Source organism: Acanthopagrus latus, chromosome 10 (genome assembly GCF_904848185.1).
Source record: "Acanthopagrus latus isolate v.2019 chromosome 10, fAcaLat1.1, whole genome shotgun sequence".
Classification (NCBI taxonomy): domain Eukaryota; kingdom Metazoa; phylum Chordata; class Actinopteri; order Spariformes; family Sparidae; genus Acanthopagrus; species Acanthopagrus latus.
This window is the reverse complement of record NC_051048.1, coordinates 12128635-12199814: the sequence shown is the minus strand read 5'-3', so window position 1 is coordinate 12199814 and position 71180 is coordinate 12128635. Positions and strand designations below refer to the sequence as shown.

Genomic DNA, 71180 nt, shown 5'->3' with positions numbered 1-71180 from the left:
TATATTTCTCCTCCATGTTTCCTTTTAGCTTGGATGTCACACAAGAGTGAGACTTGAGCAGCCCAATTACCTTTCCGGCTGGCCAGGTACCCCTCCAGCCTGTCAGACTGTCCGCATTAGCCAAAATTCTCTTGTTAGCATCAGGTGTCACTCTGGTGTGACCTTAGAGCCGAAATGAACCTGAGCCTTGTGTCTGAGGAGGTGTCTCTTTCCATTTCTGCCTCTTAGGAGCTGCCATTTCTGCTCCCATGTGCTCTTTCGCGAGATGAATGAACATTTCTAATTATACAACTGCGGTACTAACTTTAGAGTTTCGATTCAAAGTTTCAGTGTGAAATGCTGAAACACTTAAAAACATATGGAATTATAAAATAAACAATCGTATGAATAAAGAGCCTCTCTTTCAGCGCTAGCCAGCTATGAGCAGCTACAGAGGCTGTGCTCCCTGTTGTGCCTGGCTCTCCTCACATAACACTCAGCAACATGTATGTTGTGTTTTGATAGAAAGAACCCTAGTGGCTGAAATGACATACTGTGCATTCAAAAAAAAAAAAAAAAAGGAGTTGTTGTCAACTCTGTTATCAAGAGAAGTAACAGGATGAAATAACATTTTGATAGGGAGCTGAGTATTAAACATTTATTGAATTATTTTGCAATTCATATCCTTATTGATACCTCTGTCTGGTTCATTTTTAACATGTTGAACACTTCTCAGCTCAAAAGTGCAGTAAATACAGAAGGCAATCAACCAATTGCGTCCTTGGATTCAACATGTATGAAAAAGGAGGAGACACCATGTGATTGTAAAGTTTGCAACTGAGCACCTCAACGGGCGCTAGCACTCACAAGCTAGTCTGCGAATCCCGATATCACAGCAGCGATACAGAGGATTATATTGATATTAGATTCTTCACGGGCGAGGTGTCTGAATGCATGTGTGTGGTGTGGTGGGCATAGTGTGTGCGGGAGTAAAAGGTCAGGCGATGGCAGGTGTTTGTTATGTGTATACACACTGCCTGCTTCAGCTGCTGCCGGACATCAAGAGGCTGCCTGGCGGGCCAGTGTCGCAGCGGGGTCAGCCGTCTTTTTATAGGAACAGTCATTTAAAGACTGAGAGAGTGAGAAGCCAGGTTCACATGGCTTCTGATCAGCAATTGCATAAACACACCACGCAACATAGCAGCAGATAGCCTCAGCTGCACTGTGGGTCAACGTTCGGAGTTCCCCTTCTCATCTGAGAATGACACCAACATACTGGAGGGCTCAGCAATGTTTATAAAGTAAACAGATGGGCTGGATGCTGACCGTCTAGAGGCTAAAGGAACGGGCTCTGGAATGGAAGGTACTTTAAATCATACATGCAAAAATGTGGGGTGAGGATAGTCAACGAACAATGATCGTGTACCTCAACAGCTACTGTCATGGTGCCTTTGGGTGTGGAATCACCTCTCACATACGTCATTAGAACCCTTTCCCAGGACGATGTGCAATCCTGAGTATTTGAAGACTTTTTTTACATTTTGTTCTGTCATAAAGTACGTCAGTAAATATGCGACTTGTGACTAGGGTCACCCCCTTAGGCTTTCTGTCGAGGACGATGCTAACTTCCAGGTTAGCCTACAAAAATACATCACGTGTTTTGATTACTGTTTGTCTCCTGAATAAAAAAATATACGGAAGTTTGTTGATGTGAAAACTAAGTGGGCACTGATTAGTCTGCAGTGGCAAAATCTGAGAGTGTAGATGAACAGCTTCATGAGCACAGAGCGTGGTATTATGAAAGCAGATGCAGAATTGTGATTGTGACAATGTTTTGATCCCTCAATAGAAATGATGTGACTACATCTGACACCATCTGGTCAACCATTTTGGATCAGACCGGAATATGTCAATAAGAGATCTGATGAATGATTGATGGCCTCCACAGAAGCTGTTTTTATACTGGGCAGCAAGCTGCCAATTTGGCCATCATTTTTGTCTGTGGATTTAGACAGAGGGTGGTAAATTGGGGGTCTGTTTTTGTCTGCCAATTTGCTGCCTCCATTGCTATCTCAATCCGAGACATTAATGTGCCGGCTATTGCGTGAGATGTGCGGAGGTGTCGATGATGTGCACTGTTGTGCGACCCACAGCTAGGCAGTTTTAAAACTAGGAAACAGCCGATCACAGCAGTCAGGCCATCACTTAATCTCCGGACATCAAGATGAGCAACAGGACAGCCGCTGAGGTCCAGGAGATGCTATCTTCTCCTCAGTCTCTGTAGCTGCCTTCAATGTCTGCTTGTTGTTGTAGTGGCAAGCTATGAACGGCTGCTAGTTTCAAATTAAAAGCCCCCTGCTAAGAACCCAGTTCTAAACTCCAAAGGGGTGCAATGTAGAGCTCTTATTTTGAAGACAAATTTGTTGTCATTGTTCACTGCCCAACTTTGTGCTTCACATCATGTCACATGTTTACGCCTACCCCAGTGGCGGCCAAGTGGCAGCTTTTGGAAAAGGGGGAATATTACGCCTCCCTTTTCGAAAGACAGGGCGGCACATTGCCTAGAGAGCGAATCTTACTGATTTTGATGATCCTCCGACTTCTTCATTATGAAATTGACAAGTTTTTATTTCTGTGAAATAGCCGAAAAAAAATTGGACTGATAGCCATGTAATTTGGTAGATATATCAATTTATCAATCCTAATGACTTTATACCCAGGCCAACATTGTAATCTGCCTATTATTTTGTTTTATGACCCCATGCTTGCATAACTAATAATAATCCCCCCATCTTCAGCTGTACTCTGTTTTTAGATACAGTTACCAAATGTCAGCATGCTAACATGATGCTAACATGCTATGATGGAGAAAATGGTTAAATTTTGCGTTAAACATCAGCATGTTAGCATTGTCAGCATTTTAGCATGCATCATGGAGCTGCTAGCATGGCTGTAGACAGGTAAACTGTAGTCACTAGTTTCAGTGTCAGCATTTATTTTTTCCAGAGGTCGGAATGATAGACGTAACAACATTTTTACGTGGGACAGGTGTATTCCACAATACCAGTTTTCATCACAAAGTGGTCACTAACTTTAAGACTAACATGGTCAATTATTTGATCAGCTGTATCCCCGATTAAATTTGGTGTTCACTTGAGGTTTGTTTCTGAAATCGGTTGTGAGACGGGAACAATAGGACTCCTATGATAAACATGGTTAAGTCCAGTATGTAAACCAACCTACAGTTTGTTTGATAAGCCATTAGACTGGATTTGCTGGCTCATATCTTGTCTGCTACACGGAACCTGTCACACCCACATACCCGCACAATATTTTCCTTATTGTTCTCACAGGAACTAACTGTTCCTTCTTGGATAAACCAGGATGCAGCATTTGGTTTCTCTTTGTAAGGACAGAGACACACAGATAGAGACAGATCACAGGATACAAAATGCACAACTTTCACTAACAAAGAGGACAGGTTGTGAAAGTCTTTTAGAAAACAGTTGACTCCATCCAAGGCCAAAAGCCTAAGGTGATTTCCTGTTTGAAGTGTTGGCGTACTGTCTTCTCAGCTTCATGCCGCACTCAGAGAAACTAAAGCTCTTCTGTCTGGACCGTCAGCAGCTAGTGTGTGTTGTCATGTTTATCATACTTTGTAAATGTTTTATGAATACTGTGTAGTTTATCTTCAAGCATTATTTAGATGGTCATTATGAAGCTACAACCAATGTTTATAAACCTCTACGACAGTGTAATAACTACTGACCAAAGTCCAATTAACTGTAACTTCACCATTTAAGTCATGGCAGCTTTAGCTGCAGATTAATACCTGAAATGTATCAACAGCAGTCGTGACCAACAAACAATAACACTGGAGTAAAACACACAAGATTCCTTATTTATGACAATCCAACTGCTGTGGTGGCTCTGCTGGAGCACGGTCTGTAAAGCTAGTATGTGTTGTAGTTAGGCAGTGCATATGGTTTTGCTGACCTGTTTAATTGAGTTTAGCTGACAATAACGAGAGATAGAGAGCCTTTCTTACAATAATCTGAAACCAAAACATCTCAATTTCTTGAATTTTGATAGACAGTCATGCTCTAATCTAAATATGATGAACAAGTGACCTTACCCTCTGCATGTTTCTTTTCTTGTCTTGTTCTGTTATTCTCATGCACCCAAGGTGGCTGATTGTTGTTCTTCTTCTTTCTCCACTATTACTATTTCTAATAGTGTGTACAGTTACTTGAGATTTAAATTTAATTCTCGAGCTGAAATTCAGCAGTTGATGAAAACATTTCACCACCTGCTACGTCTAGCACACTGATCCGTTACACTTTTAAAAATAGCAGTGCCACATTATATTAAAATAGAATATATGTTACAAGAAAAAGTACTGCATTGAAAATTGTACTTAACAGAGAAGAATTAACAGAGAAGAAATACAAAAGACAGAGAAAACTGATATTGATACCCCCTGATAAAAAATGAAAGAAAAATAAGTGTCAGTGTAGGGGACATTATTATTTTATTTTATTGTGATATATTTCTGCTTCCATGTTTTCTTTATGATTTTATGTCACACAAGAGTGAGACTTGAGCAGCTCAATTACCTTTCTGGCTTGCCAGGTACCCATGTCATGCTGGTTGAGTGCAGGCTCTAGCGGTCTGTTGGATGGTCCATCATTTCGGATCAGAATGGAATATGTCAACAAGAGATCTGATGAATGTATGTAAGACATTGATGGCTGCTACAGAGCATGAATCCTACTGATTTTGATGATCTCCCCACTTCTTCATTATGAAGTTGACCATTTTGTTTTATAGTGAAATGTCCAAACAAAAATTGGACTGATAGCCATGGAATTTGGTAGATTTGGTGGTCACTAACATCAAGACTAACATTGCCAGTTTTTCAGCTTTTTCCTCGATAAAATCGGTTGTTTATTTGAGGTTTTTTAATGAAATGTGTTAAAGTGAGACAGGAACTATATGAATCCTATTATAAACACGGTTAAAGTAAAACTCTCGCCAAAAAGCAACCTATGCTTTATATGTGAATATATATGAGTCAAACCTTAATGTAAAAGCATAATTATGACAAAAGAGGCACTTTTAAGATTTACTGTAGTTTCGTTTTTGGGCAAGTTAATTTTCACTGGAGTGCAGGGGCACTCTTACGCTAAGAACTAAGAAGGCTAGACACAATGTATAACTTTTCTTGTAGTATCACCAGGGTCTCTACACATGTACACAGAGTTTACAAAAAAGAAGGTTTTTGGACGACTCACGTTAGCAGATGCATCTCCGGTGCGCTGCCATCATGGCAGACAAAAAGTGTCGATCCCCAAGTGCGACCAAACAGGCAGGAGGTCCACCATTACTCTCCTTCCTGTTAGGTCACTCTAGGGAGGCATGGGTTGCTTTTTGGTGAGTGTTTCTCTTTAAGTCAAGGTGTGCAAACCACTGTAGCCACACCCACATGCCAGCATAATGTTTTGCTCATCATTCCCACAGCAACTAACTGTTGTTGCTTCCTGGTTTATACCAGGAAGCAACATTTAGTTTCTCTTTCTAAGGACGGAGTTACACAGAGACAGATTACAGGATACAAAACACACAACTTTCACTGACAAAGAGGACAGAAGAAGAAGGGGATACTCGGAATACTGTGATACTGCTACTTCCACTGGTTGCAAAAGTCTTATAGAAGAGAGACGACTCCAAACCAAGGTCAAAAGCTGTGTGTTGGTGTACTGTCTTCTTAACGTCTCTTAGAAATGGCTGCTCGGCTGTCAGAGTCAGAGTTGAATTATTCTTGTCCAATCTGTCGAGACATCTTCAGAGATCCTGTTTTGCTGACATGTTGCCACAGCTTCTGTAAAGACTGTCTGCAGAACTGGTGGGCAGAGAAACTGATTCGCGAGTGTCCAGTTTGTAAAAGAAGATCTTCAAAAAGTGACCCACCCCGAAACTTGGCCTTAAAGAACCTGTGTGAAGCCTTTGTACAAGATCTTTCTCTTGCTTCTGCAAGATGTGAGGCTATGTGCAGTCTGCACTCAGAGAAACTAAAGCTCTTTTGTCTGGACCATAAGCAGCCAGTGTGTGTTGTCTGTCGAGATTCAAAAACACACGTTAAGCACAGATTCAGACCCATCGATGAAGCCGCACAGGATTACAAGGCGGAGCTCAGGAAATCCCTGAAGCCTTTACAAGAGAAAGTGGAGCACCTCCATCAAGTTAAATTTAACTTTGAACTAACACAGTCACACATCGTGGGTCAGGCTCTGGACACAGAGATGCAGATTAGGGAAGAATTTAAGAGGCTTAAGTGTTTTTTAGAAAAAGAAGAGGGGGCTAGGATCACTGCACTGAAGGAGGAAGAGGGGCAGAAGATCAGGGTGATGGGGCAGAAGATTCAGGCTCTGAGCAGAGAGATCAAGGCTCTCACAGACACAATCAGAGCCACAGAGAAGGAGCTGAATAGTGAATGCATCCCATTCCTGCAGAATTACAAGGCTGCAGTGCAAAGAGTCCAGCAGCGCCCCCTGCTGGCTGATCCATCACTGGGCCCAGGAGCACTCATAGATGTGGCAAAACACCTTGGCAATCTAACCTACAACATCTGGAACAAGTTGAAGGAGACGGTTACGTATTCTCCTGTGATCCTGGATCCAAACACAGCATGTCCTTACCTTGATGTTTCTGATGATCTGAAAAGTGTGACCTACAGAGATAGTGAGAGAGCGCTTCCACAAAACCCAGAAAGATTTACATGCTACCCCACCGTCCTTGGATCGGAGGGCTTTAACTCAGGGACTCACAGCTGGAATATTGAAGTTACAAATGATGCAGATTGGGCAGTGGGTGTGGTAGCAGAGTCTATTGTGAGGAAGGGAGAGATTCTGACTGGAGACTGGGAAATCTGGTTTAAAAATGGTGAATACAGAGCGTACTCTCCACCACATACAGACAAAGTTCTCCCAGTGAAGAACCAGATCAGGAGGATCAGAGTGCGTCTGGACTGGAACAGAGGAAAGCTGTCATTCTCTGACCCAGATACCATCACAGACATATACACCTTCTCACAGACTTTTTCTGAGAGGCTGTTTCCATTCATTAACACACTAGATACCAAGCCACCGAGGATAATACCTGTGAAAGTCACCACAAAGTTGGAGGTGTAGATGATTATGTTAATCAAGGTAATTATTATCTGGATGATTACGATGGTGAGATGCATATTTCCGCTTGCTTTGCTACTTATTTTGTTGAATCCCCACATTCACAATATGTCAACTATGCTACTCATCAACTTATATGTGCGTTCCTATTTGTGTGATTGGAACAATATTTGTTGATTTTGTTATGAACTGGAGCTTTGCAAGTCAGTAGAGAATGCATGACATGTTTTGTGTCATCATATAAAGAGTGCAGACTTAACACCCTGAGTTGTTAAGCTCAGAACATGTTTTAGCATAAGTAAGTGATAGAAAAGATAACGTGTCTCTGTCAAATCAAACCTGCCGCTGTGTTTTATTTGCACGCATTTACTAAAGTTCCCGCATTTTGCCATCCTGAATGATAAACTGAAATGAGTAAGCAAATGAGTTGCTTTTTGTAGGATGCCACACATGAACACATTTGTACTAAAACTCGACAATTCAAATTTCAATTTATTTTACAGATTTAAAAATGTGTAAAACAATAAATGACAAATAAAATCAACTGATAGATCATTTCCAGTGTTCTCAAGTGGAAACCTGTGTAATTAGATTCAATTGCATATATAATGGTCTGTCGCCTATAAATGTTTTGAAGTGTTTTGTACACATTGATTGCTAGAGAATTGTCGTGTTTATACAGCAAAATCAATTAAAATAAAATGTAAAGAACAAAAACATACAAGGGAATATGAAATAGACCATTTTTAAACTGGCAGACAATGTGCTAGCTAAAATGGACATTTCAGTTGGACTTGTGTAACTACTTAGAACAATTTTCATTGGTAAATTTAGAGTGAATTAAACTTTAGTGAATCATCATTTATAATGATGACAAACAATGAAATGGTTTACAAATGATTTATTAAACAACTGTTAACCGTAAAGTTGCAACTGATGTTGATCATACTCTGTAAATGTTTCATAAATACTGTATAGTTTGTCTTTAAGCATTAGATGGTCATTATGAAGCTACAACCAATGTTTATAAACAGTGTAATAACCACTGATCAAAGTTTGATTAACTGTAACTTTTTTTAACGATGGTTCTAATAAAGTGTTAATTGGACTTTGGCTTTTGATTTTGATTTGTCATGGGAGCTTTAGCCACTGCCTAATACCTGAAATGTGTCAACAGTAGTCATGACTAACACACAATAACTTATTCATGACAATCTGACCGCTGTGGAGGCTCTACTTGACCACACTCTGCAGAGGAAGTATGTATGGTAGTGAAGCAAATGCAGTGCTCTCATATTGCGGCACTGCAATCCAAAGTTATCCAGCAACACACTGTTTTAATCAAATATTTACAGATCGACATACTAGGTAGAACAACTCAGGGTTTTAGCATTTTAAAATATGTACAAAGTTTCAACTCTATTGAAAGTAAATCTGGAGAATTATAATGTGGGTTTTGGGTGTTTATGGTGTGTTCAATATCATTTAGTGTTTGTTTTTTCTTGGTTGCAAACAGGATGAAGCCTGTATGGATGTTGGACTCCTCTGGGTTCTGGTCACTTCATCGTGTTAAGTTATCAGCTGGAGGTGATGGATCAGGGCACTTGTATCAGAGGGCTCATCCACATCCTGTTTCACCTTTGTTTTTGTTTTGTTTTTTTACTTGTAAAAGATGTGTATAGTAAAGTGTGTAGTTCTTGCCTTGTTTTATAACATCACATTGTAAAAATGTGAACGAGTCACTTAATTTGTTAATTTTGTAGAACTTTATTGCATTGACTTTACTATCGCAATAATTGATCTCCACCTAAATTGATTGTTTTTTTCAACTTAACATCAGGTTACGTAACTTGTGATTTTGTACTTTTAGTTAATATTACAAGACATTATTGAATATGTTTGATAACTATGTTTAGGCAAATGTCTATACAACTTCAGCATCTCTTCTGCTGGGTTTTATGCAGTGTCAAAAAGTTTGCTTTTAAATGTCCAAGTCAAATGGAAGCTCTGATAGGCAACTGAGGGGAAAAAAATCTAATCTGAACTGTGGTGAACAGGTGGTGGTGGGGGTTGTTGGTGGTGCACCTCAGCCTCATGTGGTTGATATGAGTATTACAACAAAATCCCACAAACTCCCCATCTGTGAAATGACAGTAACTTAAAAAAGCTACCCTAGCAAAATTTTGTATTTTCACCTGTTTCATAGATGGAAAAAAAGAGAAGAATCGAAGAACACAGAAAGAGTATCCTGATAATCACCTGACCCCAAGTCAAGAGAATCAAAATGAGATCACTTTGAAAAATGGATTGACATAATTTGTTTTCCTATTTGCCTCTCAGGGCTTCTGTAAAAGCATTTAAATATCCTGGAAATATCATGATTAGTTAACCAACCATGCTTTTTTCCTTAACATAATGGTCAAAGTCAAGTCAGTTTTATTTATACAGCCCAGAATCACAAATCACCATTTGCTTCAAGTCACTTTGAATGTAGTGTGTTACATCTATACAATGGGCGACAACCTGGATGTCTCTTCCCACGCACCTGTCCTGTATATATGACAGAATATTCACTTAATTTATCAACGTGACCTGTTACCTACAAATCATTTAGGTTTTCCACGTGAAGGCAGTTCGTGTTGAGATCGAGTTTATTCATTATTCTCACAAAAGGATATAAATTGGCCTTCCCCCTCCATGCTGGAATATAAAGAATCTGATTTTAGCCTCCAGGAAGTGTCACATGCTATCTGCTGAAACAGGAAGGACAAAGGGACCTCTGGGATAACTCGACTGTGTGACCTGCAAACTGATGCCACTGACATGTATTTCTGTATATCACTGTTTCGAAGTAATTATTCTAACGCTGACTTGTTTGTTTTGTACTTAAAAGAGTTCACAGGCTGTGGATCTGCTGGCCAGTCCATCCTTCTTTCATTTTGAATCAACTTTTGGAATTTTTTGTTTTTATTGGATCGTGCAGGTTGTGTTGTTGTTTTAGTTTTCCATGATTTTTTTTTTTTTTTTTTTTTTTTGCTTTCTGAGTTGAAATGTTGTAATGTAGAACATGCTAAGCTGTGGTTGCTGTTTCAGGTTGAAGTGCCGCTCCATCACTGCTCTGACTGCACTTTATCAACTTATTATGATCGGCAAACTCTCAATTTAACGGTCAATTTGAAACCACCAAAGCCTCCCGATCACTCTTCTTCTGTTCCTCTCTTACTATCTCCATGAAGTAAAGTACATTTCCCCTCCAGCTCCAGTCAGCAGTCAACATTACAGAACATAAATGCCCGACAGTGGAGGTCCCCTCCGCGGATCACTGCTGCAATCAGGTTTATAAAATGATTAAATAGCTCTGGATCACAGCAGAATCTGATGTGACTGTGTATTCCTTCCTGGGCAGCTGAGCAAGCGGCTTCTCCCCGAAAAACATCATACAGATGTAGTAAGTTTTGTTTTAGCCAGGGCCCTTCAGCAGATTAAATTACAAATTGTGCATGTATGGAGATCTATTGGCAGAATGGAATGTAATAATCACAAATTTGTTTTCATTGGTATATAATCACCTGAAACTTAGAATTGTAGTGTTTTCTCCAACTTAGAACAGGTTTTTGGCTGTAGAGAGAGCATTTTTGGCCAGACAAATTCTGTCTGTTTGTGCAGTTAAACAGTTAGTTTCCCTGGTGCTGTTCTCCTACCATGCGACCCTTGGCAGGCTCCGTGGTTTTTTAAAACCACAGTTTTCATTCTGCGAGCAGAGCAAATAAAATTCAACCTTTCATGGTATTTGGATGGGAGGCATAAATCTCAGAGACAGATATCTCAACACCCTGAAACATAAAACCAAAACTACCTGTATGACTGGAGCAGACTAATTAAGGAAGGGAGGAAATGTGTTTTTTTTTTGTTGTTTTTTTTTTCCTGTTTTGGGTGAATGGACCCTTTAAACATACTTTCAAATCCCCAATTGTCTGGTTTTGGAGTTTTGTGCTGATAGATTGTCTATCACTTCTATAATCTATACTAACTGCCCAAGAAAAAACATGAAAATTACCACATAGTGTATAATTGGGATGTGCAATACAGACAAAATAACTGCTGGCACTTTAAGAATACCTTTACCAATTTAATGTGATATGGTAGTCTTCCAAAACCACGTATTGTATGATTCTGAATGGTCAATATAATCTACTGTTTAATCTGATCTAATGGTCCTTATAATCACATTTTAATGGTAGGTCATATTGCAGCAGTTTTTGAACGTGCATGGAGAATAACTGACATTTTTTTTTTTTTTTTTTAAATTTTTATTTTAAAATACAGCTGATTGTTTAAATAAGTCAAATTCTGTATAAGTGTAAATACCTTTTTTCACAGGTCTAAAGGAAGGCCTGATGTTCTCATCCATCAATGAGCGAATGGACACGTAAACAGGGTGGGGCTGCGAAGCCAGACCACCCGGCTGCTATGAACTTCCAGGACAAGCAGCGAATTCTATGAAGGTAGAAGAAGGTAGATTTGTCATAAAGAGAAAGTGAGAAAGTTTGTGACTTTTGGAATAAAGGGACTTTTATATGGAAGGAAACGGCAGGGACAGGTGGGTATAGATGGACGGAGAGAAATGAAACGTTGGAAATGTTGTCCGAACACATAATCAACGCTCAAACGTTGCCCCAGTTTAGGTTTTTAACTTTGGTGTCTTTGCAAGTGAACTGTACAGGGTTGGTCCCACGCTGTGTTCTAAAGTAGCGCGTGAGATGTTTCAGCACATGCTGGTGTCAAATGTGTTTGTGCATTTTGAAAATGTAATAAATATAAGATTCTTCTTTTGCAGACGTCTCTAAATGTTTTCTGCTTGTTGGTGTTGTATGACCCACAGAATCACCCACAGGAACATGGAGCTTACTGCAAATAAAACTCCTCCGAATACAAAATGGAAGCTTATGTACTTCCATTCCATTGGGTTTCATGTCCTTTCTGAGATATAAATGCTGTTTTTATAATAAAACCACATACATTTGGGAAAGAAACATACACAGACGATGGAGGTATGCATTGTCTAGTAGTCTTTTCATCTATTGTTTAGTCCCTCAATCTCTGAACCTCTTTAGTGTGCGGCCCATTTCAAGACAAGCAACCACACACACCTTCAGGTGTGTTCTTCCAGGGACGGGATCCAGTTTTGGTAGGATCTGCTTGAACCTGGTATATCCACGGGCAGAACACAGAAACAACACTGATATGAACCTTTTCACATCCACTCTGGGAAACAAAGTTATCTGAGTATTTCCCCTCGAAATGTTCGAGCGTGTTTTCAACTAAATACTTGAAGACGTTTATTTGCTGGTCTGGAAATGGAGGGAAGACGTGGAGACAGGTCGCACTTGGATGCTTCTCAATATATGATAATGTCCGATTTGTCCTGGTCCAAATTGTCTTAGAATCTGTTGTCTTCAGCCTCGATTGACCAAGAAAAACCTGATACTAGCTGTCACCTATGGCTTCCATCTTCTGGAAAATAATTCGGCACTGACAACTTGCCGGACTGTTTGCGGGGCTGAAACCAGGCTTAGCGCCATTCATGCTAGAATGTGTGCTAAATAAGACAGCAGTGTTAAATTAAAGGCATCTCTGCTGACTGTGGGCCCATATAGAATCTGGGTTGGGGGGGTGAGGGTGGTAGGTGGATGGATGCCAGATCATGTTGCAGAGCCCTAACTGTATACATACAGAGGCATTTAAACCCACAGCGTGTCCACGATGCACTCAAATTACATCCAGCACCATCGCACACACACACATACACGTCTCTGGCTCTCCTGCATTCAGTGTATTCGTGAAGAATAGCTCTGAGTGAGAGAATCGTTTGGGGCCAATCAAATTTGAATCTAGCCGGGTGCTGTCTTCATTCGCATCTGCTGGATAACTGATTGTGCAGCTGGTCTGCGGACATTGTGGGTTACCTGTAGAAACACCAGAGGACACTACAAGCGATTGTCATCATTCATCATGTCATTATGTAAGCAATGAAATATAACACTGGTAACATAAGAAACATGAAATGATCGGTAGCGGTCTACGACACGTGTCAACCTGTTAGTTAAGAACTTATCCTTGTTCACTTTAGAATTATATATCGGCTCACCTGTGCATATTGCTATTTTGGCTTATTTGGGAGAGTACGTGACACCCATATATGAGGCAGACATTGAGGTTGTTCTCAATCAAAAAAACATCCTGCCCAGACTGCTCTATCCATGGCAACTGGTCACCGTTGTGCTATCAAATAAGTTGATCAAGGCGCTTATAGGCAGGCTGAGTTCCTGTATCTGGAGCAAAAGAAATCCCTGATTGAAGATGGCAAAACTGCAGATGTCTGATTCTGATGGTGGGATTAGATCTACCAGATGTGAGACTCAAATGATGGTGGATTGGCTCAAGTATGACCCAGCCACAGTCCGGCTCGATATTGAATCCTCTCAGGTGCCAACAATAAGATCAGCCAGGGGCCCAAAGCCTCAAATGAACTTCAATACAATAAACCCGTTGTAGAAATAGTACAATAATAATTGATGTGTATGGTGTAGGCTGCAATAATGTTTGCTCTCTGGGCTTGTTCCACTTAAATTGGACTGCATCCCTGCTCTTCCTTTACATGCAGGTCTCTGTTGAGACCACCTGATGGCGCTATAGTAGCTTTATAATGTGCAAAAGTGAACACGCACAGAAAATGTTCAGCTGGAGAGGATCTGAACTATTACTTATAACTAATATTACTTATTAGCTATATGAATATTGCTTGTATGCCTGAATGATAGAAAGCTTGTGGTTTCGGGTGGATGGCAGCGTGCATTCAGGCCTCTGATGAAATGTTATCATGATGTGACTTCGATCTAAAGTGTGATTAATGAAACACACAGAGAAAGTTAAACCACAGAGAGGCGCACAGAGGCCGAGGGATGCTTTATCACATTATAAGGACATCTCATAGGACACCTGACATTTTTCTTTTATTTGAAGTGATCCACAGGTTAATATAGGCCTGATCTCTGGCCTCCTTTATCGGGACTTCACAATATTAGTTGGATCCATCTTCCCCAGGTGAGATGTGGGCGGCTGAGCAGGGGGGACCTGAACGTTCCACGGTTGCCATGTTTTTGTCTCCAGGTGCATCATTCGATCCGGATCAACATTCGGACAGAACCGAGCCTTCTGATTTTCAGGACAAGTTCACTTTCACACAGCGATTTTTGGACGAAAAAAAAGGCGATTACTGGCGACTTTGTGCATTTGAACCTTCGCTTCACACTTTCAGTGTCACTGACGAGAGGACCTTTGTCGAGAAAGTAAGTGAAACTTATAAATCTTTTAAAGCCTTTTTGTTTTGCATGTATTTTACCACAAGACTATCCGAACCATTCAAAATCCTCAGATTTAAGCTAGGACTTATTGCGAATATTGGCAATATTTTCAATTAGTGTCAATTAATCTAATCAGACCCAGGCTGACTGTGACGGGGATCGAGTATGGCAACCAAAAACTGCCTTTTTCTTCTTTTTTTTCCTTTCTTTTTTTTGGTATATATATATATATATATATATATATATATATATATATATATATATATATATATATATATATATATATATATAAGAAGTTTTTTTTCGAAATACTTTATCTCATACTTATATTTTTTAAACTTGATTTCATCTTCTCCTGGCTCACACAGACAATCATCAGCAGAGAGCTGTCAAGGACTGCAGAGGGACATTACTTCAAGAGAAAAGGTGAACTAGTGCCAATAAGTGTTTTAATTTGTTAATCGAGGCTCAATCACGGTGCAGGTTTGACAGCGATCAGCGAGAGAATTTAAAATTGGCGTATTTTTGAATGGAGTCTGGTGCAAAAGTCCCTTTCTTAAAGTATCTGTAGGTGTGTAAAGATTTATCTTTCAGACTCTTAGCAGGACACACTGGGATTAGATATCAGTGGTTGAAAGTAGCTACGGTAAGTACATTTACTCAAGTACAGTACTGAAGTACAGTACAGTCATTTTTTAAGTTGTTATTTGTTTGTTTTTAAGTCCTGAGGCTTCGAGGTCTCCACAGAGACAGAAAGTGGCATCATCTGCTGTAACATTTGTTCAGTAACTTAGGAGACAATATTAGAAAGATTCAACTAACTATGTATTATGATATTATTAAATACCATATAATGTGATAGAAATGTTTGAAAACGTTCTCTCAAGATGAATCCCCCATTCTTAGTTTAATTTGTAAATTTAGCATTAGCATTGAATTTTCCTGTAATGTGAAAGACACATACAAAGTAGAAAAATGATTTTTATATACATTTATGTATTCAGTGTTCAGGTGAATAACGTCCTCTTGAGTCCATTCCTAAACTGTGTGTTTGTCTCCCCAGATGTGTCTCGTGTCGTCTCACCTCCGTGACCACAGCTACTGCAGGACGGAGCCCAGCAGGAGCCAGAGGAGCACCGACACCCACCAGGTAACACACCTGTATTCTGCTGCAGTGTGTATCTTGTAATTCTTACTGTTTGATGTATATTAAATGTGTAGAAATTTAATTTACCGTACCATTAATGCATGAAACTCATGTCAGAAAACAGCTGTGTTTGTAATACAGGAACAACCATTACATAAAAAGTAAGAGGATGCCGCATGCTAAAACACTTTTTGACACAGAGACTGTCTTTTTGACGACCTCCAGGAGTGTATCTTGTAATTCTTACTGTTTGATGTATATTAGATGTGTAGAAATTTAATTTACCGTACCATTAATACATGAAACTCATGTGGCAGAAAACAGTTGTGTTTGTAGTGCAGGGACAACCATTACATAACAAGTAAGAGGATGCCACATGCTAAAAACTTTGTCAAAGAGACCTTCTTGTATAACCTAACACCTTATGACACAGAGACTGTCTTTTTGACGACTTCCAGGATGTAGAACTGTGAAACACAGTCTTCTAAAAGAGCATTCATGCTCATCAAATCTGCTGCTGTACAAAAAAACACTCCAAATACGACAAAAAACGTAAAGGATTAGATTTATCCTTACTTATTTATTACTGAAACTCCACTATAAAATAACATCTATTACGACTTGTAACACTTTCTTGAACAATAGTGTTTTAAAAATGAAATTGTCGACCAAGAATTGATTTCTAAAAATGTATTGTGTAATTAAGGTGTAGGAGTTGTTTATGAGTTTGTTGTCAGCTCACACCTGGCACTTGTGATTGGATCTCACTTCCTCGCTCTACATTCAAATAAACACAAAAATCACCGGCACAAATGAAAAATGTTTACAGGAGGGAAGAGAGCACATTGTGAGCCGAATTTACAAGAAGTCCAGAATGGGCTGCTATAGTTGTGCCGTGACTCTTTTCACATGGACTTTGCGCGAAGGCATGATTGGAGAAATGACCATTACCATTATTTAAGTTTCTCCTCACACATCAACTCATTTTCGCAATTTGTAAAGGGAGTCGTGACTCTTTTGACATGGACATCCCTATGCTGCATTTGTGGCCTTTTGAATTCAAGTTCATCTCACGTTTGATTTGGCTCAAGGACAAATGGTAGAAAGTTCTCGTCCAGAAGTGCATTCAACTTCCCTCCCTCTGGATGTATGAAGTTTGGAGCACCTCCTGCTGGAGAGATGGTGGGAGGCAGTTAATCTCTGAGTCTCATGCTGGGGTAATACAGAGTCCTACAGCCCTGAAGACTGAAGTGTCTCAAGTGTGGAGAGAGAGATAGCACTTGCATCATCAGTGATCGGGTGCTCGGTCCTGCTGTCCAAGTTTTACCTGGGACAACTCCCTCCTCTGCAGTGTTGCCACGGCAGCCAGTCACATCCCAGCGTCCCTCTGATGGCAGCAGCAGTAACACCTGTCTTCAGTGTCTCCTGTTGTATGCGCTGCAGGCAGCCGACCCACTGACAATCTGTCCTCCTGCAGGTTTTTCGCGCGGAGCCTGGATGAGGATGTTTGGTTCCGCTGACCGCGCGTTTCGTTCCGCCTCGGGTCCATGCGTTGCGCTGAACGATGGGTAAGTTAGACGTATCGCTGCGGTGGGAGCGGCTGAGCGATGAGAAGTGTGGAAGTGTGAAGCGGAAGTGTGTCACGAGGGATTTAAATCTTTCATCCATTTTGGATGAAATACAATGATCACACAGAGAAACCACTGATGTTGCAGCACCAGTGTGAGAGGACTCTATCTGAAATTGTTTGGTCTGGTCCTTTACTTTCCCCCTCTGTCCATCTCTCTAACAGGCTGCTGGCAGCAGGAAGAGACGGAGGCAGCAGGAGGGCTCCTCCAGCGCTTCCGAGGAGCCTCCGGAGAGAAGACTCCGCCTCAGCCCCCGGCCCTCCACCTCTGCCCCGCAGCCCCGCCCGGAAGGTGTCCTGCTGGAGGTGAGTGCTACAGTTGTCTACTCCATCCTAGCTTGATAGTCACTGCACACGTTCATCTAACGCTGCCGCATCAGTCTGTAAGTGACCCAGTCTTTTCCCCCCCTGCCTCCAGAGCGACCGACCAGGAGCCATCCAGCAGCCTGTGTGGGGGGACAGTCAACCCTTCCTCTCCTCTGCTTCTTTTGATGCAGTGGCGGAGACGATCATGGCGTGGTTGACTGACTCTCCATACAACTCTGAGATGTGAGCGTCCAGGTAAGCGGTTTTGTCCGTCGGACTAAATTCCGTTCAGTTCTTTTCCCCACTGAATCCAGCTAAAATCAGTGAGAGTTTGATTTGACTGAGCTGAATTTCTTTCGATTGGCTGACTGCCTTTTTTTTGTTATTTGTTAAGGTACGAAGGGAAGGAGAAACAAGGAAAGCATTTTCTTTGAATGTATTTGAGTTGCCTTGTATTTCATTCCACGTCATTACATGGTGTGAAGAGACAAGGAAAGCACTTTCTTTATTTGCATTCATTTGGGTTGCCTTGTTTCACCTTCTTTGAACCGATGTTGTGCTGATTTTGCGTTGTGTTGCGTTGCGCCTACTGCACGCTCAGATTAGAATCGTGTCCTTGTCGCTGCACCTTGACTCAAGCGGGGTGTCTGCACATAGGGGGTGGATCTGGGGGGGATAGCGTTAACCTCCAATGTTTTTCGACCCCCCTGTGAAGCTCATCTGTGCAGAGATTAATGGGATGACCACACCATATCGGGGGGCTCACGTGTATGTCATCGCCCACCCTTTGCCAAGAAGAGTCTGCAGTGACAATGGCCTCAGTGCAGGGGTTCAGAGGGGGTGAAGACACAAGGAAAGCACTTTCTTTGCATTTATTTGGGTTGCCTTGTTTTCACCCTCTTTGAATCTAATTTATTTGAATCGACTGAGTCGAATCTATTTGAATTCAATTGGATGGCATTGCGTCCGACTACATTCAAGGACCACATTTCTTCCTTGACAACAAAAAAATGACCAATTAGAAATGAGAATAAACGAGATAAGAAGAGAATAGAGATGAGAACGAAGGCCAAGATCAAACGAGAAAAGGAGAACAAACCACAAGAAACACAAGAGGAGATGCTGAGGAAACAGATGGAAATTTAAGGATTAAAAGTTGGGAAAAGCAAAGAGAACTTGTGAGGAAAGATGAGACTCGCCCGCGAAGAGAGGAAACGTGACGATATAAGAGACACGGAAAGAAGAGAAGGCAACAGCGAGCGTGAATTTTCTCATGTTGAAGGTATGTATTACATATTAACATGCAGTATTTAATTATACTTACGTATATTCTATGTACTCTAAACAACCATCTCTGTCTTTCATCTGTGTTTTAGGAAGGACTTATACGAAAGGAAAGGAAAGGAAAGGAAAGGAGAGTGTGAACCGCGTCATGCTAACGATAAATTTTAAAGTCAATTTATGTAATGATATTATCATCAATTGTGTCATAAATAAATGATCTGCTGATCCGGTTGTTGGTATTGTGGACTAATTCCCCTTGTCTCTTATTTGTCTTTAAGAGCGAGGAGGTGGAGGAGTGGAAAGTAGAGAAATTGGAGAGGAGAGGAGAGGAGAGGAGAGGAGGAGATGGGATGGCAACAGGACGTGTCTCTGCCATGCAAATGGTAAATATCGACTTCTTTAATATTATTCTCAAAGTTAATTTCATAAATAATGAGATGCTGGCCTGGTTTCTGATATGTTTAACTGTACCTCCCTTTATCTTCCTATTGTCTTCTAGAGGAGAGCAAAGGAAAAGGAGGAAAGGAGGTGGAGAGGAGACAAGACAACGAGATGACAAAAGGAGAGGAGGTGGAAAGGAACGGAGACAAGACAAGAGGAGGAGAGGAGGACGTTGCAAGGTAAATATCAACTTGTTTGGTAATACTGTCAGAACTTATGAAGAACTCAATCATATCATCAAAATATACCTTCCAAACACAATGACTGGACCAGATTGCAAAGAGAAACTTAAGTGAAATCTGTTCTAAAGTGTTTCTCATTTTGTCTTTACAGCTGAACCAAACTTCAGAAACTCCCAGAAGTCAGCGTCACCTGGCTACAATGACTTTTGAAGCCATCAAACAGTAAACGTGTGTTTGAAATAAAAAGTCAAAACAAGAGGCAACATGTCAGTTTGGTTTCTGAGGTTCAGGTGATACCTAATTGCTGTTGTATGTCGGGGAGTCAAAAGTTTGAGTTTTTCTTATTGTGTTGTAATAATGTTGGGGACCTCTGCCACCCTGAAAATAGAGTAAAAAGAAAAAAAGAGAAAAGAAAAGAAAAGCTTTTCATCCATGAGCAGATGCAAACTTTTTTCTGTGTGTTGATGTGATCGGTGGGTTAAAGGGATATTCCGGTGAAAATTTAATCCATAGTCTAACACACTTTGACACCTAGTGCGACACACCCTCAAGAGATAAAGTTTGCGGACCGCTAGCTTACGTAGTTTTAGCATCCTCAGAAACGACCGCACGACAACAATACACTGCAGCAAGTATAAATCGCCATCAAAAAGCCACAAATAATGCTCAGAACAGCACCAAACCTCAGCAACATTAGAAACAGGGTCCCAGCACATATTTCAAGGCATCAAACATTTGATGTCGTTGCCGGCTTTGTCGGAAAAGATAAACAAATCTCCAGCTGCAGGCTCGTTGTGGGGAAGCCCTGTGAGTCGATTACCGAGTGCAGTAGAGCTCAGTGAAGATCATTACTGCAGGACTCTACTGCACTTGCTAATCGACTGATCCAGATAATCTCCACAGATGAACTCCACTCTGTGATGTTTGGCGCTAAATTAACTGTGTAGCAGTAAGAAGCTAATGTTAGGCTACAAACAGACGACATCACGGTCACATGACTGAAATGTCACCACCACTAAGAGTCTTACTGCACAATTAATATGCAGGTTTTCTATAAACTGATCAATGTACAAGTTGTAAAGTCAGAGTTAGAATAGTGTGTAACTAAAGTCTGTTATACCATCATATAAACAGTGGATTATATGTATGTTTTAATCAGCTGGTCATCTGTTCTGTGTGTAAAATGATTATTTGTAAAGAAACAAAACCTTTCAGATAATTGTAGTAGGGTAAGAATGACATGTTTCCCTGTGAAATGTAATAAAGTAGAAGTATAAACTGGTATAAAATGGAAATATTCCAGTAAAGTCAAAGAACAAGTTCCTCAAATGTGTACTTGAGTAAATGTACTTAGTTACATTTCACGACTATGTAAACAGAGTTGAAATAAGTGAGGCGAGCTGAGCAGCTCTGATCCTGTCCGGTGCATCACAGATGGGTGTGTTTATTGGTATTTCCACTCACCTTTTTATTTCAATCCATCTCTATCTTCAATTAAACTTCATTTAAATCATCATTAATAACAGCATGTTGGTGTGACTCTGACAGCTGCTTCGCTGGGCGGCTGCCTGTAATCTGGTTTTCATTAGCTGCTGATCGATCGCTCGTTCTCTCACCCTCACTGTGTTTTAACAGTTTGCTGTCGGCTGTGTCTTCACCAGAGAGCCACTTTATAGTGAAACGCTCGCCAAAATGCAACCTTGAGTCTTTTTGTGAATGTACCCGATTTAAATGTTCATTTTTAAGCATAATTATGACATAAGCACCACTTTTAAGATTGACTTTTTTCGGGTCAAGCTCATTTTTAATTGGGGTGTTACAGTTGTGTTTTCCGACAAGTGTTGATCTCTGGTCTCTACATACATAAGCTGGTCCTCCCTGAGCCTGCCAACTCCAAGAATGATGAAAACAAGTGATTCCTGCATGGTCTCTGCAGCCCGCCCACTGGTAACACGGCACTCCTACAGGCTGTTCAGATTCTGCTCCTGTCGTTACGTAACGTTACGTAACATTATCATAGCCCCGCCACCTCTGAGCGGTGATAGGAGATATCTGAGAGGGGGGCGTTCGTCCCCGAGGTGAAGTTCAGTGTGTCCAGCAGTGAGACAGCAGTGTTTCACTCAGAGCTGGACACGCAAATAGCTCTGTTGTTGGTTGTATAAATCAACATCAGTGCCTATATTCTGTCCCAGCAACAGAACAACAGAAGAGACAGTGGTTGTGTTTCATATTTTAATGACAACATGCCGGCTACACTTCCTGTTAGCTTGTGTGTGCGCGCTAACCACTTCACATCGGACTGCTTCAGTAACGAGGGTCAGTACAAAGCTGGCTTTGCCTCGACACTGACCCTCGTAAAAGGATCAGTCCCAACCATACCGGACCCAGCAACTGCACCCGAGCCACAGGAAAGTGTCGCCACGGTTTGATAGTATACAGTTGCCGAAGAGCTACAAGTTACCTTTACCGTTAGCATGAGCTAGCATTAGCTAAATGGTAGTAACAAGTAGATGTTGACAGACGGAGCTCATTAGCATTTAAAGGTGCAGGCACAGAAACAGCTGCTGTCAGCAGAACTCACTGGAGCGACTTTTAAAAAGCTGAAAATTCAGAACCACAGATGGGTTTGAGGCAATGCATATCAAATACAGAGTTGTCAGACCTCTGACAGCTGTGAAATTGATGAAAAACAGCATAATATGGGACCTTTAAAGGTAACATATTATGCTCATTTCTGCTTCCTGACATGGTTCCCTGATGTCTAAATGGAATGTTAGTAACATGCTTTGGTCGAAAATGCTTAAGGATTGAGCACAGCAAGGTTCTTGAAACACCAGTTTCACAGCCCTGCTCCAGGTGGCCGGTTTCAGTGCCTCTCCCTTTAAATGCTAATGAGCGACTATGTGCCCCGCGTGAGGGCGGCATTGTGTGACCATGGCAACGGCTGAGTTACCGGAAGAAATGGCCGTCGGACAACAAACTGCGGTGCAACCGTACATGTTCGAGCCGGAGTCCGACCCAGAACAACAAGAGGCTCCAGAAGAAGTTCAGCAGCCAAGAATGAACATGGATGTTTCTCAGTGGTTAGCAGTTTACTTTTTTTTTTTTACCTTGACATTACTTGTTACTTGTTACTGCATAGACAAACGAAAGTTTTACGGGCTTAGTAGCCGTCTGCCCCGCGCTGTTACAGATCACAACCCCCTTCTCCTGCCTCGAGTGTTCACATAACAAAGCTTAGCCAAACCTCGACTGGCGTTTACTGCTCTGCAGTTGCAGTAACGCGGATGCAATTTAGCAATTGTTATAAGAGAAAAGCGTTACCCCGTATTATTATTTACCTTTATGTGGCCAGGTAAGTCAATTGAGAACCTGCTCTTATTTGCAGGGACGACCTGTAATCAGCTAGCAATGTCCAAAAACTGTAGTTTTCAATAAGCCACAGTTGCCTCCCGTCACCTCTCTACCAGCAGTATTGTTTTTGAACCGGTTCCAACAGTTTATAAACTTTAAATATTATAAAAGAAACAACGCAACGTGATTGATTGGCTATGTAGTTTCCAATGAATGATATAAATTCTGCTTAAAAACAGTTGTTCCTGTGGCAATTGTGAACAAGTGGCTACAGAGCCCGAGAATATCTGCTGTATGGAAATACCACAGGTAAGTGTGAACACGGGGCAAACAAGGTTGTTATTTTGCAGCCTCTTTTCTTTAATCCATTGTCACTCACTTACCTTTCATAACTTCTAGGTTACACGAAGACTAAGTTACAGCAGCTTCCTGAACAGCCATCATGCATGCTGGACCATCCTGGCCTTGAACCTGTCTGCCTGAATGTGTTTTCACTGCAGAATGCACTGAACATTTATCGGGCAGACTACGGACCTTTACGTCTGAGAATAGTGTAGTAAGCTTTTTAGGCCCATAAATATTATTAATTTATTGCAAAAGTGTTATGAAGTACATAACTGCTTCCTCTGTCTTACATTGCTTATAGTTTATCTTTACTATCTTTTACTTGGTAACATGAAAACTACATATCAAACAATGAAAACACACAGAATGTTTTATTGCAAGAAACAATTGTAGACATACAAAATAAATATCTAAAGTGGAACAGTTAAACTTGCCAGTTGCCATGGATGTGAGCATTCAGTGCTGACTTTCTACTGAATTGTGTCCAGCCAATATAGATACCTAGCCTACAGAAGCTTTGTAAGCTGGTGCTGGTGCTTTCTGGGGTGGAGAGTGAGAGCTGTGCTGCCTGCCTGCGTGGTGCTGAGGATTCGTGCAGAGTTCCCTGATGCTGAAGGACAGTATGTTAGGTTCAGTCCTGTCCTTGATTGAACCTTGGCACGTAACTGGCTATAACATCCAGCTTGTTGGGTCTTTCATACTGAGCCAAGAGGTCTTCAGGGATTGTAAGTTTCAGCACCTCGTTCACATATGGGCCAGGGTCCTGGAAAACCTTCTTGAAGATCAGGTCCAACAGTGCATCAATGTAGTCTGCAGTGCAATAAACAAAAATTAATGTTTACAAGAAAAATGCACTAGAACCAAAAAGCCTTGTGCTGCAGTGTCTCTTCGTTGACTGTACAGAAGTTCTCCACCTGTAGATGTTGCCTGTGGTCAGTCAGTATTTTCATTGTAATGCCGGGCGGCCAGGTGGAGTTTTGGGTGGAAAAACAGTACTTTAAAAATCATAGTATACACACTAAACTATAATCAGCTGTCCACCAATCCATATTCATAACAGAGTAAAGCAAAACTACATATTAGAGTAAAATAGAGACTAACATTACATCATATGCTTTTGTTCAACAAACCTGTGCTTCTGAAGTGAGGCCAGAGAGTTCTCATGGAAAGCTGTGTGCCAACCGTGCATTTCACTGGTTGGTCTGTCTGGCAGGCAACATGATGCACTACAGACTGCTGTACAGATGTGCTTGGCTAAACACAAAAGGAAGGAATATGTTATGTGTCTGTTTCTCATGTTACATAAAACAAAGCTATGTAGACAGAAATGATGATTAAAACACTCCATTTGATAAAGCAAATTCTGGCAAATCATAATCCGAGCAAACCCATGCAAATTCCTCATTTCACATTAGATTTAGTAAGTGAGCAATACATATTGTGTCCATTTTCTGTGTCCATGCCTTCATATAACTAACGTTAATCGTAGCACAGCAGACAGGTAACCCCTGTCTCAGGCTCCAAAGCAAAGTAATGATTGCTTGACTGCAGATAAAGTTTTGGTACTGTCAGATCGGGTCTCTCGTACCAGCAGCTAACACTACACACGTAGTTGCGTGTATATCAACACAAAATAAGTAGTTCGACTGCCAAGGTGCTCCTGAGCATCTAACACACTGTCCTTTAGCCTTAAGCACAACATGCTAATTGACGTAACGTAGCTCACTGGCCGTGAATAACAGAGCATTTCATACCGTCCTCTCTGCGTGTTCACAGTGGAACATTAGCTCTCCGTCCGCGAACAACTGAGACAATTTCACACCGTCTGATCGGCTGTGAGCATGTGGAGGAGACGGTTTCCCATGCGTGTTCACGTCGGAACAGTAGCTGTAGTAACTGAGAAGTTGTCCGCAGACGAATGGCTAGCTAGCGCTGTTCACGGCTGAGCAGCGCTAGCTAGCTCGTCATCCGTGGACAATATTTTAGTGGTTGGCCGGTTAGAAGCGATCAAATCTCAATATCCCAATTCAATTTCTCAGTTCACTGTCATGAGTGCTGATATGACAAATTAAGGCTAGGCAACATTAACATTACCGTGAATCCTAAGACCAGTAAGCCCACTGTTGTAACATTAGCTCAGCCTCATATTTACATCACCCGTTAACGTTAGCTCATGTGCTAAACAGCCAAAGTAACACAAACAACATTGTTTTTAAAAATACTTATATTTTCTTCTTCTGTGGCGTTGACACGGACGGTGGGTATTGATCCATCTTTAAGGAACAATCTCGTTGCCAGTCCAGCCTGATACTGACCCTGGTTGCTGAAACAGTCCGGTGTGAAGTGATTGGCACAGACAACAACGCTTTTGCTCAGTGAAGCTGGGACGTTTCCCTGAAAAATAAAATGTAGCCACTTCGCTATGATATCCTCTTTGGTAGGGAGGCGATGTAGGGAAACATGAGTGTCCGTGCATCCGATAACAGACCAGGAGTGCTTGGCTTTCGGGTTGCACATGGTTGCGGTCAGGCTGTCTCATACAAGTGAAGCGAGAAGATGGCGGATCCTCCTTCCGGTAGCCGGAGTAATATGGGAGGAGATATCCAGCGTGAGGGCCGGAGCATTCAAATCACCCGCACTGTTACGTAAGTGTGCGGGTGAAATCCAAATTGCTCTTTTAGAGACACATTTCCTGACTCCGCCTGTTTACAAAACATTGACGTAGAGGTCCTAAATCACTCTTAAGGGGTCGGGAGGCACTCCGGATATGCAATTATACATAGTAAAGCAAGGAAAAAGTGGGTTTTGCATAATATGTCCCCTTTAAGGTGGAATGCTTCTTTCTTCCGGCAACAACTATCCACGCGAGATCTCACGTGACTTTTCTGGCTTTTGATTTTAGTATTGTTTCTTATATGAGGCTCCTTCTTCAACTTTAAGGTCAATATTGTTTTTCACGAACGACAAAACAACAAATTATATGTGCATTTATATGGAACTAAGCTTTAGGAGCGTTCCACCTGAGCTGTCCGCAGTGTTATGTTGCATTCAGAGATCGATACTTGTCAGAAAACACTACTGCTAACGTGAGTTGTTCAAAAACCTTCTTTTTAGTAAACTCTGTGTACACAAACAATGTTCTCAATACTGGTGTTCATGTGTAGAGACCCTGGTGATACTACCAGCAAAGTTTCATGTTTTGTCGAGCCTTCTTACTGTTTTAAAAATAGTGATTTTGATGCTAACATAGTATTTGCACCTAGCACTCCATTGAAAATTAGTTTGACCCAAAAACGAAAATACTGTCAAACTTAAAAGTAGTAGCATGCTTTGCCTTGTCTTTCTGTGTTTTTACATCCTCTGTTCTGCCTTCTTGTTTTAACACACTTTCAAATCAGCTTCTTTGTGTTTGGCTCGACTTTATTCTGTAATATTGACTTGCTTGAGTTTCAAAGCACTTTGCAAACTGTCTTTTTAAAGGTGTTATGTAAATAAAGTTTATTATTAATATCATTAAAGTAATTTTGAACATAATAAACTTAACTTTGCATTGACATATTAGCCCTCTCCTTCTGAGCGTGTGCTGATATTGATAAGTGTGTTTCATGTACAGCGCTGCCTAAGTACATCTTCAAAGAGCGATCAAAGCTCGGAGAGGTTTCGCTCAGCTGGTTTTCATCACTGAATGAATGTTATGTCCCTCTTGATCAGGGTGTTAGACAGACCATGTTGACAGTGTGCAAAAACTTCAATACCTCTTGAGGGGTAAAATGTGTTCTCACCTCAAGAAAGACTATGTCTGACATTTTCCATACATTACTGTACAACTGCTACATACTACAAAATAAAGCTATTTGCACAAGAATTTTATTTTTTCTTATTTTTTTATTTCTTAAAATTAAAATCCAAATTTCAATGATTATTTTAAAAATTGTGGGGAATTGCATCTTATTTCTTAAACTTCATCAACCGTTGGAAAAAGTCAGATATTCTCTTCCAGAAAGATATTTTTGTTTTGACTGGGAGATTCTTCCAAAAGTCTAGCTGTTGAAGATCCGGTGGTATTAAGGGGAGCCCCCACTCATCACACAGGTCCTCGTCCTCAAAGTCAAGAGACAAGTCAAAATCTTCAAGGGCCGGTGCATTAGAGGTGGATGCCTGCTGGTCCCACAGCTTCACCTCAGAGTCTGGAGTCACATTAAACTCTTCAAGGGCCAGTGCCCTGGAGGTGGACGCCTGCTGGTCCCACAGCTCCTCCTCAGATTCTGCAGTCACATTAAACTCTTCGAAGACCAGTGCATTAGAGGTGGACACCTGCTGGTCCCGCAGCTTCACCTCAGAATCTAGAGGCATGTCCAAATCTTTAAGGGCTGGTGCTGTGAAGGTGGACGCCCACTGGTCCCACAGCTTCGCCTCAGAGTCTAGAGGCACGTCAAACTCTTCAAGGGCCGGTGCTGTATAAGTCAACGCCCACTGGTGCAGCAGCTCCTCCTCAGAGTCCAGAGACAAATCAATCAGTTTAAGGCAGGGGTCTCAAGCTCGCAGCCCGCGGGCCAACTGCGGCCCGCAGGAAGATAGTTTGTGGCCTCCGCCTTCATATGAAAGTTTAATGTTAGTGCGGCCCGCGGGTTTGATATGAATGCTGTCCTGATTTATGCTTCTCCGTATCCGTCCGTACGCAACGTCGCAGAGCCCTCTGCGTCGTTGCGTACCCTCTCTGACCCCCTCTCCGTCAGCTTACGAGCACCTCCCCAAACAACAGAGAGTTCACGTTCCAGTTCCAACAAATGTCTTCTCTGTGTCTCTATTGTTCATTGTTTGTGGAGGAACGAGGCCGGGCCGTAAATAAACTAGTTGATAATCGTAACGGAAAGAAACGTATCGCCCTCTATTGTTAGCGCTAGCTCCATGCTAGCCACGAGCCGAACATTTCGAACTTTATTAAACTTTTAATTTATTTAATTAATTTAATGTTTAACTATATTCAACATTAATTTAATTTTATTTAATTAATTTAATGTTAAACTATATTCAACATTGTTGGGCACCACAAACACTTCGTGTTTCCATGGTTTCTGACCTTCAACCAATCACAAACTGTGCCATGCTCAACGTCATATGCAAGCGCAGGACCCCGAGCCGATCTGGCGCCGGCGGAAATAACACACATTGCAGAAATTACGTTCTCCGTGCGTCGGCTAAACACTGAAACTGAATCTTCAACGCGACAGTGACACCAAGTGGAATTATATATATTACACCAGCCCCAAGCATGTCTTTTTCAAAGCCTGTAGTGAAGAGAAAGGTTGGTGATGAGCACAGACAATTTCAGGAAAAGTGGGAAATGCAAAATTTCTTTGTTGAGCACAGGGGCACCCCAACGTGTCTTATTTGTACAGAGAAAGTTGCGGCAACAAGATTTCTTTAAGAAAGCAACCAAAGAGAATAACGCAGCAGTCGAAGCTAGCTACGTGGTTAGTGAGATGATTGCTAAAGCAGGAAAGCCATTCACAGAAGGTGAATTTGTCAAAAAGTGCATATTACAGGCTGCAAGTATTGTCCGTCCAGAAAAGAAAGGTCAGTTTAGCAACATCAGCCTTTCTGCCAACACCGTGGCAGAGCGCATTTCTGACCTGTCAAGTGACATTTATGATCAACTGTGTGAGAAAGCAAAATGTTTCAGTGTATACTCAGTCGCTCTTGATGAGACCACAGACATCACCGACACTGCCCAGCTCGCAATGTATGTCCGTGGTGTTGATGACAGTTTTGAAGTGATGGAGGAGTTGCTCACAGTAATTCCAATGCATGGCCAGATCACCGCTCAGGAGATATTTCACCAGCTGTGTGATGTCATTGAGAATACCGGTTTGCCATGGAAGAGGTTTGTTGGAATAACAACCGATGGAGCAAACCTTTGCCATTTCCCAGCATACAAGGCACTCGTGGATGCAGGCACACCATTCAGTGGTGAGAAGTATGTTGATGTCATTTTGAAGCTACAGGAGGAATTTGATCACAGATTTGCAGACTTCAAGACGCACAGAGCCACATTTCAAATTTTTGCGGACCCCTTCTCCTTTGATGTGCAAGACGCCCCTCCTGTGCTTCAAATGGAGCTCATTGACCTGCAGTGCAACTCTGAACTCAAAGCCAAGTTCAGGGAGGTGAGTGGAAAAGCAGACAAGCTTGGGCAATTTTTGAGAGAATTGACCCCCAGCTTCCCTGAGCTTTCCCGAATGTTCAAGCGGACCATGTGCCTTTTTGGGAGCACATACTTGTGCGAAAAGCTCTTTTCCACCTTGAACTTCAATAAGTCCAAGTACAGGACCAGACTTACTGATGAGCATCTTCAAGCCCTACTGAGGGTCTCAACTGCTTCCTCCCTCAAGCCAAATGTGGCTCAGCTATGTGAGAGGAAGCGCTGCCAGGTCTCTAGCAGCAAGAAGTAGGCAAGAGAAGCCATGTTCAGGACAGTTCATGTTCAATGTTCCATTGTTGTTCAGAAAGTTAAAGGTTAAAGAACTGTTAATACAGACATTTGAATCTGAATAATAATGATTAGATTTCTCTTGTCAGCAACTATATGTTTCTTAAGTCTTCTATATCTGCTGTATTATTATTATTATTATTATTATTATTATTTTATACATATTATATATATATTAAAAATGACACCATATATCAAAATTTTAATATGACATAAATTATTTCTTCATGTCATAAGACATGACATTTTACGAATACGACATTTTATTTATTTATTACTGATTGATTGATTGATTTTATTATTAATTCTTAATTTGTTTATTTATTTTTTTCCATCTTATTTTGTGTTAAAAACTAAAAATAAAGACATTTGAGAACATTGGAATGTTTTTATCTGAGCTTTTCTTGTGGAAAACCTGATGCGGCCCAGCCTCACCCAGACTCTGCCTCCAGTGGCCCCCAGGTAAATTGAGTTTGAGACCTCTGGTTTAAGGAATGCTGCAGTGGAGGTGGACGCCTGCTGGTCACATCGCTCCTCCTCAGGGACTTGAGTCTCATCCAAAATTTCAGACCTCGAGCTTTTCGGAGAGCTCAACGTTGAGAGAGATCTGAATATTAAGCTGTTTTTCAAGCTCCTCCAGCTGTCTCTTATAATATTCCTCCTTTTTGGTCATCTTGTGACGGAGGTCAGCCCACTCAGCATTAACGCTGTCAAGCAGCCCCACGCATTTCAGCAATGAGTTTTTGTGAGCCTTGGCTTCCTCGTCAAGCTCCTGCTGGAGAGTTTCAGCATGTTGTCTCACCGTCATGATTTCAGTTTCATACCATTGGCTGATATCATGGTGTGGCTCACTGATTCTGTCCAGTTTTTCTTGGAGAAGTTTGTTCTTCTGCTTCTCCACATGGAGCTCAGCTCTAAGAAGCTCGTGTTTGTCCTTCTCCACCTCGAGGTCAGTTTGAAACTTCTGCTTCTCCACCTGGAGCTCAGCTCTAAGAAGCTCGTTTTCCACCTCGGGGTCAGTTTGAAACTTCTGGTGTTAGCTCTCAGCTGAGTAGCTATCTTTGGATTGCTAACAGTTTCATCACCGCTGCTTTTTAACTGCTTCTCTATCTCTGTGGTTATTTCTTTTACCCTGTTGGGAGGGATTTCATACACATGTATCGGCCTTTTCTGCCTCGACTTTGTGTCTTCGTCCTCTTGATGAAGACCTTGCCAAGACATTTCTCTGTGGTGGTCCTTAGTGTCCATTTTATTCGCCTGGTATAATCTGACTCAGAAAAATGCTGCTGTCTCTGAAAAGAATTGTCCGTATCAGACAACTTTCTCTTTGCGCTTCTCGTTGTGTTAGTGCTCTCACGTTTTCACAGCTGTGTCAGTGGTAGACTAAGAGCTGGACTGAAGAGATGTTGTCCTGTTGACCTACTGTTAAATCAGAATGGAATGTTGCTTTGATGGAATGGAGGTTCTGTTTGGCTTTGATTCTATTGCTTTGATTCTATTGGCTGGATGCTATTGGTTCTGTTCTATTGGTTTGATTCTGTTGCTTTTATCTCAAACACACACACATGCACACACACACACACAACTGATTCCTTGTCTAACAGCACACAGTGGAGAACCAACAAAGCTCTTATAGATGTTTCAGTAACCAAATAAAAAATGGCTGAGCAAAGAATTGTTCGGTCTCAAATCCACTTTATTTTTATATTTTTATTGTATTCATTTATTTTTTTGCTGTCCCTGCTCGCAGCTTGTCACATCTCTTACGCTCTGATCAATAAGAGATATGACACCTGTTTCATCGGCTCCTGTGGTTTTTACATGCAAGAAATAAAAAATAAATAAGAATGCCAATCCATCTGAACATCTGTTACGATGTGACGGAACATGTCGGATCCCTGGAGGCGACACTGTGGAGTGAACTTGGCTCTGACCTGTCGGGTCATGGACACGGAACCTCTGAGGGTATCCAGAGGTGTCTGGGTCCTTTGAGTCCTCTGGGATGCGAGGTGGGACCCTCATGGATCAGACTTGTTTCAGCACGTTCGATGGATGCTCAGTCGAATTGGGTGCACAACAATTTGGAGGCCAGGTCGACGCCCTAAGCTCTCTGTCACATTCTGGTGGTTGAGCCCGACACATTAACTGTAATTATGAGCCTGAGCCCGATTTAAACCCGACATTTTTTCAATACGTGGGCTGTTATAACGGACGTTCTCAAGCTCCATGTTGCACCTACACTACACAATCAGTGATGCCGGTAACGCGTTACTCTAATCTGACCACTTATTTCAGTGAGGAGTAATCTAACACGGTAATATTTCCAAACCACTAATCAGATTAAAATTACTTATTCAAATCACTGTGTGTTACTATTATTTTCAGTATTCAGTAAAAATATTTATTTCAGCTTTTCTTCTTGCATCTCGGGGAGTGACGTCACATGCACGAGAAGTCACGTTTTCTGCACGAGGACACTCACTCATGTGTAAAAGCATGCAGCGGCACAAACAACGCGGAGGGAGGAGAGAGATGCGCCTTTTGTAGCTGGAAGCACCGTCATTATTTTGAGTTATTACAAAAACACACACACACACACACACACACACACACACAAATGCTTGATCAAGTGCCGACCCAACCCGGGAAATGGTCCGGTTCAGGTCAGCGCAGAGAATCTAAAGTCTGGCCGGTGGCAGGGATGAGAGCACCTGTTGTTGGCAGGACGGTCGCAGGCGGGCACATAATGCTGCTGGCGGAGAGCTGAGCTTCTCTCGGTACCTCCAGGAGCAGCTGGTCAGCTGACCGGAGGCAGCGGGCAGGACCGTGGGGATGGAGCAGCTCAGAGAGGAAAGGCAGGGCGAGACCATTTAAAGAATCTTAAGATGAACTCTAAAGTGCACAGGCAGCCAGTGGAGGGAGGCCAGAATGGGAGTAATGTGCTCTGTCTTATGTGCTCCAGTTAAGAGGCGAGCAATACATATACAGGATATACTGTCAATGTTAATGTCATGTCTTATTAATCATATAGGCAACAACATAAAATGCACAGAGTTACGAAGTCGACATGTTTCTCAGCATTATTTCAGTAAAGTGAACACACAGCAGATTTCAGATCTGTCTAATGAGTGACAGAGTTTGATGAGACGTCTTGTGAAAATTATGGACAACAAAGGTGAAGAACAAGGTTTCCTTGATCAACTCCATTACTGTTTATCTCCTCTGACTCTTTTATCACAGTCACTTACTGAACAACAGGCAGGATGGGTTTCAGCCGTTTCCACTGATCCTGCTGAGCTGTAACCTTTCTATAATCCTCCACAGGACTTTGTTTCTTAGACAGGGAATAAATAAAAGGCGACAAAGAAACCACACAACGACCACTGCTGCTGTCAGTCCCAGTTCACAGTAGAGGGTAATCCATATCCAACTGACCCTGTTCAGCTATCATTGTTGTTAAAAATCATTAAGTTGGGGATCAAACTCTTTAGAATTTGCTCCACTGGACTCTGTTTCTTAGACAAGACAGTGAATGAATAAAGACGAAGAAGAAATCACACAACAAACACTGCTGCTGTCAGTCCCAGTCCACAGTACAGGAAGATCATTCCCCAACTGACCCTGTTCACTCTCTCACTGTTGGGTCTCTCAGGTTTGGGCCAATCCCTCGCTGCTGTAAAGAGACCAAACAACAGAACAGCTGAAGTTGTGACATATTTCTCAGATACTGTGAGAATGAATTGAAGGATTGTGGACTGTGGTCATCTTCTGTACTTTTCTTCGGGGTCTTGTTAATCCAAAAAAGCTGCTGAATTGAACCTGTTAATAAAGTTCTCAACCAACTTACCAGAGACGTTGAGCCAACATTCACCAAAGTCCACACCATAGTTTGTTCTCACATCACACAGGTACCAGCCTGAGTCCTCAGTCCTGAGTCTGGACACATGAAGTCTGAGTCGTCCATCTCTGAGGACGTCTTTGTCCAACTGGACTCGTCCAACAAACTGTTGATCCCGAGACTCTGGGACCACAACACCTCCACGTAGTTCAAACAGAACTGAGACTTTGTGATCAGCTTTCATCTCACAGAAGATAAAAAGGGAGTCTGTTGAAGTGTCAGATGTGGTTGTGAACGTCCATTCCAGTGTGATGTTGTGGTTCTCCTCTGCCTGATAGGAGGTCTGTGTCACATTCACTACAAATGTTCCTGTTGAGGAGACAGAGAGGGAAAGTGAGGAGCAGACACACTGACAGCTTTAACATGGCAGCCTTTAAACTCCATCTACATGTTTCTGTGGACAGTTTAGTGACGTCTCAGAGCTGCAGAGGCTCATCAACATCAACTGTTTGCTCACATGTGGGCGACTTTAACTGATTGACTGAATCACAGTGTAATAAAGTGAAGCTGTAAACTAACCACAGACACAGTTGAGGCTGATGAGCAGCAGGATCCTGCAGATCATCTTCTCCCTGAGAGAGGTGAAGAGTCATGTGATCACAGTTCAGTCCTCACATGTACCACAACCAACATCTACAGTCTGTCTTTAGTCTTTACAATACTCCTTTGTCTTTATCATCCTGCTCATGACACACAGTGACTTCCTGACTGGACACGGTGTTGATGCAAACGCTAAGCTGCTGTATTGCACTTCTGACACAGGATGGCGCCAGTGTTTAAACTGTGAAGACGGAGAGTTCAGTCCAACAGCTTTGATGACGACCCAGTAAAACACATCAGCAGCTGTTTGGTTCAACAAATTAAATGGAGAAAACTTCGCAACAAAAACACTTTTTTGGTTTCTTCTGTTTTTCACAATAAAAACACTTGAAATGCCCCGAAAATATGTGTTTAACTGTGTAGATCTGGCACGTTATGTTCCACTTACCTCAGCATTTTATTTTATTTACCTCAGTATTTTATGCTATTTCATAACTGCTTAAGCATTTTATTGTATACAGTACTTTTGTCTTTTGTGTTTTTGCATATTGTATATAGACATTATTGTTTGTTATTGCTTCTATTTTGGCCCTTATATATTTATTATACTTGTATTTGAATATATCTACTGCTATGATGACCTAACGGGAACTCATCGATGTAGATATCATGAGGAAGAGGTAAATATTAACACTCACTCTGGTTTGTTTCATCGATGTAGTCTAACCAAACACAACACGAGTGCAAATTTACTCCCGGCCAAAGTGTCGTTATTACAACAAAACAATTCTCCGTACATGCATTACATTCCGTACTTACATATCAGGTAGTCAGAATTGACGAGAACAGATGATGTCTTCGGTTGTCATCGTTCCAGTAATACAACGCGAAGATTGACTTAACGGTCACTCACTTTAACTCACGATATTACTTCTAACATTTTTTTTTTCTGCAGAATACTACGCATTTACACTATTCACTCGAAAACGGTCTCAACTTCCTATTTTCTATGGTGACACGTCACCTCACTCGGGAGTCCAACTACAGTCATTTACGTTGTTTACTAAACACAGGTCTCTTGTGTATCCAGATATTTGTTTGAAGCATCACAATTAAACCACAAAGACAGCTGCAATGTTTTACTCTTCTCTGCCAGAACACAGTGCATGATGGGAAACACTCGACTTTTCCCCTGATGGAAAGAGGAGCAGTTTATATTAGTTACTCAAAACTGTATTTTTTAAATTGCACGTTTATGGTAAAAAATGCGATTCATGGCTAAAAGAAAGAAAACAAAACCTTCACACAGGCTTCGACAGCGATGAGGCCACAAACTGACTCTTTTTACAAGGAAAGAAACATCTTAATGTTTTGTATTTAATGTCTGTATTGTGAGGATGAGGAAGTAACTTTGGCTCAACTTGTGACTTTCATCACTGGCAAATACTCAGACACAGACGGCTGACATCTATTTTTTTATATTTGCCTTCTGATGAACATTGTTACGATTACCTGATGTTCTGTTTATAATGTGAACATACTGATAATAGAGCCATTGATATGACAGAAGCTGTTTTTTATTTCAATATGGTATCATTTAATAGGTCAAATAAAATCATGTAGTTACATTTAGATATAAAGAAAACTTCAAACCATCTTCTTTCCATCAGGGGAAAAGCCGAGTGTTTCCCATCATGCACTGTGCTCTATGGAGAGAAGAGAAACATCTTCAGCTGTCTGTATGATTTCATTCTGACGCTTCAATCACATGTTGATATGTACGAGAGGAAGCAGGGAAAGCAGCAACTTAAGATGCCATGATTTGACAAATACATACTAATACTAAATGTGCACAACAAATTTAGACCACAACTCACTAAGATGTACCATCAGAATAAATGAGGAAGTCCCCATTTTGATTTTTATCTTGATTGTGAGACATCTCTGAAAGTATGTATCTAAACAGCAGAATGTGTCTCATGTTTTGCCTCTATCTTATAAGAAGTGTCATCAAAGGGATGGATTGATAGTAATGGACTTTAAAACTAATGTGAGTTAGCAATAGGAATGGTACTTCTTTCTACAGTACTGATCTGCTCAGAGGCGTCGATCAGTGTATCGTTCACTGCTCTCCAACTCCCTGAACTGATAAGCAGCCAAATGATCTGTCATTCAGTTAATAATTCAGCCCTGAGGTTCACGTTCACTTACTGAGGGACGGTGCGCTGCTCTGAGTGGTATACATGCACTAAAATTATTACATGGTGAAAGCGTCCTCTGTGCACAGTAAAATCACTTAACATGATGCTACACAGATGTTAGCATCACAGCGCTAATTTCCGCTGTACGGTTACCGAACGTGAATCATGAGAATCATGAGTAAGAGACACAGCGCCACTTTCAGCACAGTACGTGAACGAGAATCACGTCCTCAGCGTCAGTTCTCTGCCTGCAGTAGGTTCGCGAATCATGAACGAATCACAGCGCCAACGAGAATCACGTCCTCACAGTTCTCTGAGTGAGTCGCGGCAGTTCCACTCCCGGCCAGCATGCTCGCAGCTAAGCTCAACTGAACTGAGAAAGGAACGAATCAGTCCATGAAGTGATCCCGTTCACTTCGTTCACTGAAAAGATCCGTTCGTTCAAACGACACGTTTGCGACCGACACAACACTAGTCTGCAAGGCCTGGTGTTGTGAGAAAGAGTTCTGCATTGAAGTGTGTCAATCATGAAAACTAAATACTCAGCGTTAATATTTATTATTCAAGATTCATTGTGTTTATCATCAGTCGTCTACTTATGGAATTAGATTTGTGCAAGTGATGGGATACTGGATTGCTTTTGCTGACTTGAGTCTGAGTCTCTCACTAAAGTAATTCAGGTTTTTGAGTCACTTGAGTCACTTGAGTCAGTCACCCAGAGTGTGCAGCACATTCTATAGTTTTATAAATGTCAGTTAATAATGTGATGGGGCGGAACTGCAGGAGAGGGACAGCAGCAGTTTATTTTTTTGTTTTTACACATACACGCACACACACACACACACACACACACACACACACACACACACACACACACACACACACACACACACACACATACATACATACTGATTTTGTGTTGAGAATAATTTTTGCGCCGTCACTCAGAGACTTCCCATGAATGGAGCGGAGCAGCACACAGCATTAGCTTGATGCATTTACACAAGTGCAGTTAGAATAACAGTTGTGTAGCATGTCTCCTCTTTACAGTTAGCTGGCGGTAGCAGCGGTGAGTCAGTGAACGAGTTAATGGAGACAATGACTCGTAACTCCCGAGTCAGTAAAAAGAATCTGGAATTTTGAAGGATTCGTTCACGACTCGCACATCACTGATTTGTGCCAGAAGAAACAAACAAAACTTCTTAAACGTCAAACAAAAATAGGAATTTGAGAGAACATAGAACTAATTTAAAAAAATAAAACTAGCAATCAAATAATTTGTCAAATAGTGTAAAGTATTGGTCTTTTACTCTTGTGATAATGTGTTATTTTGTTTACGGTTCCCTCCACTCTGCTTCTCTCTCCCCACTCAGACTTTAGCGCATGTTTGGCACAAACCTCTCAGGTGGGCGGGCTTTTTCAGCATCAGGGGAAAAGTCGAGTCCCATCATGCATTGTGCTTTGTGTAAAGAGAAGACAAATCTGCAGATGTCTGTATGATTTGATTCTGAGGCTCCAATCACATATTGATATATACAAGAGAAAGCTGGGAAGGAAGCTTCTGAAAATGTCATTTGACTAATACACACTAATACTTAATGTGCACAGGAAACCTAAACCAGAACACACCGAGGTGTCTGATCTGATCAGCATGAATAGCAGCAAGTGTATCAAAACAGGATGTAAGAATGAAAAAAAGGGGAAGTGACAACCACTGTAAGATCAGTAGAGGCTCCTGAAGGGGGAGCATAGTTTTAAAAATGCAACCTACTATATAGTGTCAGTGTTCATAAGTATGTATTCAAGTTTATTTCTTTTCATCATCTGTGTTTTTGTAATGACATTATATGGACACACTGTTTCTATGTATTTCTAATGTATCAGTGTTACAACACTGACAACATGTCACCATGTCCCAGATTCACAGCTTCCATCTGTCTGCAGGAGCAGCACCAGTTCTGCAGTGTTTCCATGTGGCAGCTGGATGCTATTAGCAGCTGGATGGACAGTTACCAGAGCCATGTTGTGACAGAAGTACAATACAGCAGCGATATTAGTTACTGTTAACTGTATTTGTTAGACTGTACATCAGCAGTCCTCAATGGGCGGCCCTCCTGTTTGTGGCCCCTGAACTGTTTTTCCTTCATTATGTATTTTGGTCTCCATGCAAACGATACACAGACAGCTGGGGTTTGGACAATGAAAACCTGCAACTTATCGATGCAGGATATTACTTAATGCCTTCACTGTCGCCTCAATGTAGACGCAAGTTATATGATAACAATAAAAACTTAAAGATGTGTTTACAGTTACTCCGTGTTACATATTTTTATGTTATTCATCATGTGTTTCCACTCTGATATCTCGTGTAACAGACGGGCAGTTTCTCCCAGCAAACACCCTCTCACTGACGGTGCCAAAATTTTTGTCATCCTTGTTAAAACTCAACGCCATTCATCACAGAACAAAAGACGTGAATTAATCCACAACCATCTTACATATCATCTTATTCACGAACACATTCACGAACTATAATTACACCAACACCAACAGAATACCCAAGAGGCATACAACATGGCAGGAGAAGCTGTGATGAAGATTTCCAATTTCAAACTGCATCATGAGACGAAGCATAGGAATTTTGAGGAGACATTTCCTCAAAATTCAGAGATAAACACAACACAAAGAAATACACTGAAATGTCTTATCAAGCTGCAAGCTGTATTCTTGTCACATCTGTGACACAATGACATAAAATAATGCATGACTGAAGTGACGGACACAATGTTTGATGTCAAACAAAAAGCGGAAACATTCAACTATGTATTTTAGACGTTTTATTTCTTGTTGTTTTGAATGAAAAGGACATTTTGTTTTGAACATTACAGTATTATTGCATGTGGACTGACCAACCTCAATACATGGACCTTTGAGTCAATGAAACAAATCTTTGTGGCCCTTTAAGATTTGTATTCGAGTACCCCTGTTCTACATGCTCACTGTGAAATGTGACATATGGGTAAGAAAAACAAAACAAAACAAACAAACAAACAAAAAACTATAAAAACTTTGGGAGTCTGGTATACTGCCCTCACTGGTGACTTCATCACACCGTCCACGTTCATGACTGTCACCCACAAATAGAAGGAATCAGGTACTGCAGGTGGATTGGGTGTCATCTCCTCTGCTGTGATATTTATTGGCTACATGTGAACCAAGAACTTCATTAATATAAAATAATCACATTATATTCAGCCTAGTTTTTGGTTTATTGGACTCCTACAGCTGAACTGTCTGTGGTCTGTTTATGAGGAAATCCAGTGTTCAGTTCAGAGTGTTAATTAGTCATAAACAAAGTTAAATTAGATCAACTCAATGTTTACAGTGTCATTTTTCTTGACTTCAGAGTTCATTATGTTTTTTTTATTTGGCAGTTTGTCTGGGAGATATTTTGACCTGCTGGACTTTATTAGAGATCAAGTACAACAAATACTGAGAAATGACTATCTTCATAAGAAATGCAGTCAACTCCTGGATTACACACGTTCGCCAAGTGCATTATTACACATAATTAAGACTTTTGGATGTCAAACGTTAAAATGAGTAGAAAAATACATGAACAAAAGGTTCAAATGTGAAAATTCTGTGAGTTCTGTGGTTTTATACCTACAGAATATAACTGAATTTACATAAATGATTGTAAAACTAAATTGATCTTGTCCTGGTGATTTCCTTTCAGCCAGCTGGTTCCTCATTTAGGTTTTTTGAGTAAAAGTAGAGGGTGTTTGTATAAATAACTCTTCAGTTTAACTTCTTGTATGAACTGTTTCTCATGCATGACGTGCTTTCAATTTGAATGACAGGACTGAAAATGGAGACAGGTCATCGGGCTCAGTTACGTTCAGAATCACCACTGTGATGTTACCAGTTATTAATGTGTCCTGTAAAGCAGTTTGTAACTGCCTTCAGTTTATGTTTTCTCAAGAAGACTCAGAGAGACTTTGTGTCAAACTGGAAACACAAAGTAATGTGTTGGAAAATCGACGGCAGGCCTACAAACAATATGTCATGTTTTATAAGACTATTTAATAAAAAACAAAATGTTGTCAGCTATCATTAAGGTAAAGAAAACAAGACCAACACACTCTTTATGTTTCAGTTCTCCTCCTCTTCCTGCACAGACTGTGAGTAAATCAAACTGGAGCTCACAGCTGATGATGTATCTGATCTTCTCTGCAGCAGCAGCTGATCCACATGTTGTCACAGGTTGGAAACCACTGGCGCCACCTGCTGACATTAACACATGACTGCAGCTGAAAATATGACAAATATGTCTTTACAAATGTTTCTAATGTTTTCAGTGGTTCACTGTTCTTCAGTTCATTTCATGTTTTAACTTTAACTGAATGTTCTCTGTTCTATAGTTCACCTGATTCTTCTTTACACCCTACAGGAGGCCAGTACAGGATATACTCAACTCAACTCAACTCAACTCAACTCAACTCAACTTTATTTGTAAAGTACTTTAAGCAGCCATAGCTGGGACAAAGTGCAGTACATAAATAGGAAATACAACATAAAACATAAAAACATAAAAGAGCAGCTGGTCAGCTGACCGGAGGCAGCGGGCAGGACCGTAGGGATGGAGCAGCTCAGAGAGGTAAGGCAGGGCGTGACCATTTAAAGAATCTTAAGATGAACTCTACAGTGCACAGACAGCCAGTGGAGGGAGGCCAGAATGGGAGTAATGTGCTCCGTCTTATGTGCTCCATAAGATTAAGAGGCGAGCAATACATATACAGGATATACTGTCAATGTTAATGTCATATCTTATTAATCATATAGGCAACAACATAAAATGCACAGAGTTACACGTGTTGTACGAGGTCGACATGTTTCTCTGCATTATTTCAGTAAAGTGAACACACAGCAGATTTCAGATCTGTCTTATAAGTGACAGAGTTTGATGAGACGTCCTGTCAAAATAATGGACAACAAAAGTGAAAAACAATGTTTCTTTCATCAACTCCATTATTGTTTATCTCCTCTGACTCTTTTATCACAGACACTTACTGAACAACAGGCAGGATGTGTTTCAACCGTTTCCACCAATCCTGCTGAGCTGTAACCTTTCTATAATCCTCCACAGGACTTTGTTTCTTAGACAGGGAATAAATAAAAGGCGACAAAGAAACCACACAACGACCACTGCTGCTGTCAGTCCCAGTTCACAGTAGAGGACGATCATTCCCCAACTGACCCTGTTCGCTCTCTCACTGTTGGGTCTCTCAGGTTCGGGCCAATCCCTCGCTGCTGTAAAGAGTCTCCCTGTGAGAGGAGACAGAGGTGAAGAGTCATGTGATCACAGTTCAGTCCTCACATGTACCACAACCAACATCTACAGTCTGTCTTCAGTCTTTACAATACTCCTTTGTCTTTATTATCCTGCTTATTACACTCAAGGACTTCCTGGCTGGACACAGTGTTGACGCGAACGCTAAGCTGCTGTATTGTACTACTGACACAAGATGGCGCCAGTGTTTAAACTGTGAAGACGGAGAGTTCAGTCCAACAGCTTTGACAGTGACTCAGTTAAAACACAGCAGCAGCTGTTTGGTTAAACAAATTAAATGGAGAAAACTTCGTAACAAAAACACTTTTTTGGTTTCTTCTGTTTTTCACACTAAGAACACTTGAAATGTGTTTTGTGTTCACGGTCAACAATGACCATTCCATTTAAACTCATCATAAAAACTGTAAAAATACACAATCATCACTACTTGTAATAGATCTTTTTATCAACTTCAGTTCTTGTGAACAATACAAGTTTTGAACTTCTGTTTGTTATTTATGGCCTGTATACCTCACTGTTCTGAGCGTATACATCTTGAATTCGAGTTCTAAAAAGCATCATTTCTGGATTATTTCGAAGATAAAACATAGCATATCGTTTATCACAGACTACTCAGGGTCAAAGTTACCAAGGACATTTGTTTTGAAACCATTTCATTTTTTTATATAGTCACATAAAGTAACACTAGTCGTGTTCCTGGTCAAAAGTGACCGGAATACTTTATTTGTGTACAAAGGAAATTATCCCAAAACAGTTTCACAATATTACAAGATCACTGTCTTAATACACTGAAGAACAACTAACAAGAACAATAACATTACAATATTCATCACTCTATCAGATGTGTTTTTCCCCTGCTTCCATCTTGGATTCACCTCCATCCACAGCACAAATGTGTTGTATGTTGACACATCTGACATGTTGAATGTGTGCAGTAACCTGCAAAAGTGCACAAAGTAGATAAAATCATGAATTCATACAAACGATACCTCATGTATCACATTCAAATGGAAAGAACTGACTCAGTGTTGTTCAGAAATCTAATGTGTGCTCCACCAAAACCAAATCTTACTTTTTTAGTGCAGTTCAAACAATCTGATGATAGAGAAGAAGTACATGAAAAGTAAAAATCAACATACCTTATTAAGGTTGTCAACTCTGCCTTTGCTCCTGTTGTAAACCAGGATGGCATTGGGTTTCTTGTCCTCCCTGGTGCTCACAGCAGCATCCCTGTGCAGAGTCGTCATCAGGAGCACAGTTTTCATCTTCTTTGGACAGTAGGACACAAGAGTGTCCTCACTGTCAGTTTCCTGGCTTCTCTCCTCCTCACCAGTGTGGTGATCACATATGTAATCAATATCCTCACTTGTGGTATATCCACATGCCATGGTGCTGCCGCACAATGAACTGTGAGCAAGGCCTCAAAAAAGCATGTATATAGGCTACCAAAGCTGCGAGAAAAGTTCAATATTATTGAAACAATGCTGCAACTTTCTGAGAACAGGTGTTGTTCCCGCGGGAGAGAGACTCTGCTGGGCGAAGGTTCCCGTGGAGGTTACCTGGGAACCAAGGTGTGTGTGTGTGTGTGTGGGTGTGTGGGTGGGTGTGTATGTGTGTGTGTGTCCATATGACAATTGAGGATATACCTGAGATCAGCTTTTTACATCTTACAATTGTAGTCTCCCCCATTTATTTCTAATGAGTGGTCAACAGCTGCCGATATGTTCACCATTAAAGCTGTTGGACTAAACTCTTCTTCCTCACAGTTTAAACACTGGCGCCATCTTGTGTCAGTAGTACAATACAGCAGCTTAGCGCTAGCATCAAGACTGTGTCCAGTCAGGAAGTCCTTGTGTATAATAAGCAGGATAATAAAGACAAAGGAGTGTTGTAAAGACTAAAGACAGACAGTAGATGTTGGTTGTGGTACATGTGAGGACTGAACTGTGATCACATGACTCTTCACCTCTGTCTCCTCTCAGGTTAACACATCCATAAAACACATCCTGCCTTCATGTTGTTCAGTAAGCGTCCATAAGAGTCAGAATGATCTGCTGACCCGGTTGTTGGTATTTTGGACTAATTCCCCTTGTCCATTTATTCATGTGATATAGGTTATATAGACATTTTAAATAGGGTCTGTAGTTTAACATTTGCTATAAATACTTCCTATAAGGGAATTCTTGGTCCATACTGTGAAGGTGTAAAAATATGAACAGTATGTAAGGGTTAAGAACAAAATGGATGCCTATGAGTCTCCTCTTTGTGATAAATGTAAATCAGAGATTGATCATATTTGCTGTTTCTGGCCGTGTGTGAGGCCACAAACATGTTGATCTGTTGTAAATGAGCTATCCATTATTTTTGTCGTTCCAGTAGAGTTACAGCCTGTGTGCCTCCTTCTTGGTCTTTCACATGGACATATAAGTCAGACACAAGAAAATGTTCAAACTATTTACTCGTGCTGCTTGGAAGAATATTTAGCTTTTTGGAGTGTAAATAAACATATCCCCATCATATGAAACCATAACAAATATTCAGCATATTTATTCATATAATCATAGTACTGACATGGCCTGAAATTTCATTTCTGGGATTTATTAGGCGTTGTCAGCTGCTCTGTGCTGCCAGAAATCATGATCGAAACTTCTTTCCTTCACCTGAGAGTCCTGCAGCAATCAGCTGATTGTTGGGGTGTTGCTGGGTGGGTGGGGGTGCCAAGAGTAAGATCAGCCAGGGGCCCAAAGCCTCAAATGAATTTCACTATAACAGACCCGAAATAATACAATAATAATTGATGTGTATGGTGTAGGCTGCAATAATGTTTGCTCTCTGGGCTTGTTCCACTTAAATTGGACTGCATCCCTGCTCTTCCTTTACATGCAGGTCTCTGTTGAGACCACCTGATGGCGCTATAGTAGCTTTATAATGTGCAAAAGTGAACACGCACAGAAAATGTTCAGCTGGAGAGGAGCCGACGAGAAATAATAATATTACTTATTAGCTATATGAATATTGCTTGTATGCCTAAATGTTAGAAATCAGATGGTTTCAGCTGGATGGCAGCGTGCATTCAGGCCTCTGATGAAATGTTATCATGATGTGATTTTTCTTTTATTTGAAGTTCTCCACAGGTTAATATAGGCCTGATCTCTGGCCTCCTTTATCGGGACTTCACAATATTAGTTGGATCCATCTCCCCCAGGTGAGATGTGGGCGGCTGAGCAGGGGGGACCTGAACGTTCCACGGTTGCCATATTTTTGTCTCCAGGTGCATCATTCGATCCGGATCAACATTCGGACAGAACCGAGCCTTCTGATTTTCAGGACAGGTTCACTTTCACACAGCGATTTTTGGACGAAAAAAAAGGATCTACTGGCGACTTTGTGCATCTGAACCTTCGCTTCACAATTTAAGTGTCACTGACGAGAGGACCTTTGTCGAGAAAGTAAGTGAGACTTATAAATCTTTTAAAGCCTTTTTGTTTTGCATGTATTTTACCACAAGACTATCCGAACCATTCAAAATCCTCAGATTTAAGCTAGGACTTATTGCGAATATTGGCAATATTTTCAATTAGTGTCAATTAATCTAATCAGACCCAGGTTGACTGTGACCGGGATCGACTATGGCAACCAAAAACTGCCTTTTTTTCTTCTTTTTTTTCCTTTCTTTTTTTTGGTATATATATATATATATATATGAAGTTTTTTTTCGAAATATTTTATCTCATACTTATATTTTTTAAACTTGATTTCATCTTCTCCTGGCTCACACAGACAATCACAGACAATCACAGTCAAGGACTGCAGAGGGACATTACTTCAAGAGAAAAGGTGAACTAGTGCCAATATGTGTTTTTATTTGATAATCGAGGGTCAATCACGGTGCAGGTTTGACAGCGATCAGCGAGAGAATTTAAAATTGGCATATTGTTGAATGGAGTCTGGTGCAAGTGTCTCTTTCTTAAAGTATCTGTAGGTGTGTAAAGATTTATCTTTCAGAGCAGGACACACTGGGATTAGATATCAGTGGTTGAAAGTAGCTACAGTAAGTACATTTACTCAAGTACAGTACTGAAGTACAGTACCGTCATTTTTTAAGTTGTTATTTGTTTGTTTTTAAGTCCTGAGGCTTCGAGGTCTCCACAGAGACAGAAAGTGGCATCATCTGCTGTAACATTTGTTCAGTAACTTAGAAGACAATATTAGAAAGATTCAACTAACTATATATTATGATATTATTAAATATCATATAATATGATAGAAATGTTAGAAAACATTCTCTCAAGATGAATCCCCCATTCTTAGTTTAATTTGTAAATTTAGCATTAGCATTGAATTTTCCTGTAATGTGAAAGACATATACCAAGTAGAAAAATTATTTTTACATACATTTATGTATTTGGTGTTCAGGTGAATAACGTCCTCTTGAGTCCATTCCTAAACTGTGTGTTTGTCTCCCCAGATGTGTCTTGTGTCGTCTCACCTCCGTGACCACAGCTACTGCAGGACGGAGCTCAGCAGGAGCCAGAGGAGCACCGACACCCACCAGGTAACACACCTGTATTCTGCTGCAGTGTGTATCTTGTAATTCTTACTGTTTGATGTATATTAAATGTGTAGAAATTTAATTTACCGTACCATTAATGCATGAAACTCATGTCAGAAAACAGCTGTGTTTGTAATACAGGAACAACCATTACATAAAAAGTAAGAGGATGCCGCATGCTAAAACACTTTTTGACACAGAGACTGTCTTTTTGACGACCTCCAGGAGTGTATCTTGTAATTCTTACTGTTTGATGTATATTAAATGTGTAGAAATTTAATTTACCGTACCATTAATACATGAAACTCATGTGGCAGAAAATAGTTGTGTTTGTAGAGCAGGGACAACCATTACATAACAAGTAAGAGGATGCCACATGCTAAAAACTTTGTCAAAGAGACCTTCTTGAGTAACCTAACACCTTATGACACAGAGACTGTCTTTTTGACGACATCCAGAATGTAGAACTGTGAAACACAGTCTTCTAAAAGAGCATTCATGCTCATCAAATCTGCTGCTGTACAAAAAAACACTCCAAATACGACAAAAAAAGTTAAGGATTAGATTTATCCTTACTTATTTATTACTGAAGCTCCACTATAAAATAACATCTATTACGACTTGTAACACTTTCTTGAACAACAGTATTTTAAAAATGAAATTGTTGACCTAGAATTGATTTTTAAAAATTTATGGTATAATTTAAGGTGTAGGAGCTGTTTATGAGTTTGTTGTCAGCTCACACCTGGCACTTGTGATCGGATCTCACTTCCTCGCTCTACATTCAAATAAACACAAAAATCACCGGCACAAATGGACAATTTTTACACGAAGGAAGAGAGCATATTGTGAGCCGAATTTACAAGAAGTCCAGAATGGGGTGCTATAGATGTGCCGTGACTCTTTTGACATGGACATCCCTATCCCTCCCTATCCTCATGTACATCCCTATGCTGCATTTGTGGCCTTTTGAATTCAAGTTCATCTCAGGTTTGATTTGGCTCAAGGAGAAAGAGTAGAAAGTTCTCGTCCAGCAGTGCATTCAACTTCCCTCCCTCTGGATGTATGAAGTTTGGAGCACCTCCTGCTGGAGAGATGGTGGGAGGCAGTTAATCTCTGAGTCTCATGCCGGGGCAATACAGAGTCCTACAGCCCTGAAGACTGAAGTGTCTCAAGTGTGGAGAGAGAGATAACACTTGCATCATCAGTGATCGGGTGCTCGGTCCTGCTGTCCAAGTTTTACCAGGGACAACTCCCTCCTCTGCAGTGTTGCCACGGCAGCCAGTCACATCCCAGCGTCCCTCTGATGGCAGCAGCAGTAACACCTGTCTTCAGTGTCCCCTGTTGTATGCGCTGCAGGCAGCCGACCCACTGACAATCTGTCCTCCTGCAGGTTTTCGTGCGGAGCCTGGATGAGGATGTTTGGTTCCGCTGATCGCGCGTTTCGTTCCGCCTCGGGTCCGCGCGTTACGCTGAACGACGGGTAAGTTAGACGTATCGCTGCGGTGGGAGCGGCTGAGCGATGAGAAGTGTGGAAGTGTGAAGCGGAAGTGTGTCACGAGGGATTTACATCTTCATTCTATTTTGGATGAAATACAATGATCACACAGAGAAACCACTGATGTTGCAGCACCAGTGTGAGAGGACTCGATCTGAAATTGTTTGGTCTGGTCCTTTACTTTCCCCCTCTGTCCATCTCTCTAACAGGCTGCTGGCAGCAGGAAGAGACGGAGGCAGCAGGAGGGCTCCTCCAGCACTTCCGAGGAGCCTCCGGAGAGAAGACTCCGCCTCAGCCCCCGGCCCTCCACCTCTGCCCCGCAGGCCCGGCCGGAAGGTGTCCTGCTGGAGGTGAGTGCTACAGTTGTCTACTCCATCCTAGCTTGATAGTCACTGCACACATTCCTCTAACGCTGCTACATCAGTCTGTAAGTGACCCAGTCTTTTCCCCCCCTGCCTCCAGAGCGACCGACCAGGAGCCATCCAGCAGCCTGTGTGGGGGGACAGTCAACCCTTCCTCTCCTCTGCTTCTTTTGATGCAGTGGCGGAGACGATCATGGCGTGGTTGACTGACTCTCCATACAACTCTGAGATGTGAGCGTCCAGGTAAGCGGTTTTGTCCGTCGGACTAAATCCCGTTCAGTTCTTTTCCTCACTGAATCCAGCTAAAATCAGTGAGAGTTTGATTTGACTGAACTGAATTTCTTTCGATTGGCTGACCGCCTTTTTTTAAAAATTTGTTAAGGTGTGAAGGGAAGGAGAAACAAGGAAAGCATTTTCTTTGAATGTATTTGAGTTGCCTTGTATTTCATTCCACCTCATTACATGGTGTGAAGAGACAAGGAAAGCACTTTCTTTATTTGCATTCATTTGGGTTGCCTTGTTTCACCTTCGTTGAACCGATGTTGTGCTGATTTTGCGTTGTGTTGCGTTGCGCCTACTGCACGCTCAGATTAGAATCGTGCCCTTGTCGCTGCACCGTGACTCAGGCGGGGTGTCTGCACATAGGAGGTGGCTCTGGGGGGGATAGCGTGAACCTCCAATGTGTTTCGACCTCCCCGTGAAGCTCATCTGTGCAGAGATTAATGGGATGACCACACCATATCGGGGGGCTCACGTGTATGTCATCGCCCACCCTTTGCCAAGAAGAGTCTGCAGTGACAATGGCCTCAGTGCAGGGGTTCAGAAGGGGTGAAAAAACAAGGAAAGCACTTTCTTTGCATTCATTTGGGTTGCCTTGTTTTCACCCTCTTTGAATCTAAGTTATTTGCATCGACTGAGCCGAATCTATTTGAATTCAATTGCATACAACTATATTCAAGGACCATGTTTCTTTTGAGAATCATGTCCTTGACGAAAAAAAGAAGACCAATTAGAAATGAGAATAAACGAGATAAGAAGAGAACAGAGATGAGAAAGGAGGTCAAGATCAAATGAGAAAAGGAGAACAAACCAGAAGAAACACAAGAGGAGATGCTGAGGAAACAGATGGAAAATTCAGGATTAAAGGTCAGGAAAATATAAGAGAACACATGAGGAAAGATGAGACTCGCCCACGAAGAGAGGAAACGTGACGACATAAGAGACACGGAAAGAACAGAAGGCAACAAAGAGCATGAATCTTTTCATGTTGAAGGTATGTATTACATATTAACATCAGATTTCATGCAGTATTTAATTATACTTCTGTACCTTCTATGTACTCTAAACAACCATCTCTGTCCTTCATCTGTGTTTTAAGAAGGACTTAAGGAAAGGAGTGTGTGAACCCCGTCATGGTAACGGTAAATCAATTTTAAAGTCAATTTATGTAATGATATTATCATCAATTGTGTCATAAATAAATGATCTGCTGATCCGGTTCTTGAAATTTTGTACTTATTCCCCTCGTCTCTTATTTATCTTTAAGAGAGAGGAGATGGATGAGGAGAGGAGGAGATGGGAGGGCAACAGGAAGTGTCTCTGCCATGCAAATGGTAAGTATCGACTTCTTACGTTAACGTTATTCTCAAAGTTAAATTAATATATAATGAGATGCTGGTCTGGTTTCTTACATGTTTAACTGTACCTCCCTTTATCTCCCTGTTGTCTCCTAGAGGAGAGCAAGCAGTGGAATGGAGGTGGAGACGAGACAAGATGAGACGAGACGAGACAACGAGATGACACAAGGAGAGCAGGTGGAGAGGAACAGAGATGAGACAAGACAAGAGGAGGAGAGGAGGACGTTGCAAGGTAAATATCAACTTGTTTGGTAAAACTGTCAGAACTTATAAAGAACTCAATCATATCATCATAGTATACCCTCCAAACACAATGACTGGACCAGAATGCAAAGAGAAACTTGAGAGAAATCTGTTCTAAAGTGTTTCTCATTTTTTCTTTACAGCTGAACCAAACTTCAGAAACTCCCAGAAGTCAGCGTCACCTGGCTACAATGACTTTTGAAGCGATCAAACAGTAAACGTGTGTTTGAAATAAAAAGTCAAAACGAGAGTTTTGGTGTCAGTTTGGTTTCTGAGGTTCAGGTGATACCTAATTGCTTTTGTATGTCAGGGAGTCAAAAGGTTGAGTTTTTTTTATTGTGTTGTAATAATGTTGGGGACTTCTGCCACCCTGAAAAAAGAGTAAAAGAAAATAAAACGAAAGGAAAAACAGGAAAATAGTCCTAAATGTAACTCTTCTCAACAAGCTCAGTGGGTTATCTTGAGTAACTGGGTCATGATTCCTCTTCAAATTATTATTTTTCATTTTTACAGTTAGACAGTGACAGGTTTACAGAGTAGTAAGGGTAAGATGCCTGTAGTAAATCACCTTTTTTGAAATTCAACCCACGTGGAATTTGACACTTTTTCACACCTGTTGATGCAGCTTGTATTTTGTAAAGTGGTGAGATCTTGTCAATTTCATTATCGTGTCATCTTTTACCATTATGAGGGCAGCTGGAAATCTGTAAATGCGCCCAAGAATAATTATCCTTGCGACCTCGTTCCGACACCACTTGAACGCACCTGACGCAGTTAAATTACGTCATACACGCGCCAACACAATATACATGTGGAAGCGGCTGGCTAAGTTGAGCAGCCAGTGTGTTTCTCCGGCTTCTTTTTCCTGGTTTCTCTCAGCGTCTGTGACTGATATCGACGTGATGAGGGTCTTCTAAAGAGTGTCGTTCCTCGTGGACTTAAAAATACTAATGGACCGTTAAATGCTGCGCGGTGCCTTTCTGCAGAGAGTTGCTAGCAAGCTAACGTCGGCAGCTAGTTGACACAGCGACATCAGCAAAGCAGACATTAGTCACCTCTGCCCATGTCAGATGGCTGATGAACGCGTGAAATGCGAAGCCCCCGCCCAGCGGGAGAATGACAATGACGGCGACGAGAGCGGCCAGAAGATACCGAGCGGCAATGGAGAGGCTGCAGCGGAAAACCAAAATATGTCCAAGAGGCAGAGGAAAAAGCTCCTGAAGCAGCAGAAATGGGAGGAGGAGAGGGAGCTTCGAAAGTAAGTGAGCTCGTTTTCGGCGGTCCTGTCAGAAACCTCTCGTTCATTCACCGAGTCAGCTGTGATAGCATGTGTCTTGTGGAGCACAGGCTGTTTTTATGAAGTATTCAAACGTCACCCTCCATGGTAGCACAGACGTGCTCCCTCACATGCCGAACTCCATTCAATAATGTGTCAATTTAAGAACCGTTATGTGAAACGTTTCTTAAATTCTGACTACAGTGTAGGAGTCTTCATCATGGTGTTGCATCGTTGCCCACACGTGCAGTATCTATCCTGTGTTTTTTTTTTTCCGTTCCAGGCAGAGACGGAAGGACAGGAAGCAGCAGCGTCGGCTTCAGAGGCAAAACCATCATCAGGAGGAGGAGGACAGAGGAGAAGCCCACGGTGTCAGAAAGCGTCCTCGCAGGGAGGTGACGTCCAGCTCACTGAAGCTGGTGGTGGACTGCAGCTTCGATAACCTCATGCATATCAAGGTAAACAGCTGTGGGAACAAATGTGGAGGGGTGCCCACCATGTCTGTATCGAGATATGAACAGAGGTTCTGACTGTCCTCTTGACCGATAACCCTTGTTTTGTCTTCAGGATGTCCGGAAGCTTCACAAACAGATCCAGCGGTGCTATGCTGAGAACAGACGAGCCTCTCATCCAGTGCAGGTGAGTGAGCGCCGACTGACGCGCAACAGTAGAGACAGACCTGTCCGATGTGTGACCCCTCCTCTCACTTCTCCAGTTTTACCTGACGAGCTTGGGAGGACAACTGAAACAGAGCATGGATGAGAAGGACAAAGGATGGGTAAACTGGAAGGTAAGCATCACCCTGAGTGATGTTTGCACTCGTGTTCTTTTCACTCTCCTTTTCTTTTTTGTTACCCGTCATGTCAAGCATAATCAAATGGCTCCTGGAAACGTAAACTGACATAGAAGAGTGCAGTTGGAAAAAAAAAAAAAAAAAAAAGATGGCTGAAAAAAGACGCAGCCGAATCAGAAATGTTGTAATTTTTCCTCTTGGTCAATTAGTGAGTCACTTTTATCAGATGTCACACTGCTCCCTCTGTAATTACTAAAATTTTTGCACAAGAACTCCTTTGGACTGCTCCTGATTAGTCATGTTCATGAATTTTCACACTCAACTGCAGTATTTAGCAAACTGGCAGTTCATTTCGATGCCCAGTGTTCCATTGCTCCACTGACAGCTGCCGTGGTTTCGGATATTTCAACATTTTCAACATTAACTTTCAAAAACAAATGCAACAAAAATATATTTTGATCATGAAAAGATATGCAAATAATTTTCTCAATTACTCAGTGCATCCCTTTTAGCTTAAAATATCTCAGGAAATGGTAAAAAAAAAAAGGTTACATCAAGAAGAAGTCAAATAGCTAATTAATAAGATAGTCGGTCCAAAACCCCAAAGGTATGCAATCGACTAGGGCTGCAGGAGACAGCTAAATCCGTTAATCTACCAATTACAATTTAGATTATTGGATTAATTGGATGAACAAGACTCAATTTTGTAATTTCCACCATTTTACTCAAAAAACAAAACTCGTTCCTTGTCTTCTTGTACTGTACAATTTCAGAAAACATTGTAAGGCAATTGCTGATGAAGCCAATATAAAAAAGGCAAAAAGAAATGAAATAAGTGACTTTGGGGATAGTAAGAAGGAAATGTAAATATATGTATGTATGTATGTATGTATTTATTTATTTAATCAGGTATTCCTTTAGTTTCTGTTGTGACAAATAAAGGATTCAGTTTTGATTATATTTTACTAATGCCATGAAATATTCCCCAGATTTCTAAAGGTTACGTGTCTCTCCGACCGCGTGTTAGCTCATTAGTGTTGGCTAAATCTGCTGTCACCTGCAGATTTGTGTCCAAATGCACTCACAGAAACGTAATGGACATAAAACCCTTACATCTGTTTTCTCTCAGTTTTGTGATGGATCAGTCACAAAGAGACATACCAAGGTCGAAGAAGTAACCCGATCATGAAATGATCTAAAACTCCTGCCTCTGTTGCTGTTTGTATTATGATCGTCTCTGTGAATACACACATTTTCTAGTTTTATTTTGCTGCTGCGTGCAGGACATCAACATTAAAACGGAGCACTACAGTGAAGTCGTGGCTAAGGAGGAGCTGGTGTATCTGACGTCAGACTCTCCCAACGTGCTGGAGGAGCTGGACCAAAAAAAGGCCTATGTCATAGGAGGTCTGGTGGACCACAACCATCATAAGGTGTGTGTGTGTGACTTGACAGCTGCCCGAGGATGCTGGACGTGACTCCTGCCTGCTGATTTGGACTGTTCTTCACTCCTTTGTCCGGGTTTTGTTCACAGGGGATCACCTTCGAGAGGGCGAAGGAGCTGGGGATCGATCACGCCCAGCTACCCCTGAGCAGTTTCGTTAAGATGAACAGTCGGAAGGTTCTGGCAGTCAACCACGGTAAGCACTACTATCAGACCAATATATGAGACTGAAATCATCAGCTAAGGCACCGTCCAAGTGGCTTCAGCATGCTCTGTCTAGAGTCTGATTGTATTGGTTGGCCGACATTGGCCTATGACAGATGTATCAGCATCCGCGTTCGTTTTATCTGATATGCGCCAATGTGAAACATTTTTGTTTTTACATAACATAATGAATAAAAAAAGATTCTATGGGTGATGGGTGCTTGCGTATATCGATATCAGAGTTTGTTTACACTCAAATATTTATCTGCCTCAAAAACCCAGTGGTGGTCATGGGCTCGGGTGCTGTTTGTGTCTTTGGAGTAAAATTGCTCACTTTTTTGTCCTGTCTAATGAGAGCATATCTGGCTAACTAGCATTATGTTCTAACAAGTCCCATTCAGAACTGAAAGATCCACAGTATGGGCACAAGTTTTGACGAATATTACCATATCAAGCTAACATAGGCATTAGTGGCACTGTTCTTCTCTTTATAAGTTTGTTCTAATATATAGCCTTTGTAGTCATGTTTCAACAAATCCTTGATTAAAAATATATATAAATGTCACATTTGCATTGCTGTTACAATGAAAGGTTTGATCTATTTCTACAGTTTAGGTCTACATGGGGAGGAAGAAGAAGTGGGGAATAAGGAAGAAAAAAATATGATCTACTCTGCAGTACAATATGGCCATAAAGGAATATAAACTGGTGCAGATGCCAGCTTTTCACCTGGGACTTGTTAGCTTTAGCCTCAGTCTGTTTTACATCAGCATTGAGTTAGTTAAATATCATATATGTAACCGTCAGGTGCATATTTAAAATCATCAGACATGGTTGTTGTTTTCATGCGTCAGCTGAAGTAATTAAAGTCGGCCGAAAATGAAGCTTCGCTGCGCCAGCGCTAATTATAAAGCTAGCTAGCAACAGCTGATACTGTTGTTGTCAGTTGTCTTTTCATCGACCAATCTTAATAATGGTTCATCTGTATCACTCATGCCTCTACTATCCTGCTCCCATTGCATATATTCGGTCTCAGCATGTGCTTTCTTCCCTCCTGCAGTGTTTGAGATCATCCTGGCATACCTGGAGAAGGGGAGCTGGCGGGAGGCCTTCTTCACCGTCCTGCCTCAGAGGAAAGGTGCCGTGGCCGTCGGCCAGGACGGAACGACCGCTCAGGAAAAAGAGGAGGAAGACTCGGACTCAGACTCTGACACACCAGAGCAAACTGAGAAAAGAACCTAAAACTTTTCAAGCATCTGAAGTCTGGACATGTCGATTGCTAAGGCTGTGTTCAAAAGAGTCACAATCTGTTTAGAACATATCTGTTGCTTTCAATCTTGAAGATTTTTTGTTTTAAACTGTTATTTATTGAGTTTTACTTTGTTCCTCCTCTTATGGGATGATAACTTAGTTGAACATCTAAAAGAAATGCAGCATTTCAGTTTTGCAGCAGATTTTGGCAGGATATACAGATGTAAGAACTGATTTATTCTTGACTTCTATGTTTTTTTTTTTTAAACATTTTTTTTTATTGTTTTAGGTGTCAGAGCTGTGCCAAATTGACTCATTTAAAAGAAAGCATAAAGTCAACACAAACAACATGTATGCCATCTGCAGTTTTTGAGTATAGTTGCAGAATTTGCGAATGTATCTTTTCATATGAATTTGATATAGAGCAGTGTTTTCACTTCTGCTCCCGGGGGCCCCCTGCCCTGCATGTTTTAGATGTTTCCCTGGTTTCGAGTGAGATTCAGATGAGATTTCTGCTGGTGTGTCTCAGTCTGGATGCTCATATGGGATCTCAAAGTGTTTTTTGTGTCGCCGGCAGCAAGACAAACAACGCCAAATCCAGAGAGATGGAATGTGCGACAGAGACGCTGAGCAGAATCCAGGCTGCTGTCTTTTGATGCCGCAGGAGTTTGCAATGTGGTAGAAGTGGGGTCATAGAAAATATTTAGATCTGACAGACCACCTGCATCTTACTTGAATGTAGTGACCCAAAGTGAACGTGCATAAATTAGCTTACACTGAACATATCCAAATAAAAGATGAAAGACTTTCTGCAAACCCACAGGGATCTTCTCGCTCTCGAATTTTCAGCACCAGTCCAGAGCGCAACTGCAACAATCATGAGGTCTAATCAGCATCTTGATACACCTGTCAGGTGAATTAGCCTAAAGGGAGTGATAAATAAACCTTTTGGGGGCATAAAGTCTTAAATCTTAGAAACCTGTAGTTGGAGCAAAAACAGAAGGTGTTTATATTTGTATTTAATTTATGTTCAACATCATTGAGACCAATTCAAACTGGTGCTCAAGAACGATCAGACAACTGTCAGCTGTGGCACTATTTAACTTGACATGTGTGATGTAGGTGAAGCTAAAGTTAAGAAAGATCAAGATAAAAAGGAGAGATGAGACAGAATGCAGTGGGGGACATTAGCGTCCTAAATTTTGACTTACTGATATGTGACGAGTCAAAAATGTAGGAGAAGCTAAGTCCTACCTCCTGTCCCAGACCACAGGCCTGTGTGGCAAATTATCTTGATGATAAATTCCCATCTGTGCTTTAATACTGTTGGACAATATGAGATGAAATGACAAGGGCACCTGGGGCCCTGTCTTTTAGAGGGGCCCAAGATGAAAAGTTGTTTTGAAGTATTTTATTTTTTCAGCTTACATTGTGTTTATGTGGAGCATAATTACCAAAAAAACATGATGAATAAATATTAAGAAATACATAGATAATGGTCATCAGGGGCCCCATAGTGGGCCCTGCCTACACATCCATCACAAGTAGAGCAACAACTATGTCATTCAAATAAATTGAATAGATTTGGGGACATACTTGACAATAAATCAAAATACATACATTGAAATTGTATTACTGGGGACTTTAAAGGGCCTATTTGTATCAGAGCACCTGTGACCCAGTCTGCCAGATGTTCTGACAGCAGATGTTCGAATGTATTGCTGGGCACATGACAAACCCACCGCTAGAGGAACCACGTGACAAGCATAAGGCCTCAGAGAAACAGTGCTCTGGGGTGATTGGTCACGGCAACTCAACCATGAGGTCAGTTTACACGTTTGTTTATTTATTTTTTTAATTTATTTTTTATTTTTGTATAACTTTATTGAACTTTAAAGGTCTGTCGACATGTAAAACCCTCTGGAAATACGTTTCCGGGGAGAGCTACAGCTGGTTGCTGTAGCAACGAAACCCGGAAGTTGTAGTATCCATAGTAACAAGGTAAGGCGACGCGTAGCCGGGGCAGATTATTTCTTTATATGCAGCTGGAGCTAAACGTCTCATCAGCTGTGGCCGAAGAGTCCGATGTCCCGAAAAGCGCTGAAGGTGGTGGTGCAGTTCAACTGCAGAGCGGTGAGTGTGTCACCGTCCCACCTCCACCTTCTTCCTCCAAGGGGGGGGGGGAAGTGAACTCTTCACAGTTTGTGTCATCCTGTTGGACTTTAATATATCAAAGTGATGAATTAGTAAAACTACTTAGTTCTATGGTATGTTTTGAACAAATGTCGCCATCTTCTCATTAGCAAGGCTGAACAGCTCTGCACGCGCAGCTCTTTACATGACGTGAGATGTAACGAGTAGGACACGTTAGAAGCAGAAGCAGCTGCTGTGTTGAAATGGGATGAAAGCTTGTTATGAGATAGAAAGTCAGAATTACGAGAGAAAAAGTCAGTATATATATATATATATATATATATATATATATATATATATATATATATATATATATATATATATATATATATATATATATATGTGTGTATATATATATATATATATATCTGTATATATATGTGTATATATATATATATATATATGTATGTATATATGTATATATATGTGTATATATATATATATATATGTCTGTATATATATATATATGTATGTATATATATATATGTATGTCTCTATCTGTATGTATATATGTATATATATATATGTATATATATATATATGTATATATATATATATATATATATGTATATATATATATATATATCTGTGTTGGTTTTAGTATAACTGATAACTCACTCAACTCATAACTGTTGAAACTATAAAAGTCAAACATCAGGAGATGAAAACGTTTGAATTGTGTGATAAAAGTCAAATCATAATGGAACTCCAAACCCCTCTCATGCAGTTTACAGTGCTGTGTTCACGTTCTTGAGATTAAATAAACGGAATGTGATTAAATTGAAATAGAGGTATGAGAATAAGTAGCCCTCTGTCATCCTTTGATCATTCTTAGTTTTTTTTGTCATGAACTGGCAAAAAATAAGAGGGATCATAGAGCAATGACTAAGTGATGTACGCATGAGACTGTGTTGTGGGTCAGTGTTGTGATGCCTTGTTACTGCTGCTCCTTCCAGCAGACCTGCATCACCACAGCATGAACAAAACCCGTGGTACACAGACGAGGGCGTCCGAGCAGCACAGCCCTGCTCACCGTCTTCAGTAACTGTAAAACTGTCCTCTGGGTTTTGGTACAGCAGTCTAGTTAACCTGCACTTCAGTCTTAACTGCTGCAGTCCCAGCGGGCAACTTGAAGCCAATTTGACGTTGAAAATTAGTCAAGATTTTGACTACCATCATAAATAGCCTACAGGAGCTTTGACATCCTTATGGTTGTAAAGAGGTTCAACAAAGGGATCAATCCCACATCGGGTTACTGCGCTATATACTGTAAGTCAAAATATTTGCTGCTCAATACCTGATATCAAATTGGCGTTGGTTTGATGTCTGGAAACATGGCGTCGAAACGATGTCAAAATAACATCAACATCATCGTTATTTGGCTAAAATTTGACATCAATCAAATTGATGTCAAAGTCTGACATCATGTTGATTTACGTTTTTGACCAAATCTGGATTCAATTTTGATGTCAATGTTTGATGTCATCTTGATGTTGCATTTACATCAGATGCCCGCTAGGTTGTGCTCAGTGAGCTTGAGAGTAGCTTGCAACAAATCATCATCAATCACGTGTTATGAATGTGATGACGTAGGAGGCTGAAACTAGAATATTAAAGGAAAGACATTTTTTTAAGGGAATTTCAGTTATTTTTTAAAGGCAATTTCAGTTATTTATTTTTCAGTATATTTAATCCCCAAAATTGCAGCATTTTAATAATCTTATAATGCAAGAACTGATACCTCCACATACCACCAGAGGGAGCTCGTATACCACCAAGAATAGTGGCTCTAAAGCGTGCATTAAACATTTAAATACATCAATCCAGTGCACTTAAAGAGGAAATAAACAAAATCATTTGTGCCAGATGATCACTACAGTACACTGTTTAGGGGGCTTCTGGTGGCATCAGGGGCCCCTGTGCAACTTTTGTCCGAGCAACTGGAATCAACACAAAACCAAAATTCCTTGTGGCTGCTTTAAAGCCACTCCAGAGGTTGTCGCCTTCCACTGGCAGCCAGAAGAAAATGGTTTAGGTACAGCACATATTTAACCCCATCCAAAGAAACTAATATGTACCTCCACTATTCTAAGGTTTCTTGTCCTGGTGTTCATCTGCCAGCCAAGGATGATATCTACCTGAGCATGTGCTTCATGGGCCAGTACCACCAGTCCGAATGTCTCCCTGCCGTCTTTCCTCTGCTGTTTCATGAGAAGATGACCTTTGAGAAGGCAGGTCTTTAGTCAGGTCTGATAATCTGAATGAGACGAGTAGCTGAAGTGAAGTGCGTGAAATGTGTTTGCATGTGCATTTTAAGACATTAATAAGTGATTTGTTACATCCGGTGTCATTCTCTGTAAAGGATATAAATAAACATGACTACACGGTACTAAATGTTATATTGACAGGAGATGTGAATAATGACAAATATAGTAATAAGAAAATAAGAAAACTTTTTTTTTTTTTTTCTGTTTAGATTTTCAGGCATGCAGTTGATCCGGGAGACATCGCTGTGATGCTTGAGTGTAAGTTACGTAAAGGTGCAATGTGTAATAATTGGCCACAACTTCATACTCCAAACAATTAGGGGGCAGCAAATCACCACAGTTACCGCTAGCTGCTGCTATCTCTAGCTGTCATGAGCTAATTCACTCGGTTAGCCATGCAGGTATTAGCCTTATTAGTTATTACTGGAGTCTGCCTGGACCGGTTAGCAAGCTGACTACAGTAAGCCATCAACATCTCTGCATATTCACATCCTTTTGATAATTTTATCATATCTATGAATGTTTTTTTTTTTTTAAACTAATAGCTTACATACTGTACCTATAATAGTTGATTGTAATAGAGTGATACTGTCTGTGGCCGAGCTAGACTAGCTGTTTCCCCACCAGACATTTGAACAACTGTTATCATGAATGTCATCGCAAGAGCCATCAGCCTCTAAATAAACATGTCACATTTAGCTAAGGAAATGTCAAGATGATTTTCTGATGTGCAATGATTTGTTCCATAATCCTAAAGATAGAGAAAAGACACATTTCTTCATTTTTAGCCTGAGCTATTATATTTTGCTGATTGCTATTATATTCATATGCAACTTCCCAAGGATGGTCTGTCATTAAAGGTTCAATGGATTGTCTGTGTTATATTATTGAACAAGACTGTTTTAAAGCCTGCAGTATTCTCATGATATCTCTAGAGGAACTTGAAACACATCTAATAGTGATCTTGATTATACATGATACTGTGGATCTATCTCACATTCACACCTTTCCTCTTCAGATGAGACGGTCAGAGTAGAACTGGTGCAGCTGGTTCCTCCAGGTGATGCTGTTTATTCCCAATACCTTTTTTGTTCCACTGCTTATTATTATTATTATTATTATTATTATTATTATTATTATTATTATTATTATTATTACTATTATTATTGTTATTATTATTGTTATTATTATTGTTATTATTATTATTATTATTATTATTATTATTATTATTATTGTTGTTGTTATTATTATTGTCATTATTATTATTATTATTATCTGTTGCTGCAGTTAATCTTAAATGTTCCCTCTCTTTTCTGTTTACATACTAAAATGTGGACCCATTCTTTGAATTGCCAATCATCGTGATTTCAGCCAGTTGAAGTTTAACAGTAGTGCATATGCGTCAGCAGGGGGGGACTCTCTGGCCTGCTTCGAAGAAGACGCTCGTCGTTTCTTATTCCCAGAGCCCAAACTGGTTCCCTCTTTCTCTGGAGTGGATCGAGAGGTTCTGATGACCCGAGCTCCTCACTTTCCAGTAGGTCCAGTCCTAATACAGATTACCTTAAAGGGTAAAGTGATGGTTCTTTCTGTTTTGTGGTTTAAAGATACTATGTGTTCCTTTTCCACATGGGCACATAACTCACTTTTTTAATTTTAAGACATTATTGTGTGATGCTAAGGTTACTATCTCTGACACCATCAGACTTCAAATGCAAATTTTCATTATCTTAACTCAATTTCTGCTACAGTGCTCTTGCAGATGTGACTGGGGGAGCACACTAATTATGTCACACAGACACTGTAGTAGGGGTTTCACAGAATAATCGACCAGTCGACCATCAAAACCACTAATCGACACTGTGCATTGTTGTAGAATTCATTGTCCATCTGAGATTGTAGCACGGTGACATCATAATGCCTCATATCAAGGCTATAGAGATGGCCCTCTGACAACAGAATAATTTTCCACATTATGTCATGTTAAATAAGCAGAATTCAATGTATTTAGACAATTTCCGCTAAAGAGCAATCATGGTGTTCCGGCCATCGGTGGCGGCTCATTAAACAGCCTCTCGGAGCTAATCAAGACAATTGACAACTGACTAAGCGTGATCTTTGCAGTTTAATGTCACTGTGGTACTAATATTCCCTGTCCTGTCTTTTTCGCAGGGCATCTCTCCCAGGTTGGAGTTTTCCACCAAAACATCCATTGTTGAGTGCTCAGCTGAGGCAGAGATCAACACTTACCCCAAGGTGCCCATGGTAAAGATTATATTATTTTGCTCAAATACTGTATATGTATAGTATAATAAGTCCAAAAGTATCAGATCTGGGATGACCACATTAACTGGACCTGATCAGGTATTGTGTTAGCGGCAGAGCTCTGGGGGGTACCAGTCCAACCCCAGTGTCTTTAATGAGTTTCAGAATGAGATTGTTAACTAATCTGACCTGAGCCTGAACTATTTGAAACAGATTTACCACATGTGGTTCTAGCACAATGTTAAACGGAGGTAGTTAGAAAGCCCAGTTAACTATGTAATGTTTCAGCTGTAGTTAGTTTTGAGACATCCGCCCTTTTGTCTCCAGAAACCAGTAATAAATAGGAACAGGAAACAATCCAGCAGGCCAAGGAGATCCTCACCTCAGAGGAAGCAACCTCAAAACCATGGAAAGAGACGAGGTGGCAGGGTGTGCAGAGAGAGACAAAGCAGCACTAGGTCACCTTCTTACATTTCCAGATCCAAGTCACTATCACCTCTTAGAGCTGGAAACGCCCAGCGTTTGGCCCGACTCAGCCTGGACTCTGCAACTCGTGGTTCTGCCGACCAGGACACGAATGGCACCTCTCATCCTGTAAGCACTACAACATGATTTGTCTTTATCGCATTTCTGGCCGGCAGATGGCAGACAAGTGCTGAGTCTCCAAACAGCAGTTATTTCTACCGAGTGCAGAAATAACTCTTGAACTTGTATCCAGTAGTGCTCTCACCTCTTACTCTCAAAAATCTCTCCAGTTTCCTCTCATTTTGATGTTTCAACAGCTGGGTTAAGTCTCAAACCCATGAACTGGGAGGAAATAGACTTTTTTTCCCTCTTTTTTTTATTGAATACCTGTATTAAAACTGATGAGCTCACAACCACAACTTGTAGAACTTTTAACCTTGTAGAGAGAAAATGCCTTTTGTGCAATTGTAATTGCTATCACATCATACCTGTCATAAGTTAGTCACTAACATTTCAGGAAACACTTTATATTAGCTGCTTGGAATGACATGATGAATTGCCTTCTGTTCCCTTATCGCAATTAAATGGTCCACCGTCTCTGCTAAAACAGCCACTGCCCTGCTTGTTTACATCCTGTAGCAATCTGACCTGCTCACTGTGTTACTCTCCCCGTGTGCAGCTGGTGGCTTCGTGGCCTGGAGCCAGTCGGTCTGCCTCGCCACAGCGTTCTGCAGTCTTTACAAGCTCCTCTTCACCTTTGACCAAGTCTTCATCCACAGGTGCACTTTTGCCATTATTGTTATACTACTCTGTTGTCATGACCTGATTTACTGTAGCAGGCTGCAAGTTTGATGAGCAAAACCTTATCTACAGTACAGAGGCCTACTTACAGTCACGTCTCTGTCACCAAAGAAATGCAAATTTGTGATGGTTCAAAAAACGATTTTCCCTTTGTCTTTGCTGTTTTAGTGAGATTTTCTCCATCTGGCAGAAGACAGTCTTTATCTGGTGGTTTGGTATGAACAATTCATTTTCTTCCTCTTTGACCTCTTAGACAGGAAGTCATATGATTTGTCACATGTGGGCCTGATTCAAAGGAGTGGAAGTGGAAGCAGGGGAAACAGCTCGACTGTGTCCAAAGTTACAAATTACATCTTCCATCACTGCTAAAGTGAAATTATTAATACGCTGTATCCCGTTTGTTTAATTTGTACATAAACAGAAATTTAAAAACTACAATTTGTGATTTAGAGAGAATGCCATTTTTACACCAACATTAGTGGTGTACGCACTTAGACTAGCCAGTTGACTCCTTTTTCCCACTGCCAGGAGATGAGCTTGCCTTTCTCCTTTTTTTTTTGTTGTGTGTCACTGTCAACTTCACGAAGGCACCAGATAAACAGGGAACAGTAGAAAGCAGCAGATCATATACCTCTACACAATACATCCAGAAAAACTCATTGTCAATAACATTCTCAACTAGACACATCATTTTATCAGGAACTGATGATGAAGCCACATGTGCAGTCTATCGGGGCAGACAAATGCAGATTCGGGGCTTGTGACTCCCGAATGACTTGATTAAACTCAGGAGAGATCATTTTGATTCATATAAATTGACAAACACACAAAAATGCAGACCACTGCAATGGAGATCAGTACTAGAGAATAAAAGTCAACCGACTGCATTAGTGCAGATGCATTCACAAGATGGTTGTTTGATAGTAAAAGAAACAAACTCCTCTCTGCTTCCATCTGGCAGGTTGGGGGAATAGAAGACGACTCCAGTTCTTCAGGAACACAAGACTCCCTTGACTACCACCAAGGCCCTGACCCTTCAACGCTGTGGCAGTCTTACAGAGAACAGGCCGTGCACAGCAGGTCCTTTCTCTTGACTTATGTTAATTATTGATGTTCACAGTATAATCATGCAGCTCACCACAAAGGTAGAAAATATAACACACAATTAGGTTAATAATTACACATATTGAACCTCATAAATTTAAAAAACGTGTACGTTGGGGCTGATGGGTGACGTATTTCTACCACTTTAGATGGAATTAAGTGTTTGTGCAAAGCTAGGATAAATGATGGACCAACAGCATCTCTCATCTAATTGTTGTGCAGAGGTTACCTGGTTATCACAGTTCTCATCTGGCTTTGAGTTTGTCTGCAAACAAGCATTATGCAGATGACACTGGAATGTACATTTTTCAAGCCAGTAGTGATAACTGATTAACAGTTCATTTAAGGTGTAATGCCCTGACTACTGGTGTAATGTTCAGGTGCCAGTCCAGCACTCACAGAGAATGGGAAGAGGTCCAGGAGCGTGTTCGGGGACTCCTAACAACACCAAAAGCTGTCCGCCGACTTATCTATGTAAGTAATACATAACATTAGAGTGTCATCAGTATGTGTTTCAGTCTGGCTGCTGTATGTCTGTTGACTCAGTTGTTGCTATTTTGCAGTTGTAGATAGTTGTGTGATAGTTACTTAAAAATCATTTTGGTGTCTCTCTGCCCCTCTGTCACTTGTTTTTGCACTATGGTACCTTAGTGAGAGGGTAGGATCCCGTTACACACATGTTTACCAAGAGATACATGTTTTCAACGCATAACATTGTTATGCCATAACGAGTTTTGTTTGTAGTCTTAAATACATTGGCAAATTGTTGCACGCATGTATTTGTATTTACTATTGTAGCGTTACACTCAGAAACTGTGGGGGTCGCCAAATCACACAAAATGCTATTTTTTTCGACACAACGTTGCTTCACTTACCACAAATTATCAATGAAATGTCCTGCAACTAAAGTGGGAACCAAGCTTTTATTTGAAACAGGCTTATGTTTCAAATTTTCCCCCATTTCATAAATATGACTTATTATGTTTCATGAGAAGCCTACAAACTGGCTTTGCAGACTTTGATTGTGACAGTGGCTATCCAGTTGGGGTGCCACACTCGAGACTTCTGTTGATCGAGTTGGCTAACATCCGGTTTAGCGGTGAGCTATCTTGGATGTGGATGAAATGTAATCGGGCGTCTCTTCTAGACTCTTCAAATTTTATTGGACCGAACTGCTTAAATTCTGACAGTAAAATGAGTCAAATAAATTCATGTCCGAGAAACACTGCGGCGATTTAAGAGTACATGACTGTTCTTGTGTTTTAGGGGGCCACAGACTACGAGATAGACCAGGTTTTAGCCAGCAGGTCCATCTCTCCAGGACCCCCGGAATGACAAGGCAAGGCTCTAAAAAGGTGAGGTGGACCTGCTCTCTGTCTCCATGGCTCTATTCCAAACCGATTCCCACAAACTCCCACTGTGAAAAGAGTGTGATTCCATTGGCTATGGAGTGTCTCTTAATTTAGGGGGTGTGTATAAATATACTGGCAAGCTTTGGAATGCCCATGCCTTCTCAGACGGAAGAACATAGACGTACAATATAGTTTTAAACATTTCAATTTCTATTTCTTATTCACTATATATGGTTATAAATATTATAAAACACGTATTACCATGTATTGTATTTGATTTTTTGAATGCATTTTTTTTTTCAGTATCTCTTTGCTGTTACATTTGTATTCCTGGACGAACTGTAATTTCTCCAATTTCTCCTTTTGGATCAATAATACATTTTTCTGATTATTATGCATTTCTTAACAACATGTTCATACAGTGTTACCTGTAATTCTTTCATGTGTGCAAAAAAACGAAACAAAACGGTGCTGCACCTGAGAGGAGTGTGGTTTGTGCGCCTGCATCGATACAAACTCGCTGTTGGAGGGCTTTATAACCCACTCCGTCTAAAGGTCAACTGCTTTGGAATAACAATGTTGGGGACACTCCACAAAAAAACGCACAAACAGAGTGACAGTGGGCAGGTTGAGGTTGAAAATAACTAATTGCTACTGAAATTACTGTAATTAAGTCTTCTTTTTTGGGTACTGTGTACTTGTAATTTCACAGGTAATTGTTTAAAACTGTAATTTTACTTGTATTGAAGTATGCATTACACCATGCTATGTACTTAGTTACTATTAAAGATTACAGTTTTAATTAGTATCTAAACCTTTCATCTGCATTTTCGTATCCAACTGTGTAGTATTTATCAACAATTACTAGGTTTCCTAGCAAAATTATTTTATTGCATCATGACTGTGTTTTAATATATAATAATAATTGTGATACTACTACTACTACTACTACTACCACTACTACTAATAATAATAGATCCAAGGATGCTTTACATAGGGGAGGGTGGAAAAACAATTATCACTGATCTGGTTATATACAAACCTACATTTATATAAGTCATAGTTGTTGAAAAATACATGAATAAACAATTCACTCAGCTTAGTACACTATAGTATGCTATAAACCATTAATGAAATGTTAATATTAGTGGCAATAAATGCTAAATTGTTTCAAATGGAGTTTCATATTATATTTTCCCATTCATTCATCACCTCCTGTCCCGTATCTCCTAAACCGACTGTACCACCCACTGTACCAAAACTGCCAACTTTCTGAGGAGCTGAAGCTGCAAAAGAAGCCCAAACTTGTTTTGCTGTTTTAAGAGTGTGATGTCAAATATCTGTCTCTTCCCTCCCCTTTAGGGAACCGTGATGCCAAGACTCTCCTGATATTTGTGTGTGTGCAAAAGAGAGGTATTTCGCTGCAGTGGTTTGATAAAAGTCGACACTCCCTTTAACGACTGGCAAAATTATTTGTTTTAAAATAAACCTTTTAGAATTGAACTCATTGTTATATCTCACTTTGAACACACCCAGGCGTCTGAGTTTGACGTCATAAGTCCTGATCTTGTTAATCTATCAAGCTGACATTGCCGAGTCCTCAGGTAAATCAACCGAAGGCCATTAAAAGCTAATTGTGTCTATGGCCATGCAGCTCTGTGTGAACTACTGCCATATATCAGAGAAATAGCTGCTCACTACTGTATGACTGTGCAACATTAAGCAGTGGCTCTACCAGAACATTGTGATCTATAACAGAATGGCTGCTGAAACAGAACTCTATTTTAGTGTTATAAAAAGTCAGTGTAGGTCCTGGTGACAGCGCAGATATTTTGGTGGTTTGCGTGATCAATTTTAAAGGCTTTGAATAATGCTATTAATAACAGACTGTTCGGGATGAGCAGGGATTGCTGCATCGCTATGGTCCTGCTTGTCAGCAGGGCTAAACAGGGCTGCAACTGCCCCTATTAGGCCCGTTTCAGTCAACTCCTCTTTTAAAAGATGAAGCCTCTTGAGGTCTGAATGGTAGTAGGCTGAACGTAAATCCTCTCCCTAGTGAGAAATTCTACACAGAACTACAGTGATGGCCATGTAGCCTCAAAAAGACCCAGTAGGCTTCTAATGATCCAGTTCATATGAGGATGCATCTTATGATTTCTAAAGGCAAAAGTGTTTCACACCCAAAGGCAGAACAAACAGCGTGCTGTCACTGAGATGTAAAATGCCATATATTTTAGAAATAGGGATACACATTTTCAGGCAGTCCCTCCTTGTAGACACTCATTGTACTCTACTCTGAAGTAGTAGTGTGACAAATAAGAGCTCAAGAGAAGTTTAAGATTCAAGTTTCATTATTAATTTGCCATTTTGCAACATAATATTGTTATAAGATATTTCTGTTGTAATCCCCCAAGCTGCAAATGCAATCAGACTATACTGACTAATAATGGATAAACAATTATTAAGTCAGGAAAAAGGACTAGGGTGATGAGTTGAAGAGTCTCACAGTCTGAGGAGTGAAGTTGCTCTGTCGCCAGATACTTCTGTATCTGTTGTCCGATGGCAGCAGGGTGAACAGACTGTGGCTGGGTGGTTGTTTTCTTTCAGAATCTTTGGGCTTTGTGCAGACATCACACTTCATTTAAGTCACTGATCCTCAGCAGATGGGTACCACTGCAATTGCGGCAAATTGTTGCTGTGGCCATGATTGTCAAGTAGTCTGTTTCAGCAAATTTTAATAGTAGTTGTCAGATGCAGTGTGCTGTACACTGTACAAACATTTCATACATGTGTGTCTTATCACAATGAATGCAAAAATTAAATGTGCCACATTGGGTGGAAAGCCATTTACATAGTCTTGGAGAAGGTTGGGTGTTGTTCAGGTATTAAAGAAGAACCTTGTGAATTGGGATTGTTTTGGCAAATTACTTTTTCCAAGGTCAAGAATCAGATAAGCCAGATCATTTAACAGATAAGCCAAGAATTGTTCAAGGTGCTGTGGATGAATCTTCACAGCTAATGAGCCTGAACCATAATCAGCCAATCCATCTTCCAGAATCAAAAGGCAGGTTTTCCATTTATGTGCAACTTTTTCTGGACTTTTCCAAAACACTGGGTAGTAGAAATATGTTGCCAAATAACACAATGTTTTGTGTTTTAAGAGAAAAGCTTTCTCACGACTTATCACCTGAACAACTCGGAATGTCCCCAGAATGCACACTGCTCAGAAAATTAAGGGAACACTTAATCGCCACAGTTTAACACCAAGTCAGTTAAATTTCAGGGATATCAATATGTCCATTTTAGAAGTACAAGTGATTGTGAATCAGTTTCACCTGCTTTGATACAAATGAAAGTGACAACAGGTGCATTGGAGAGGGAAAAGCAAGACAACTCTCAAAAAGGGATATCTTACATGTGGTAGCCACAGACACTTGCTCACTCCTTATACCTCCTGACGGATTCTTCCCTAATTTTGTTTTCTGCTAGTGCCCTTGTCACTACTAGTAGCATGATGTGGTACCTGCAGCCAGTTCAACCTGAATTCAGGACAATGGCTGGCCTTATGTGCTGCCAGAGTACGTGGCAGTTCCTGGATGACTAAGGCATTGATGACACTGACTAGCGCTCTTGTTTCCCTGACCTAAATCCAATTGAGCACCAAGCACCAGCAAGTACCACCACAGACTGTCCAGGGGCTCCCTTATGCCCTGATCCAGGTATGGGAGGCAGTCCCCCTTGACACCATCAGCTGATTCATATTGAGCAAGCCCAAACATTGTCAGGAGTGCATACAGGCATGGGAGGGCCACTTACTTTACTGAGTCACATTATGAGTTGATGTGATAAAATTCATACAAGTTGGATCAGCCTATGATTTTAATGTTTTACTTTGATTTTCAGTATGATTTTGAGTCCAGCCCGTTGTCACATCAAGATTTTAACTTGAATCATTTGTTCACCAAGATCTCATGTGTGATTAAAGTGTGCCCTTAATTTTAAGGAACACTGTGTGGGATTTAAGGTTTTTTATTGGCAAAAATCAAATATATTTAATATAATTTTGTTTTGATTATTGTATGATGACCTGAGATTGAGAGTCGTTGTGTTTCTTTTAGCTTAGAATGGGCTCTAAGTAGGGAGTGGGTCCTCTTCCATGGAGTTGATTGTGTTGCACCAACGTTGAGTAGCCCAGAATGGCCAAACCAAACAGTGGCTCGAGAGTGGGCCACCATGGCTTCTCCTACACTCTTGGAAATGGTGAGCAGAATGGCATTCAGTTGGTTGCAATCTACACGCTCACCACTTGATGCCACTAAATCCTACAGTCCTTTAAAGAAATTTAGTGTTAAAACAAAGTGAACAATCTCACTGTCATGAGCATGGCGTATAAGGTTAATGTAAATGAAAGGACATAATCAGTCAAAAAATGAGCAACATTCTTTTATTTGTTTGCAGTTACACATAATGTAGTACATGTTGATTCACATAGTGTACGTACTGTAGTTGTCTATACAGAAAAGGAGTTGGGTGATGCTAGTGTGCTTTTTAAATGTCAAATACAACCTGATTTGCAAGGGCTTATCTGCATGTTAGAATTACAAACAAGCCACTTCAGTCACATGTTTATTTCATTTATGGCCCTTCTGGCAGTGTAGGGACGACTAAAATGGAGACACTGAGGCTTAGACTGCATTCCAGACAATGGATTTGGAAATTTTTTGACCTCTTGGGATAAGTGATGGAACAACCAACATTAAAGACAAAGTTGAACTCAGGCAATGTATGTTACGGTTATCCCCAAGTATATAGTCATGTGAAGTCACACTAAACCTGACAGCACTCTGTAAACACCATTACATACTTCAAGAGAAAGCTGAAAGATAAAGTGCCATTAGCAGTTGCTATTTCTTCTATGCTCGGGGTAGCTGCTAACATCGCAAAGTTTGGAAGCATTAGTTGCTGCTTTTTAAGCAGTTTTTTTTACACAGAACAAAGAAAATCTCACAGACGTTTCCTCTGTGAGTTTTTCAAGCTGGACAATTTAAATTAGCATATCCATCGAGCAAGGAATTTTTAAGAGTAGCGTTTGTACTGGCTAGTTTTCTATACCAACCTAGAACTAACACTGGTAAGTACTGACACATCAGCTGCTCTTCTGGGAGCAGTACTGTACATAGACACAGCAAATCTCAAAGGTGTTTCTTACAGGATTTCTTTTTCAAGCTGGACTGCTAATATTAGCACGTCCAACTTTAGATCATGTAGGTTTCTGTTCTTGAATTCATACCTACATTAGCATGTGATGGAGTGTCATTGAGTTGTGTTGCGATGGATCAGTGTGTTTCTGCCAGGACACTGGAAAAGTGCTTGGCTCAGACTGGCTAGGTGCGGCTGGGGTTTTGCATTTCCCACCACAACTGGTCGACCTGCCTGAAGGTGTGTCTCAAACAAATGACGCGCGTGTCTCAATTTGTGCAGTACAAGGAATCACCACCAACAAATCGGCTCTGCTTATTCTGTTACAATCACGTTTCCCTTACTATAACGCCTTGACGATAAAAGCCCATGTTATTTAGTCATTTGAAAGCTTTTATTATGAAGCAGCATTACGAGTAATGTGTTTTCACTGGCAGTTACAAAACCTGACTCCTCTTAACAGAGAAGAGATTTCAGTTAGACGCTCCAAAAGTACTGAATTCCAAAAACGTCTTCTCTCAGGTTTCCTGCACTGACATGAGTTGAGTATCGATTTTAGGTTTGGAGGTGGGGCGTCCG

General features: G+C 40.9%; 4 protein-coding genes and 3 long non-coding RNA genes across 11 annotated transcripts; 6 read left to right on the top strand and 1 right to left on the bottom strand.

Annotated features, from left to right (window-relative positions):
• Positions 1 to 5350: 5350 nt before the first annotated feature.
• Positions 5351 to 8430, top strand: LOC119027837 (zinc-binding protein A33-like). The gene has a single exon (XM_037113316.1). It carries the CDS (start codon positions 5763 to 5765, stop codon positions 7167 to 7169), a length of 1407 nt encoding a protein of 468 aa, XP_036969211.1. The 5' UTR covers positions 5351 to 5762; the 3' UTR covers positions 7170 to 8430.
• Positions 8431 to 13926: 5496 nt separating this feature from the next.
• On the top strand, positions 13927 to 50240 carry LOC119027670. Of its 2 annotated transcripts, XM_037113078.1 has the most exons (8): positions 13927 to 14515; positions 45479 to 45535; positions 46167 to 46253; positions 47958 to 48098; positions 48211 to 49531; positions 49657 to 49723; positions 49844 to 49979; positions 50134 to 50240. In XM_037113078.1, exons 1-5 carry the CDS (start codon positions 14276 to 14278, stop codon positions 48343 to 48345), a joined length of 660 nt encoding a protein of 219 aa, XP_036968973.1. In that variant the 5' UTR covers positions 13927 to 14275; the 3' UTR covers positions 48346 to 49531; positions 49657 to 49723; positions 49844 to 49979; positions 50134 to 50240. The 2 variants fall into 2 exon arrangements, with proteins under 2 accessions (XP_036968973.1, XP_036968972.1); XM_037113077.1 differs by lacking the exons at positions 45479 to 45535; positions 46167 to 46253; positions 47958 to 48098; ... (2 more) ...; positions 49844 to 49979; positions 50134 to 50240 and adding exons at positions 15594 to 15682; positions 17156 to 17245; positions 17470 to 17610; positions 17723 to 18602 and having other exon boundaries at positions 14116 to 14515.
• On the top strand, positions 19457 to 19775 carry LOC119027673. The gene is made up of 2 exons (XR_005077470.1): positions 19457 to 19514; positions 19669 to 19775. It is a non-coding gene; the product is annotated as an uncharacterized LOC119027673 (long non-coding RNA).
• On the top strand, positions 22291 to 24026 carry LOC119027674. The gene is made up of 3 exons (XR_005077471.1): positions 22291 to 23180; positions 23271 to 23427; positions 23705 to 24026. It is a non-coding gene; the product is annotated as an uncharacterized LOC119027674 (long non-coding RNA).
• Positions 30081 to 33625, bottom strand: LOC119027672. The gene is made up of 2 exons (XR_005077469.1): positions 33554 to 33625; positions 30081 to 33379 (listed from the first exon to the last, which is right to left on the bottom strand). It is a non-coding gene; the product is annotated as an uncharacterized LOC119027672 (long non-coding RNA).
• Positions 50241 to 50765: 525 nt separating the features above from the next.
• On the top strand, positions 50766 to 55778 carry trmt10a (tRNA methyltransferase 10A). Its single transcript, XM_037113075.1, has 7 exons — positions 50766 to 51248; positions 51550 to 51724; positions 51834 to 51905; positions 51982 to 52056; positions 53343 to 53492; positions 53594 to 53699; positions 54768 to 55778. Exons 1-7 carry the CDS (start codon positions 51061 to 51063, stop codon positions 54947 to 54949), a joined length of 948 nt encoding a protein of 315 aa, XP_036968970.1. The 5' UTR covers positions 50766 to 51060; the 3' UTR covers positions 54950 to 55778.
• A 1156-nt stretch (positions 55779 to 56934) lies between these two features.
• On the top strand, positions 56935 to 66905 carry spata6l (spermatogenesis associated 6-like). Of its 4 annotated transcripts, none has more exons than XM_037113072.1 (13): positions 56935 to 57091; positions 59245 to 59382; positions 59628 to 59676; positions 60437 to 60478; positions 60828 to 60952; positions 61588 to 61671; positions 62008 to 62274; positions 62825 to 62924; positions 63115 to 63161; positions 63908 to 64026; positions 64431 to 64524; positions 65317 to 65405; positions 66765 to 66905. In XM_037113072.1, exons 1-12 carry the CDS (start codon positions 57044 to 57046, stop codon positions 65383 to 65385), a joined length of 1182 nt encoding a protein of 393 aa, XP_036968967.1. In that variant the 5' UTR covers positions 56935 to 57043; the 3' UTR covers positions 65386 to 65405; positions 66765 to 66905. The 4 variants fall into 4 exon arrangements, with proteins under 4 accessions (XP_036968967.1, XP_036968966.1, XP_036968969.1 ...); XM_037113071.1 differs by having other exon boundaries at positions 61588 to 61680; XM_037113074.1 differs by lacking the exon at positions 62008 to 62274 and having other exon boundaries at positions 61588 to 61680.
• The last annotated feature ends 4275 nt before the right edge of the window (positions 66906 to 71180 follow it).

Coding starts and splice junctions, on each gene's coding strand:
- LOC119027837 (XM_037113316.1), top strand. CDS start 5,763: ATGGCTGCTCGGCTGTCAGAGTCAGAGTTGAATTATTCTTGTCCAATC.
- LOC119027670 (XM_037113077.1), top strand. CDS start 14,276: ATGTGGGCGGCTGAGCAGGGGGGACCTGAACGTTCCACGGTTGCCATG. Junction 14,516..15,593: donor AGAGGACCTTTGTCGAGAAA/GTAAGTGAAACT, acceptor TTGTCTCCCCAG/ATGTGTCTCGTGTCGTCTCA. Junction 17,611..17,722: donor CGGAAGGTGTCCTGCTGGAG/GTGAGTGCTACA, acceptor CCCTGCCTCCAG/AGCGACCGACCAGGAGCCAT.
- trmt10a (XM_037113075.1), top strand. CDS start 51,061: ATGGCTGATGAACGCGTGAAATGCGAAGCCCCCGCCCAGCGGGAGAAT. Junction 52,057..53,342: donor AAGGATGGGTAAACTGGAAG/GTAAGCATCACC, acceptor TGCTGCGTGCAG/GACATCAACATTAAAACGGA. Junction 53,493..53,593: donor TGGACCACAACCATCATAAG/GTGTGTGTGTGT, acceptor TTTTGTTCACAG/GGGATCACCTTCGAGAGGGC.
- spata6l (XM_037113071.1), top strand. CDS start 57,044: ATGTCCCGAAAAGCGCTGAAGGTGGTGGTGCAGTTCAACTGCAGAGCG. Junction 57,092..59,244: donor TGCAGTTCAACTGCAGAGCG/GTGAGTGTGTCA, acceptor CACTATTCTAAG/GTTTCTTGTCCTGGTGTTCA. Junction 60,953..61,587: donor CCCGAGCTCCTCACTTTCCA/GTAGGTCCAGTC, acceptor TCTTTTTCGCAG/GGCATCTCTCCCAGGTTGGA.